Source organism: Arachis hypogaea, chromosome 12, assembly GCF_003086295.3.
Source record: "Arachis hypogaea cultivar Tifrunner chromosome 12, arahy.Tifrunner.gnm2.J5K5, whole genome shotgun sequence".
Lineage (NCBI taxonomy): Eukaryota > Viridiplantae > Streptophyta > Magnoliopsida > Fabales > Fabaceae > Arachis > Arachis hypogaea.
In genome coordinates, this window is record NC_092047.1 from 41,509,374 (window position 1) to 41,581,462 (window position 72,089).

The following is a 72,089-nucleotide window of genomic DNA, read 5'->3' on the forward strand; positions in this document are numbered from 1 at the left end:
AGAAATTGAAAACTGTCTATGGATCTTGATGAATAAATGTCTTTGGCCATGAAAAAGAAAGAAAAAGAAGAAGAAAAAGCCACTGAAAAAGGGCAACCAAAAAGTAAAAAAAAAAATTGAGAAAATAAGCTAGGCACCAATGGTTTGAACTTCTGAGACAAATGCCTGTGGTGTTTATGTATTAAGGATATGCTTGGATGAATAGGTTCTGAGGAGTGTTTCAACACTTGGTAACTTGGGTTAACTAACCCGGGATTATCAACCAAAAGTCCATTATCAAGAGCAACCTAAATACAAAACATTTAGTCACACAAAGAGGTGCTGGGCACCAATGTCTCAAGAAGAAATGTGAACTAAAATGCCTGGAGTGGATATGTGTAGTGCACTGATAAGAAAAAGAAAATGCCAAAGGCTTGTGCAACACATGACACTAAGCAAACAAGGAGCAAAGAAGCTCTAAGAAAAAGAAAAGAAAAACAAAGAAGAGAAGTGCCAAGGACATAAGAATAACAAGAGGCCATAGCAGTGTTTGATGGATGCAAGGAAAAAGTGATAATCTTACCTGATAAGAATGAAAAAGTGATACTGCAACTTTCTGCATAAAACCCTTCTGATGAACTTCAAATGCTTGCTAATATAGCCAATGTAATTGCTTTCTGTTTCATACTTTCTTCTCAAATAACTCAGGACTTGCTTAGGGACAAGCAAGTATTAAGTTTGGTGTTGTGATGCCAAGGCATCTTAGGCTAGTTTCACTAGCATTTTTCTGTTAGTTTTAGTTGTTTTATGCATTTTCTTGAGCTTAAAGTAACCAAGAATGGTTAAATGAATAACAAAGCAATGAACCATCCAAACAGTATGATTTTGATGTAAATTCCATGAGTTTTTAGTTATATTACTTGAATGCTATGAATGGAAGATTTCTCATGAAATTTTGCAAGACTTTGATGCAATTGTTTGGATGATTTCAGGGAAGAAGAGGCTAAGCAAGGAAGCAACAAAATCAATAAAGGAAGCTTGAATATCACATGTGGAGTTTAAGTTCCAGTTTAAGCCTAAACTGGAGCTTAAACGCCAGAATCATGAAGGCTAAGAAATGCTGGAATTGAAGTTTAACCTCCAGTTTAACCTTAAACTGGAGGTTAAACGCCAGAATGAAAGTCTCACCAAAGAAGCATTTCCACGTTTAACCTCCAGTTTAACCTTAAACTGGAGGTTAAACGCCAGAAGTGAGAAGGATACCAAGGGGGGGCAGTTCCACGTTTAACCTCCAGTTTAACCTTAAACTGGAGGTTAAACGCCAGAAAGGGGAAAAGCACCAGGGAGCCATTTCCACGTTTAAGCTCCAGTTTGACCTTAAACTGGAGCTTAAACGTGTTCGACCAAGTTTCTCCTCCAGGGTTGCTTTCTCCATTTCCACGTTTAAGCTCCAGTTTAACCTTAAACTGGAGCTTAAACGTGTTCGACACCTCCAGGGCTACCTTTCTAAGCTTCCACGTTTAAGCTCCAGTTTAACCTTAAACTGGAGCTTAAACGTGTTCGACCTCCAGGATGGCTTTCTCAGCTTCCACGTTTAAGCTCCAGTTTAACCTTAAACTGGAGCTTAAACGTGTTCGACACCTCCAGGGCTACCTTTCTAAGCTTCCACGTTTAAGCTCCAGTTTAACCTTAAACTGGAGCTTAAACGTGTTCGACCTCCAGGATGGCTTTCTCAGCTTCCACGTTTAAGCTCCAGTTTAACCTTAAACTGGAGCTTAAACGTGTTCGACCTCCAGGGTTGCCTTTTCTACCTCCACGTTTAAGCTTCAGTTTAACCTTAAACTGAAGCTTAAACGTGTTCGACTAAGTTACCCTCCAGGGCTGCCTTCTTCCATTTTCACGTTTAAGCTTCAGTTTAACCTTAAACTGAAGCTTAAACGTGCTACCACAAAAGACATCACTGGAAGTGTCTGGCGTTTAAGCTGCAGTTTAAGCTTAAACTGCAACTTAAACGCCACTCTTGGAAAAGGTTTCTGGGCCAAAAATATTGCGGTTTAAGTTAGTATTTGAGCACAAACATTAACTTAAACTTACTCTGGTATGAAACCCAATTGAATATCATGGTTTATGGGATTGGGCCTGAAGGATTGATGAGTCTGAAATTTCAATTTATTGAGTCATGTGTCATTATTTGATTATCACTAAGTTGGCTCAATGAATGTTACAGAATTTGGATCAACAGCCTCATCAAGATTATGGATCATAAACCCAAGGCAAAAGGAAAGCAGGGAGAGGCCTCAAAGCCCAAGAAACACAACAGAAGCTCAATATAGAAAGTGTATAAATAGGATAGAATTTAAGTTAGGAAGGAACTTTTAACTTTTCATTTTAGCTAGTTTTCATATCTTTGTAATTGAATTCAGAGCTATGACTCACTAAACCCCCTTTCATTGGGTTAGGGAGCTCTATTGTAATTCAATGAATCAATAATAGTTTTATCTTCTTCTTCAATCTTTTCTCTTGAATTTTGTTAGAAAGCTTCTCGATCTAATTCCATTGGGTAGTTGTCTTGGGAAAGAAACTACCCATAATTGGAATCCTTCGGAACCTTGGGAAAGGAATGGAGGATTCATGCTAGAGAAGCTTTCTCACAGTGAATTGGATTGGGGTTTGGATGGATATTGTGACATGTAATCCTACCAAATTGTGGTTCATGAAACTGTGCGGTATAATCAGTGATCGAGCATCATCTCTTCTTATGAACATTTAAACCAAGGGATTGGGAATTTGTTTGTTTTTAGAGAGAATTGGTGAGCCAAGGGATTGGGATCCAATCATATAAGATTGCCAAGCAAAATTCAATGAACGCATTGGTTGAGGAAGAGATAAACATGTTTTGATTCGGAGATCTCAATATCTCCTATAACCCAATGAATTCCCCATTTCTGATTTCCACTTTCTCTTTACATTCTGCAACTCAATTCATGCAATCACCCCCATTCCCTTTTAATTTCAGCAATTTACATTCTGCTCTTTAATTCATGCAATTTAAGATTCCGCCATTTCAATTTCTTGTCATTTACTTTTCCCGCCAATTTTACATTCCGCAATTCTCATCTAAATCTTGATTCCGCTCAACTAGAACACACTTCTAATCTGAATTGCTCACTCAACCAATCCTTGTGGGATTCGACCTCACTCTATTGTGAGTTTTTACTTGATGATAACCGGTGCACTTGCCGGAAGGAATTTTGCCGATCGTGCAATTTCCTAAATCGTAGCATAACAAGTTTATGTGCATCACTTGTTCTGCAGGGCTGAGTTCAGCAGTTACTGTTCTAGCCTCTTCTTTCATGGAAGGTTCACTGCTTAGGTACAGATGCTGATTTCTGGCAACTGTATTAATGAGCTCTTGAGCTTCTTCAATTGTCTTTCTCATGTGGATAGATCCACTAGCTGAGTAATCTAGAGAGATCTGAGCTCTTTCTGTAAGCCCATAATAGAAGATGTCTAGCTGAACCCACTCTGAAAACATTTCAGAGGGGCATTTTCTTAGCATCTCTCTGTATCTCTCCCAAGCATCATAAAGAGATTCATTATCTCCTTGTTTAAAGCCTTGGATGTCCAGCCTTAGCTGTGTCATCCGTTTTGGAGGAAAGTATTGATTCATGAATTTTTCTGACAGCTGTTTCCATGTCCTTATGCTAGCCTTAGGTTGGTTATTTAACCACCTCTTAGCTTGATCTTTTACAGCAAATGGAAACAGTAACAATCTGTAAACATCCTGATCTACTTCCTTATCATGTACTGTATCAGCAATTTGTAAAAATTGTGCCAGAAACTCTGTAGGTTCTTCCTGTGAAAGACCGGAATACTGGCAACTTTGCTGCACCATGATAATGAGCTGAGGATTCAACTCAAAGCTACTGACTCCGATGGAGGGTATACAGATACTACTCCCATATGAAGCAGTAGTGGGGTTAGCATATGACCCCAGAGTCCTTCTGGACTGTTCATTTCCACTTAGATCCATGATGGAGAAAGGGAGATGATGTGGCTTTATTTTATTTATTTTATTATATTTAAAAAAATTGGAAATAATAAAACTATAATAAAATAAAAAAATTGAAAGTATTTTTAAGAGGATTTTCGAAAAAAATAAAGAGAGAGAATAAGTGGTTAGGAGGTTTTGAAAAAGATATGATTTTTTTTAAAAAAACTTGACAACTAAGATATGATAAGATAAAATTTTTTTGAAATTGAAATCTGAATTTTTATGAAGAATTTCGAAATATTAGCTTAAAAATAGTTAGAAAAGATATTTTTTTTAATTTAATAAGGAAAGAGAAAAACAATAAAATAGCACAAGATTTAAAATTTTTAGATCTAATGTTCCTTGTTTTCGAAAATTTTGGAGGGAAAACACCAAGGAACACCAAACTTAAAAATTTTAAGATCAAGACACAAGGAAAACTTAAGAACACTTTGAAGAATCACAAGAACCACAAGAACATGAAGGTAGAACACCAAACTTAAAATTTTTAGCAAACCAAACTAAAATTTTCAAAAATTATAGAAAGATTAACAAGAAAACACCAAACTTAAAGTTTGGCACAAGATTTAATCAAAGAAAAATTATTTAAAAAAAAAGATTTTAACAAGAAGATACCCAATTACCAAGAACATAGACCAACGCTCTAGCCAATTGGGCAGTAAATGTAACACTTGTTTTGAAGAAGTATTTTTAATAACTAAAAAAAACTCAATTATTAGTTAAAAAAAATTTCGAAAGATTTAAAAAAAAGAAAAAATAAGGATTTAAAAAAAATAATTTCAACCAAAAACAATAATAGAAGACTCTAAACCAAAAAGAAAAAATTTTCCTAATCTAAGCAACAAAATAAACCGTCAGTTGTCTAAATTCGAACAATCCCCAGCAACGGCGCCAAAAACTTGGTGCACGAAAATTACTTCACACTATGTAATTCTGCACAACTAACCAGCAAGTGCACTGGGTCGTCCAAGTAATACCTTACGTGAGTAAGGGTCGAATCCCACGGAGATTGTTGGCTTGAAGCAATCTATGGTTATCTTGTAACTCTTAGTCAGGAAAACAATTCACTTATCAAATTGAATTACGAAAAATAAGAGAGTATGAAATAAATACTTATTATGCAGTAATGGAGAATATGTTGGGGTTTTGGAGATGTTTTGTCTTCTGAATTTTAGCTTTTCTCTTGTATTCCTCTTCCCTCATGCATGCAAAAGTGCAAAGTTCCTTCCATGGCAAGCTCTATGTAAGGTGTCACCGTTGTCAATGGCTACTTCCCATCTCCTCAGTGAAAATGGTCCAAATGCTCTGTCACAGCACGACTAATCATCTAAAGGTTCTCGATCATACTGGAATAGGATTTACTATCCATTTGTGTCTGTCACTACGCCCAGCACTCGCGAGTTTGAAGCCCATCACAGTCATCCAATCCCAGAATCCTACTCGGAATACCACAGACAAGGTTTAGACTTTCCGGATTCTCCTGAATGACGCCATCAATTCTAGCTTATACCACGAAGATTCTGATTATGGAATCTAAGAGATACTCATTCAATCTAATATAGAACGGAGGTGTTGTCATGCACACGTTCATGGGTTGAGGAAGGTGATGAGTGTCACGGATCATCACCTTCTCCATAATTAAGCGCGAATGAATATCTTAGATAGGAACACGCATGTTTGAATGGAAAATAGAAGTACTTGCATTAATTCATCGAGACGCTGCAGAGCTCCTTACCCCCAACAATGGGGTTTAGAGACTCATGCTGCCAAAAGGTACAAATTTCAGATCTAAAATGTCATGAGATACAAAATAAATCTCTAAAAGTTGTTTAAATACTAAACTAGTAACCTAGGTTTACAGAAAATGAGTAAATTATGATAGGTAGTGCAGAAATCCACTTCTGGGGCCCACTTGGTGTGTGCTGGGGCTGAGACTAAAGCTTCTCACGTGCCTGGGCTGTTTTGGGCATTCAACGCCAGGTTGTAACCTGTTTCTGGCGTTGAACTCCAACTTGTAACCTGTTTCTGGCGCCGGACGCCAGACTGCAACATGGAACTGGCGTTGAACGCCAGTTTACGTCGTCTATCCTTGAGCAAAGTATGGACTATTATATATTGCTGGAAAGCCCTGGATGTCTACTTTCCAACGCAATTGGAAGCACGCCAATTGGACTCCGTAGTGGATTTTGAATTTCCATTCCGAGTGCAGAGAGGTCAGAATTCAACAGCATCAGCAATCCTTTTTCAGCCCGAATCAGATTTTTGCTCAGCTCCCTCAATTTCAGCCAGAAAATACCTGAAATTACAGAAAAGCACACAAACTCATAGTAAAGTCCAGAAATATGAATTTTTCCTAGAAACTAATGAAAATATACTAAAAACTTAACTAAAACATCCTAAAAACTACATGAAATTAACCCCAAAAAGCGTATAAAATATCCGCTCATCAGACGACCCAGTGCACTTGCTGGTACTGCTGCTGTTGTACGAAATAGTGTAGATTTTACGCACACGCGCACCAAGTTTTTGGCGCCATTGCCGGGGATTGTTGAGTTTGGACAAACTGCCGGATTGTTTTGCTCCTTAGATCAGGTAAGTTTATTTTACATTAATTTAATTGAGTCTTTTATTTTTATTCTCTTCTTCTCAATTTTTGAAAACCATTGAAAACCTTTTCAAAAATATTTTTCTTTTTCCTATTTAATCTTTGATATTTTTTAAGCCTCTTTGTTTATGTTCTTGGTTTGAGTCTTCGAGTCTTTTATTTTTATTTTCTTCTTCTTCAAATTTTCGAAAATTTCAAAAAGTTTTTCACAAATATTTTTTTCTTTTCTTTGTTTAATCCTTGCATTTTTTGAATGTGTCTATTTTCTTGGTAATTTGTCATTCCTTTTGAGTTTTTCTTTCTAAAAACTTTTTTAAAAAAATATTTTCCTTTTGGCATTAATCTTAATCTTTCTATTTAAATCTTTTTGTTTATGTTGTTAGTTATTTTTCGTTTTCTTCAAATCTTTCTTTCTAAAAAATTTTCAAAAAATAATTTTTCTTTGGTTTAATCTTGTATCAAGTCTTTAAGTTTGATCTTTCCTTTTTATTTTTCTTGCAATTTTCGAAAGTTTTGTCTTGGTTTTCTAAAAATTTTAAGTTTAGTGTTCTTTTTTATGTTCTTCAGTTCTTTGAGTCTTTAAATTTTTGTTCTTCATGTTCTTGTGAGTCTTCAAGGTGTTCTTGAGTCTTACATGTGTTTTGATCTTAAAATTTTTAAGTTTGGTGTCCCTTGGTGTTTCCCTCCAAATTTTCGAAAATTAGGGACTCTAGATCTAAAAATTTTAAGTCTTGTGTCTTTTTTGTGTTTTTCTCTTTCATCAATAAACTCAAAAAAAATCAAAAAATATCTTTTCTAACTAATTTTAACCATAAATTTTCGAAAATTTTTCAAAAAGATTTCAGATTTTGATTTTAAAATTTTATCTTATCTTATCTTAGTTGTCAAGTTTTCAAAAATCAAAATTTTTAAAATTAAAAATCATATCTTTTTCAAAAAAATCTTATCCTTTTTAAAAATCTTATCTTTTTCAAATCTTATCATATCTTTTTCAAAATTTAAAAATCTTATCTTATCTTTTTTAAAATTCAAATTTTTAAATCATATCTTTTTCAAAATCAAATCTCAAAATCTTATCTTTTTTCTAATTTCAAACTTTAATTTCAAAATCTTTTCTTATCTTACTTCTTATCTTATTTTTAAAATTTAAATATTTTCTTATCTAATCTTTTATTTTCATTCTTTTATTTTATTTTTATCTTTTCTTAATTAATATCTTATCTTTTCTCTCTTATTTTTCAAAACCACCTAACTAACTTTTTCCTCTCTCAATTTTCGAAAATCACTTATATTCTTCTCTGTCTTCTCTTTTTCAAAACCGCCTAACTAACTCTTCTCTTTCTTAATTTTCGAAAAAATCTCCCTTCTTCTCTCTCTTATTTTTCAAAACCACCTAACTAACTCTCTTCTTCTATTAATTTTCGAAAATCCTCTCCTCTTTTTTCTATCTTCTTTTTCAAAACTAGCTAACTAACTCTTTTCTCTCTTAATTTTTGAAAATTTCTCTCTCTTCTCTCCCTTCTATTTTTCAAAATTTAACATTTAAATTTTAAATTCTTTTTAAATTAATAACCTAATTTTCAAAAATTAATTAAATAATTAAATAAAAATAAAAATATTTTAATTTTAATTACTTTTTCAATATATACTTCTTTTCTTTTCATCTCTATTCATTCAACTATAATTGACTCTTTGCCTACAATTCTTTATCTTCTTTCCTTTCTTCTTCACATCTCACTTGGAGCTTCTTGCCAATTGGCACAGAAAGCTTTCTTGTGATTTTCTTTCTTATTTACTCTTTTCAATGTACTTTTTTCTTTACTTATTTTATTTATTTTTATTTTTATTTTTTATCTTCTTCTTCTTTCTCTTATTCTGACTTTAAGGAGGAGCTTCTTGCCAATTGGCATAAAGAACTTTCTTCCTTTCTATCTTTTTCTTGGCTTCTTGTTTATGACTAGGAAGAGGGATAAATAACCCCTCTTAACTCCTGATCCTGAACCTGAGAAGACTCTGAGGAGGCATTTACAACTAGCTAAAGCACAACACTTCGAAAGAGACCTGTCAGAAAGTTTTGAACAAGAACAAGGAGACATGGCCGAATCACAAGAGGAGCCTAGAAAGGTCCTTGGTGACTTCACCATGCCTACCTCTGATTTTTATGGCAGAAGCATTGCTGTACCTGCCATTGGAGCTAACAATTTTGAGCTTAAGCCTCAGTTAGTCTCTCTTCTGCAGTAGAACTACAAATTCCATGGACTTCCAATGGAAGATCCACATCAGTTCTTAGCAGAATTTTTGCAGATCTGTGATACTGTAAAGACTAATGGAGTTAATCCTGAAGTCTACAAGCTGATGCTTTTTCCCTTTGCTTTAAGAGACAGAGCTAAGTTTTGGTTGGATGCCCAACCAAGAGAGAGTCTTGACTCTCGGAAAAAGCTAGTAAATACTTTTCTGGCCAAGTTCTTTCCTCCTCAAAGGATGAGCAAGATTAGAGTGGAAGTTCAAACCTTCAGACAAAGAGAAGGTGAATCCCTCTATGAAGTTTGGGAAAGATACAAGCAACTGATCAGGAGATGTCCTCCTGACATGCTCTCAGAGTGGCCCCTCATAGGCGTGTTCTATGACAGCCTATCTGAGATATCCAAGATTTCCTTGGATAGCTCTGCAGGTGGATCTCTCCACTTGAAGAAAATGCCTGTAGAAGTTAGAGAACTCATTGAGATGGCTACAAATAACTAATTCATGTACACCTCTGAGAGAAATCCTATAAATTATGGAACCTCTTAGAAGAAAGGAGTTCATGAAGTTGAGACTCTGAATGCCATCTTGGCCCAGAATAAGATCTTGACCCAACAGGTCAACATGATCCCTCAACATCTCACTGGGATGCAAACTGCAGCTGGCAGTGCTCGTTTCTCTTGAAGAAAAAGCTTATGATCCTTATCAACCCACCATGGAGGAGGTGAATTACATAGGAGAAGCCTATGGAAACACTTACAACCCTTCATGGAAGAATCGTCCTAACCTCTCATGGAATGATCAATAGAAACCTCAGCAAGGTTTCAATCAAGGTGGTAGAAACCAGAATAGGATCAACAACAGACCACCATTCCAATCTTCTCAAGGGAATATAGAGACTTCTAAGCAGAGTCTTTCTGATTTAGCCATTCTAGTCTCCAGCCTCACTAAGACCACCCACAGTTTCATTAATGAAATAAGGTCCTCCATTAGAAACTTGGAGGTACAGGTTAGTCAACTAAGCAAGAGGATCCCTGAGATCCCTCCAGACACACTTTCTAGTAATATTGAGGTCAATCCTAGAGAAGGGTGCAAGGCCATAACCATGGAGGTTGAGGCCAAATTGGAGAAGAATGGGAAGGCATTGAACGCCAATGAAGAAGCCTTCACTGGGCGTTCAACACCCACCAGCCCAGGGAAGCTGGCGTTGAACGCCAGCAAGGATATCCCTGCTGGGTGTTCAACGCCCAGAATGCTAGAGGGATTGGCGTTTAACGCCAGTCAAAGCACACCCATTGAGTGCCTGAATCCCACTCAAGAACCCTCTAGCCCAGAACCAAAGGAAACCACAAAGACAATTGAGGTTCCTTTGAATGCACTTCTGCAGTGCATAGGTTCTGATGACTACTCATCCTCAATTGAGGATGAAGACACTAGGGAAGAGCAAGTTGCTCGATTTCTAGGAGCTCTAATGAAGCTAAATGCCAAACTATTTGGTACAAAGCCTCTAGAGGAAGAACCTCCACTACTTACCAAAGAACTCCATGCTTTGGTTCAGCAAGAGCTACCTCAGAAGCTTCCAAATCCTGGACGCTTTCTAATTCCTTGCATCATAGGCACTATGACCTTTGAAAAGGCTCTATGTGACCTAGGTTCAAGCATTAACCTCATGCCACTCTTTGTAATGGAGAAGATGTGCATCATTGAGGTAAAATCTACAAATATCTCATTAGAGATGGCAGACAAGACAATGAAGAAGCCATATGGCTTAGTAGAGGATGTCTTGGTGAAAATTGAAAACCACTACATCCCCTGCAAACTTCATTGTCTTGGACATAGGAAAGGATGAGGATGACTGTGTCATCCTTGGAAGACCTTTCCTAGCCACAGCTAATGCTATCATTGATGTGGCTAAGGGAAAACTAACGCTAAAGTTAGGGGAGGACCACGTCTTATTTAAGATGTCTCACCCCAATTCTCCTTCTAAAAGAGAGATAACTGTGCAACACTTAGTGTGCCAACCCTCTCTTTCTGTGCAGAGCTCTGCAGAGCCCCCAGACATCAATTCTAAGTTTGGTGTTGGGCAGCCCTCAACAAGATCTAAGCACAAAGGTACTAAGAAGAAAGTACCTAAAGGTTGGAAGGACAAGAAAGTCCTAACTAAAGGCCTCTCACCTAGCATGAGAGTTGTCTTCACTAAGAAGCCAGCCCTACCACATACAGTGAGCCGTGTCCTATCTCTAGAGCATGTAGAGCTCATTCATGAGAGGGCAGGAAGAAAATTCACTATCAGGGGCAAAAATCTGAGCCCTTACTCACCGCCTTAAGGAGCTGAAGGTCAAGCTAGTGACTTTAAAAGAGCGCTTGTTGGGAGGCAACCCAACTTTACTCAACCATTTATTTTCTTTTTGTTTTTCCTTTCAGTTGATAGAGTCATGATCATGTGCATCAGTCAAGATACAGATTTCATAGCAGTGAAAACAGAACACTCCTAGTGGAGTGTTAAAGTTGAACACCAGTAAGGAAGCCCTCCTAGGCATTCAACACCCCAAGAAGGGAGCATTGCTGGCATTGCATGCCATCCAGGGAGCAGCCCTTGGGCGTTCAAACGCCAATGCAGAGAAGCAGGGAATCTGGAATTTCCTAGCCTCTCAGGACCAAAAGGTTCCACAGAAGCTCCACCTACCCCACCTTCTTCTTTTCCAGTGATCATATTTGCTCGAGGACAAGCAAAACTCTTAAGTTTGGTGTTGCAAAAGCTTTGCTTTGTGACTTTTACCACTCTTAAGTATAGAAGAAGAGGATGGAGCAAACTAGAGAGCATGCACATGAACTTGTGCAGCCGCCTCAACAAAGACAAAGGAGTGACATAGAAGAGATCAAGCACTACATAGGATCCTCAAAGAGGAGCACTGGCCACCATCATTCAGATGGATTCATTCTCTTTTACTCCTTTTTTGTTATTTTTCTATTTTCTATCTGTTTATCTGTTTCCTTGTCCTAGTTGCATGATCATCTGCATTGATGTTTTAAAAAGTTGTAAAATATTTCATATATCTCTCACCTTGCTTAAATGAAAAAAAATTTGAAAAGAACTGAGAGATGCATGAATTTCAAGTTTAAAATAAGATTAGTTTAATTATGTTGATGTGGTGTCATTTGCTATTGTTTTCTGAATGAATGAAATAAACAGTGCATATTTGAAGTTGAAATTTATGAATGTTGGCTCTTGAAAGAAAAGGAAAAAGGAAAAGTGTTATTGATAATCTGAAAAATCTGAAAATTGATTCTTGAAGTAAGAAAAAGCAGCAAAAAGCAAAAGAAAAAGCATGTTGTAAACGAAAAAAAAAATTATTATGCATGCGAAAAAAGAAAAAAATGGCGAAAAGAAAAAAATAAAAAGCAGAAAAATCCGTTACTGCCCAAAAATGTAGGAAAAGGAGGGCAGACTGAAAAAGCCAGTAACCCTTTAAACCAAAAGGCAAGGGTAGGACCCAAGGCTTTGAGCATCAATGGATAGGAGGGCCCAAAGGAATAAATTCCTGGCCTAAGCGGCTAAACCGAGCTGTCCCTAACCATGTGCTTGTGGCATAAAAGTGTCAAGTAAAAAGCTTGAGACTGAGCGGTTAAAGTCGTGGTCCAAAGCAAAAGAATGTGCTTAAGAACTCTGGACACCTCTATCTGGGGACTCTAGCAAAGCTGAGTAATAGTCTGAAAAGGTTCACCCAGTTAAAGTGTATGTGGCATGGATGTATCCGGTGGTAATACTGGAAAACAGAGTGCTTAGGGTCACGGCCAAGACTCAAAAAGTTGTGTTCAAGAATCAAAATAAGCTTAACAAGGAGAGTCAATAATATAATCTAGATTCTAAGTTCCTAAGGATGCCAACATCTCTGAGTTTCAATGGATAGTGAGATGCCAAAACTATTCAGAAGCAAAAAGCTACCAAGACCCGTTCATCTGATTTTAACTAAGCTTCATTTGAAACTTAGAAATTTATTGTATCTTAATTTTCTCTTCCATCCTACTGTGTTTTTAGTTGCTTTGGGACAAGCAATGGTTTAAGTTTGGTGTTGTGATGAGAGGATATTTTATACGCTTTTTGACATCACTTTCATATAGTTTTTAGTAGTTTTTGTTTAGCTTTTATTAAATTTTTATAGGTTTTAGTGTTAAAATCACATTTTTGGATTCTACTATGAGTTTTTGTATTTTTAGGCAATTTCAGGTATTTTCTGGCTGAAATTGAGGAGTTGGAGTAGAAGTCTGATTCAAAAAGAGAGAAAGTACTGCAGATGCTGTCCGGATCTGACCTGCCTGCATTTGGAAGAGCTTTTCTAGAGCTACAGAAGTCCAAATGGATCTGACTTCTAGATCTTTCCAGCAATATATAATAGTCCATACTTTGCTTCAGATTAGAAGGCCCAAAACTGGCGTCTAATGTCAACTTCCTGCCCCCTTCCAGTGTCCAGCGCCGAAAGAGTAGAGCCTAACATCCAAAGGCCCAGAGAGGACCCCCTAGCTGGCATTCCACATCCCAGAGACCTCATAGCACGTGGATCTCATTAAGGTTCAGCCCAAATACTCATCAAGTGGGCCTCAGAAGTGGATTTTAGCACTAAATAGACTGTTTTACCCTTATTAGTCATTTGTTTAGTTTTTAAGGGATTAGATTCATGTTATTCGAACAACTTATGATCCTTTTTCACACTCTCCAATTCAGGAGAGCATATTTTTGTTTTACACTTTATTTTATTTTCAGTATGAGTTTCTAAACATCCTAGGTTGAGCGGAGGAGTCCTGCTAAGTCCTATGAATTAATTAAAGTACTATTTCTTCTTTTTCGATCCGTGCCTGATCTATCTCTAAGATGTTAAAAAATTAATCTTCTACACAAGTTTGTTTCATAAATTTAACAAACCTAGTTCCCATAACAAATTAATTTTATCACATGAGTTTCATTAACACAAACATTTCATTAAAATTTTCAATCTAAAACAAAAATCATTATACATCATGGGTCAACTTCACATTCTATCCATATTTCTTTATAAAAACCTAACCCTAACCCTAAATTTCCAAATTGAGAAACTCTAACCTTAAACCCCTTGCGTCAGCCACACCCTCACCCCTGTTTCACCCCCTTTTAGCGTAACACGCCCACCCCACGCAAAGAAGAGAGTATCGCACAAGGAGAGGGAGCTGCGCCAGTCGTCGCGGTCGCACCGCTGCCGCTATGCTCCATGTCGTTGTCGCTGCCGTTCACAAAGAGGAGAGAGACGTTGAGACAGAGAGCACTGCCAAAGGGAGAGGGTCCACCATCATTGTCGATTCGTGCTCACCAGAGGAAGTCGTTGCCACAGACGATTGTCCCGCTGTGACGCGTGCGAGAGGAGGGAAGTTGTGTGTTGTTGTTGTCGCCTCAAGCTGCCAAGCGGTCGCCGTTTCTGCTCGGGGTTGTCGTCGTTTTGTCACTGCTAAAGGAGAAGACGCGTCCGAGAGAGAGAGAGAACTAGGGGAACTGATGCGCAAAGGAGGCTAATCGGAAGACTACCAATATCATTGAATATTCCATTTAAGGGTGGAAAAAGGCCAGGCGGCCTGCCAGGGGCCTGTAGCCTGGCCTGTGTTTGACCTGACCTGTTATAAAATAGGCACAAGTTCAGACTTTTACAAAAGCCTTATTATGTTAATAGGCCAGGCCCAGGCTCACTAATTAGCCTTATTGGCTTCTCAGGCCTGCCGGACCTGTTAATACATAATTACATATATAAATAATTTTTTTATTATTAATAAATTATGAGATATTTTAAATTTATTATATTTAATTATAAATAGTTTTGTATATTTTAAATACTTTAAAATTTAAATTTTTTATAAATATTACTCTAGAGGCACAAAATCAACCGTTGATGCATCAATACATTTATTTATCATTCTCTTTAGTTCTATAGAAAATATTTTAATTATATTATAAGAAAAATAATAAATAAATGTATTGATACATCAACGGTTGATTTTGTGCCTCTGGAGCTTGTACATGTTCTCCAGATTATCGATTTTGTTCTTGTACTGTTGTTATGTAGGACATTTCGTTAATTATTTAACTTTGACCTCACTGTGGGACTAAATTGATGCTAAATGAAACATTTTTGGATTCAATTAGGACACTTTAAACCTTAAGGATCAAAACAGAATTACGCCCAAACATAGAGGACCAATTTAGTACTTTACCCTATTAAATATAAATATGTTTATTAAAAAATAATTTATTTAAAATAATATTTTTATTTTTGTAAAAAAAAATTATCAGGCCTTTTAGCAAGCTTCAGGCCAGGCTAGGCTGAATAACAGGCTAGGCTTAGTACTTTAAGAAAAAGCCAAGGCCAGACTCAGGCCAATTGACTACATGACAGGCCAGGCCTGCTAAGAGCAAAGCCTGGCCTGGCCTGACCTGTTTCCACCCCTAATTCCATTCAACTATATACATATAGTCATAGTAGCTAGAATCTCGATTTAATTATTAAAATCTTCCGATATTACAATTTTAAATTAGTCAATCGATTTTATGAAATTTTTACTAGGGGTAACGATTTTACGATTTAAATCTTGTTAAAATTTTACGTTTTACGTACTTAATTTGGTTTTTCAATTTTACGTAAAATCTCAATTTTTTTTACCTTGCGTATAGCACACTAAAATATTTAAACACCTCAAAATAGATGTCACGTACATTGGACAGAATGGACCTTAGTTTTATGGTGAATATCAACCATATTGGTGCTAAGTTAATGTAAGCCTTTTTTTCTTTTTACCCTAAATCTTTTTATATACCTCATGAAAATTTTATTTCTCCGTTTACTCTATTATTTTTTTACATTGTATGCAGCTCAACATAAGCTCACGTCCAACAATTGTCAATCCGAAACCACGGGCTAAATACCAAAAAAAATATGACAACAATATTAAAAATTATTTAATATTAGCACTTTTTGCAACTATTGGGAGTTTACTGAGCGAGATTCAGGTGATTTTTATATAGCATGATACATAAGTTCAGTAGGTGATGAAAGAATCTTCCTTTAACATTGTTGAATTTTTCATATTATAAACCAAATAAATTCTTAACTAATACGTAAGAAATGCAAAAGTATTTCAAAAAAAAATAATTTGTTCTGATAAGTTAATTAAGTAAATTATAGAAAGCTTATAAGAATTTATTGTATTAATTCACACTGCTAACAAGTTAAGATGATTTAGATTATCTTTGATACAAGAATTATTAGATATTATTGCATTAAACTTTTTTACAACTAAACTTGATTCAGATTCAATACTTAAAAATTAAAACTAAGAATTTTAGATATTTTTAACATACACTTTTTTAAGTCTAAGAATGATTCAGATTGAGTCAGACACAAGTCTCAAAAATTTACATATATTATTTTTATAAGCATTATGAAGATTTAAGAAAGATCCAAACTAAATCAAAACACTAACCTAATAATTTTAGATAGTTTTTTTTTTTACAATCTTTTCAGGTCTAAAAATTACTAATAAATCAATTTAAAAGATGTCAGTATTGTGTTTAAATTAAAAACACTTTATAGTTTTTGACGTTCTAGTTCTAGAATATAATAAAATATTGAAACTATCTGATATTTATAATTGAATCTAATGTAAAATAAACTTAAAGTATAAACTAAATACATTTTAAATACTCGTTTGAGGTAGAAGAGAGAACTTTACAAAGAAAAAAGAAAGAATATAAGAAAACAAATATGAGAAGTTTTATAGCAATTCAACACTCTGCTATTTCTTAATGTTCCATACTTCCATGCTTGCTTTGTTTACATTTTGTCAAAATGATGTTGAAAATCATTCTTCCTTCATTACAGGTTGAATTTTTAATATAGGTACCTTTTATTTTATAAAAATAGTAGACCTATTTTACACTTGTGACAATAAAGTGAGAAAGTTATTTTTTAAATATTTTAGGATTTAACATTTTTAGAGCCAAAAGTATCCATTTGAATTGGGTGCATTTCTAAAGGGATGTTGTATCTAGTGCTTAGTTTTTGAGATTTATGAACTAAACTATCATTGCTTCTTAGGTGGGCACAATATTTAGATTTATCTTTTAGAAAACAGTTAATAGTCAAAATCGTCTCTAAAAGATACATCGATCTCTATTTTCGTCCTCGAAAGAATAAAATAATCAAATTCGTCCCCGAAAGATAATAGATCTGGTCGCATAGCCCTTTCGTCATCTCTTCCGTTAATCCTTCCGTCATCTTCTTCTATGGTAAAATTTTCTATGAGACATTCTATCAAACATCTTATATGCATCATGCTTAACCCATCAGACCTTATCCTATGGTGAAATCCCAAAGCTTCAGGCAGAGAAGAATTTCTTGCATATTCTTTAAGCGTGGTGTGGTAAAGTATATCGAGCTTATCGTGGTCGTCGACAGTATCAAAGGCATATGAGGCTTCGGAGATGCTATCAAGGCTGCAGAACAAGTGCTAGTGGTATAAGCCGTTCTTGAGGACAAGGGAAAGGAATTAGCGGAGCTCAGTGAGAGAGTTGCAGATCTCTAGGAGAACTGAAGAAACTGCCTAGCCACCTGCGATGGGAAGAGTAAGCATTTAAATAGATGGCGCAGAGTGCAGCACAGTATCCGGCGATGAAATCTTGAGCGCTGTGGTGATGAAAGTCAGCGGGACGGAGCTGTAGTAGTTATGGAATTTCAAGGAAGAACGATATCTATGGTTATCCAAGCAAGAGTTGGTGGCTATAGAGTTTCAAGTGTTGATGAAGAGAATCACCAAGAAAGAAGATGGCTAATGGGTGGGGTTTCTAAAGTTGGTGGGTCGGATTTAGGCCTTTGTTGGAATAGCCTACGAAAAAAACGACGTCGTTTTATGTGTTAAAATGTAACTTAACGTGCCACGTCATTTTCTGTTAACGTCAAAAGTAAGAAAAATAACGGAAGAATAAACATGATTAGATCCGTTATCTTTCGAGGACGAATTTGATTAATTTATTTTTTCGGAGATGAAAATGAAAATCTAGCGAGGTATCTTTTAGGAATTATTTTGATTATTCACTCTCTAGAAAATTATTAATTGGTTTTCTAGTTTTTTTTTCCTTTTAAATTATCAAAAAATAATGTATAAATTAAAATTAATTTTGTATAAAATTAATTTTAAAGGGAAAATTTGGTTTTAAAGGTTAAAAACCTATTTTAAAGGAAAAAAACTATTTTTAAATAGAAAACTAATTTTTAAATAAAAAATAAATATTTTTTAGATCGATTTTTATTTTTATGATCTGTTTATTAATTTTATAATTTTTTAATAATTACTTTTATTATTTAAAGTTATCTTGGGTTATTAACTTAATTCAAATTTCTAGTTAATCAAAAGTCAAGTTTGATTTTTTTCAGTTAACCTTAGTCATGTTTATCCTTTAAAAAGAGATTTCGGATTCATTTTAAAATACTGATAGATAAAATTAAGAAAAAGTTAAATAGATATGGATAAATTAATTGCTTTCGTGATTTGATACAAATTATTTTTTCATTTTAACTTAATTTTGACTTTGATTTTATTGGACTAAAATTAATTTTATCTTCAAATCAGCAACAAAAAGATTTATACTATCATTAAATTATATTTAAGAGTATAAGAATAAAATATTTTTATCACTATCAGATAAAAAATATTATCTATGAATATTTTGATTAAATATATAGCATTTTAAATTCTATCTAAACTATTTTTAAAAATCATAATTTAAAATTTGATCTACAGAATGGATTTATAAAAATAATAACTATTTAAAAATTTCTTAGATATATTTCAAGAAAGATAAGAGTTTTTACTCTATTTCGTACGCATCATTAATTAAAAAAAAAAGTTGATTAAAAACAATACTTTTAAATTTAGAAAATTTAAACTTGAAAAGTAAAAATAACGTATATTACTAATGTAACAATATGCATAAAATGGAACAAATCTTTCAGCACTTTTAAATTTAATTCCTTACCCCAATGGATTAAATTAAAATAAGATAAGATAAAACACTATGCTTTCTCTTTTTTTTACCCGTTCCGTCCCTTTATAAACCATTGTTTGCTTCCCAAATTCCCATCATTAACAAAGTATCTGATCTTCTTAATATTTTCTCTGGACTCATATATATATATATATATATAGTCATCACAAGGCTCTTATTCTTTCCTATCAATCTATCGTTACACCAATGGCCATGCGAAAGATTTATGCATCTCTCCCTGCTGTAGCTGCTGGAGTTGGATTCTTCTTCTATAATGCGAAGGTAAGAAAAAGATATCTATTATTTATATTCATATAAAATGTTATATAATTCCAAAAAGTAACATCAAAGTTTCTATGAACGCAGGAACATGCAAGAAGAATTTCAGCATCTAATCAGGAAACAATATCTATAACAAGAGTGGTGGAAGAACAAACCAAGGCCATTAGAGAAAGAACAAACCAAGGCCATTAGAGAACCAAGTGTGGCACCACAGTTTGATGGTTTGCATTGTTTTGAAACATTTGTTATGAACAAGGTAAAAGAAAAAGATATGTATTTATTTTTGTTCATATAAAGTGTTATATAATTCCAAAAAGTAACATAAGGTTTCTATGAATGCAGAAACTTGCAAGAGAGATTTCAGCATCTAATCAAGAAACAATATCTACAACAAGAGTAGTGGAAGAACAAACCAAGGCCAGTAGGAAACCAAGTGTGGCACCACAGTTTGATGGTTTGCATTGTTTTGAAACATTTGTTATGAATTAAATTCTCTGAAAGATGTACAACTTAACTGATTCTGTGAGTTAAATAAAACAGTAGAAGAATTCATATTTGTTCTTTTAACTAATTTGTTTCAATTTATTTCAAATCATTCAAGATAGACATAGACACATGGTTAATTTCCACTGTAAACCATCCTTAATTGTTAAACGTAACAACATTGCATGCTACAACAGACTTAATTAACCGGGAAATTTGAAAAAAAAGAATGAAATTTTATGATGTAACTGAGTTTATACAACCATCATACTCTGTAGTCTGGACCAACAATTTTTCACGGTCCAAATCAGGAAAAACTTCAATGACTACCCCTCAACACTAGCCAATGGTAAATTATATTATTTTCCAATCGACATTATTTTTTTTATAATGATTTTGCCTACAACAATAAAATCTAAGGTTCTAATAGAACTCCTTCAATTGCTTGTTCTATATAATGGATTACACCTATCATCATCTTCTACCTATAATGGCAAATCTTGCAACACCAAATATGCAAGCAATTTTAAGAAAAATAGCCTATAAAAATGCACAAATCGTTTTACACAGTGCACATATTACAAGCTGTTAGGCATTTGAAACGTGGTATGTTCAAGATCCGAAAATGATCAAATGAAAAATCAAGAACTGCAAGCTATCATATGCATGGCACTTATACATTGTGCTTAATGAAGATAGATCAGTGAACCTAAATTGCAAGCATAACAGAAGCAAACTAAGGCCTTCCTCCACCCATACCCTATCTTTTAATTAGGCTCAAATGACAAGCAAACCAGAAAAAAAAAAATTAGGGCTCCAGAATGTTAATTAGTTCATTCTTAGTATCAACGTTTAATCACACATAAGAAAATTAAGGTTCTATTTGGGCATAACAGAGCACATAACAGATCATAGAAGAGGAATTCTCTCTTGTCCCTGTTTGGATTCAACTCTGGGGACTTCCGGAGCAATACTAGAAACTCCTATACAACAAGGTGAAGATAAAATTACCTGGTAAAAGGAGAAATCTGGAGAATATTCGGTGGCTTCAGGACATGAAGTAGTGTTCCAGTTTTGGAACCTGAAAAATACCCCCAAAGATAAGAATATTTTGTGAAAGACTTTACATGAAGGGATTCCGATAAAGGAAAATCTTAATTCAAGATTTCAAAACATAAACCCTACCTGTCTGATTTGTGATGCTATGGAGGAATCGGTACGCCATTGCCTGTGGGGATGTGAAAGCGTGGTTGAAGCATGGGATCTTGTAGGACTTCCGCTACTGAATCAAGCTATGGAGCCATGGAGATGGTGGTTATTTTTAATGGAGTCTTTGAATCTCGAAGGAAGAAGAAGCTTGCTGCGAACCTTGTCTGGTGCATCTGGAGAGCAAGGAATGCTGCTGTCTTTGAGAATCATCGACGATTACCGGTGGAAATAGCTGAAGAAGCTTGCCGCATGACTGAGGAGAGATGTCTCTTACATGAAGCCTGAAACTCTCATATGAACTTACTTTACCTTTGTTTTTCTTCAATCTTCAATTGTTGTTCTACTTTTCTATTACCATAGTCCAAAATACCCTTTTGCTTGGAGTTCATTGTGGATCAAGTAGTTTCTCTAATAAAATTCATTGTCTTTTGAAAAAAAAATATTTAATTACTCTATTGGTTTATATAGTTTTGTAAAATTTTTAATTAGTCTTTGTATTTTTTTATTTTTAGTTGAATCATTACACTAATTTTTTTTAATTGAGTCCCTATATTTTTTTTCCCTTTTATTTGGGTCCCTGCACTAATTTTTTTTAGTTGGATCTCTATAAAATTAAGCCAATTACTATTATGAGGGACCTAATTAAAAAAAAATTTGGTATAGGGACCCAATTAAAAAGAAAATAAATATAGGGACCTAATTAAAAATTTTGCAAAACTATAGGGACCAACAGAATAATTAAACAAAAAAAACTGTAAAAATGTTGTCAACATTGAAGGAAATTACGGTACAAACTACAAAGGAAAGAGAGCTGCTTCTCTTATGTTACTTTGTCGTTGGAGCAAGCGTGGAAGACTGACGCGGAATGCAGACACATGGACAAATTGTGAGGTCATAGGACAAAGGATTCGATGGTCCCAGAACGTTTAGACAATTAAATGGTTCCATAACAAAATATATTTTTTAAGTTTTTTAATAATTACTAAATAATTTTTAGGGTAAAGTACTAATTTGGTCCCCTACGTTTGGGGTGAATTTTGTTTTAATCCCCAACATTTAAACTGTTCTAAAAAAAGTTTTGATTTGCATCAATCAGGTCCTGCCGTTAAGTGGGTGTCAAATTCTTAACGTCGTATCCGACGTGGCAATAGAGAGGAGACAGTGGTTAATAGACGTGTAATCCTTCCCGCCTTTGGACAGAACGCATGGTTACCCTGACTCTTCTTCTTCTTCTTCTTCTTCTTCTTCTTCTTCTTCTTCTTCTTCTTCTTCTTCTTCTTGTGAAGCACGAAACGATAACCAAAGGCAACAAACCCTACCGATTGTCACTGAAGGGTTGCGATTCGCAGCCAGAGAAGTGACATTGTCCTTCAGTAACGTTAAAGGTCCACAGCAGCAGTTAGTTTGAAACCCTTACATTCTGGAAGAATATCGTATCAGGTATTCCGTTATTAAATCTTCTCAACCCATTTGGTTTTCATCATCTTAATGCATGTTGATATGTAATGATGCATGTTGTTGTGTGATTGTTTTATTTTATAGTTTCATATTCGTTTCTTGTTTTGGTTTGGAAGTTTTTATTTTGTCCTGGTGATTGCATTTATGCATTTTTGTTGTTCTTGATCAATTTGAGAATTTTATGAAGTCTATTGTGTTTGTCTAACAGATTGTTCAGAAAATGAGTTATTTTAGTGTCAAGATACACCATGGGGGGGAAGTTTGGGTTTGATGGTGAACCTTTACACTATGTGGGGGGTGAGACTTCCATAGTGGACTACTGTGATGAAGATAGGTGCAGTAGGTTTGAGGCCATGGAGATAGTGGTCGAACAGGGATATGTGGCACAAAACATTGCTGCAATGTGGTATAAGTCTCTGAAAGATGAAACAGATGTAGGACTGAAGATGCTTCACACAGACCAGGATGCAATGGACATGGCCAGAATTAGAATGAGGGACAACATGGTAGAGCTTTTTGCTGTTCACAAAGATGGTGCTACTACTAGGAAAGGCTGCACCATTGAGAAAGTTGAAGACATACATGCTGGTGAGGCTGCTGCACCCACTGCAGACACTATTGGGCTTGGCCCAATTGTGCTGTACAAGGCCCAATCATTTGCTCAGGCCAAGGTGGGTAAGAAGCCCACGGTGGTGAAAGAAGCCCAGAATGATATGTTGGAGGATGATGATGAAGAGAGGTTAGATTTTTCAGGTGATGATGAATCTGAGGATGATGACTACCAGCCAGGAAATGATGATGAGGAAAACAGTGATGAACAGTCGAGTGAAAACAGCTCTGGAGATAGTGATCTGGAGGTTACATTTGATGACAGCGATGATGATTAGAATGGTGATGGGGGTTTGTATGATGTTGAAGTCACAACTACGAAAGATTCCCAAAAGATGAAACAGAGTGTTCCAACTGGGAGAGTACAAGGAGAATTTAGTGGCAGTGTTAATAAGGGTAAGGAGAAAGTGGTGGCTGCTAGACTAAGGGATGAAGATGATGGGTATGAGAGTGAGGAGTTGTGGGATGTCCCTATAAGTGATGATGAAGGGGATCCCTTGTTGAGGAAGTACCCCTTGTATAAGAGTTTGAAGAATATGAAGGAGTATAAATGGGAGGTTGGGACATTGTACGTAGATAGGAATACTTTTAAGGAATGTATAACTAGTTATGTTGTGCACAGTGACAGAGGAATATGGTTCTCAAAGTGTGATAGCCATAGGTGCAAAGCTGTTTGCAAAGAAGGTTGTAAGTGGTTTGCTTACTATCATAAGATGAAGAGAGAGGAAACATGGCAATTGACCAGCTGTTACAAAAAACACACATGCAGTAAGGCAACCAAGATTGGTATCATGAGTTCTCAGTGGCTGAGTAAGAATTTTATGAAGAAGATCTGTGAAAACTGATGAGCGGATAATTTATACCCTTTTAGCGTTATTTTTACATAGTTTTTAGTATGTTTTAGTTAGTTTTTATCATGTTTTTATTAGTTTTTATTCAAAAATTATATTTCTGGACTTTACTATGAGTTTGTGTATTTTTCTATGATTTCAGGTATTTTCTGGCTAAAATTGAGGAACCTGAGCAAAAATCTAATTCAGAGGCTGAAAAAGGACTGCAGATGCTGTTGGATTCTGACCTCCTTGCACTCGAAGTGGTTTTTCTAGAGCTACAGAAGCCCAATTGGTGCGCTCTTAATTGCGTTGGAAAGTAGACAACCTGGGCTTTCCAGCAATATATAGTAGTTCATCCTTTACCCAAGATTTGATGGCCCAAACTAGCGTTCAAAGTCAGCTTAAAAGTTTTGGCGTAAAACGCCCAAACTGGCACCAGAATTGGAGTTAAACGCCCAAACTGGCACCAAAGCAGGCGTTTAACTCCAGGAACAGCCTAAGCACGAAAAAGCTTTAATGCTCAGCCCAAAAACACACCAAGTGGGCCCCGTAAGTGGATTTCTGCATTATCTGCACTTAGTTATTCATTTTCTGTAAACCCTAGTAACTAGTTTAGTATAAAAACTACTTTTAGAGGTTTATTTTACAGCTTAACTTTAATCTTATGTAACTTTTACACTTTGAGACCTCCATGGGAGGCTGGCTACTCGGCCATGCCTACCCTATTTTCACTTATGTATTTTCAACGATGGAGTTTCTACACCCCATAGATTAAGGGGTGGAGCTCTGCTGTTCTTCATGAATTAATGCAAGTACTATTGTTTTTCCTTCAATTCACGCCTACTTCTTCTCCAAGATATACTCTTGTTCTTAATTCAGTTAAGTCAGAATGAAGGGGTGACCCGTGACAATCACCCAATCTTTGTTACTCGCTTAGCCAAGATCCGCGTGCTTGACAACCACAAAGCGGTCTACATGATGTTCAACGTAGTCATTGGACGCCATCCGGAGTATATTCTCTTGGGTCTCTGATGACAAGTCATCTTAGCCTGTTTTAGCTAGTCTTTTTCTTTAGTTTTCATTAGAATTATGCACTTTCTTGAGCTACAAGCAAGCTAATTGAGTAGATTTTCATGTTTCCCTTGATTGAACCAACCATATGTGAATTCATGCCATTTCATGAGGTTTTGTGCTATATTTGTGCATATTATGAAAGAATGAATATCTCATGATTTTGAGCATAGCTTTGATTAGTTTGGTTGATTAATGATAGGTGAAGAAAGCTTGGAGAAAGGTTGAAGCAAAGAGGAATGGCTAGAAGTGAAGAATGGAAGTTGAAATTGAACTTGGAGGCTAACGTTGGCACATGACATTGCAAGGAAGTGGCCAAAGTTAGCTCCAACGTTAGCCCCCTAACTTGGAGGCTAACGTTGGCGCCACTAGCACTAAGCATTGCCAACGTTAGGGTCAAAGTTAGACCCCTAACGTTGGCACCAACGTCCAAACCAGAAGGATGTGGGTTGCTGCTATGAAAAGTTGGGGTCAAAGTTAGACCCCTAACTTTGGCCCTAACGTTGAAACCAACTTTGGCTAACTTCAAAACCGGTTCAATTGGTTCACTTCGGTTCTTCTTCAAACTTCAAGAGCAATCAACCAAGGCCTCTTTCAACCCAATTCCACCAAGAACAAAGGCCCAACTCAAGGCTTGAAGATCATTTTGGAAAGTGTATAAATAGGATAGAATTCAAGTTAGTGAGAGAGCTTTCCTTTTGGAATTTTCATAAGAGTTTTTGGAGAGCTTTTGTTACTGAGTGAACTTTAATTTCTTTGCTTTCATTGCTTTCAATTTCATTTTACACTTGTCTTGGATCTTGGATTGGAGAATTGAAGAAATTCTGTTTCAATCTCAATCTTGGATCTCTCTGTTTCTTTACTGTTAATTGAATTCCATTTTCGGTTCATTGTTCTTCATCTCTTTTCTTTGCAATTTACAATTTCCTTGCTATTGTTCTTGTTGGATCTAGGAAGGCATTGAGATCTAGACTTGGTTTTCTAGTCTCTGGGTCCTGAGATCTGAATTTCTCATTTCAATTCCCTGTTTATTGCTTTTTCTGTTCATTTACTTTACTGCTTCAAGATCCGGTTTAATCCCAATTCCCTTTCCCTCTTCTGTTTGATGCAATTTAGTTTTTCCTTGTTTAATTTCTGCAAATCCACATCCCAATCCCCTTTACATTTCAAGCAATTTACATTCCTTGCACTTCAAGATTCCGCAATTTACATTTCTTGCACTTTAAGTTTCTGCCATTTAATTTCTTGTTCTTTAAGTTTCAGCAATTTAATTTCCTGCTCTCTTTAATTTCATGCAATTTACATTCTGCAAGTCACAAATCACCCAACCAACACTTGATTCGCTTGACTAAATCAACCACTAAACTAAAATTGCTCAATCCTTCAATCCCTGTGGGATCGACCTCACTCCCATGAGTTTTTATTACTTGATACGACCCGGTACACTTGCCGGTTAGTTCTGTGATGTTTTGTGAGGGATTCGTTTCTCAACAAAATATCTCATCAAGTTTTTGGCGCCGTTGCCGGGGATTGATTAGATTGACAATGATTAAGTGAGGTGGTAATCTAGATCAAGCACTTTTTCCTTAATTTTGATTAACCCACTAACTGTTTGATTTTTTGCTTAAGCTAACTAAAACTTCATTCTAGCAATAGATTGAAGCGCTACTGGTTTGTGTGCTCTTATGTTCTGCTTGTATGTCAGGTACAAGAAGAGCCATACCCAATTTTCATGAACAAGACGAAAGAACTCTCAGGAGGCTAAGGAGAGCTGAAAGAGGGAAAAGCATTGTTGGAGAAGAGGAATCAGACGAAGAATTCCACGAGATGGAAGGAGATACATCTAATCCAGAAGGAGGAGTCAATAATCAACCACATCAGAGGAGAGTATTGGCTTCCTATACCTTTGCAAATGCTAGACATTGTGGAAGCAGCATTCTCACCCCTAATGTCAATGCAAATAACTTTGAACTGAAGCCACAACTCATCACATTGGTCCAGAACAATTGCTCATTTGGGGGAGGACCATTGGAGGATCCAAATCAACATCTATCTACTTTCTTAAGGATCTGTGACACTGTCAAATCCAATGGCGTGAATCCTGAAACTTACAAGCTTCTGCTGTTCCCGTTCTCATTAAGGGATAAGGCTGTACAATGGCTCGAAACTTTTCCCCAAGGAAGTATCACTAGTTGGGATGACTTGGTGACTAAATTTCTAGCCAAATTCTATCCACCCCAAAGAGTCATCAGGCTGAAAACTGAGGTGCAGACATTCACACAATTAGATGCTGAATCCTTGTATGAAGCATGGGAAAAGTACAAAGCCTTAATCAGAAAATGTCCTCCAGAGATGTTCAATGAATGGGACGTGCTGCAAAATTTCTATGAAGGCCTGACATTGAAATCTCAGGAGGCATTAGATCATTCTGCTGGAGGTTCACTACAACTAATGAAAACTGCTGAGGAAGCTCAGAATCTTGTGGATATGGTGGCCAACAACCAATATTTCTTTGCTCATCAAAGAAGCCGCCAACCATCACAAAGAAGAGGAGTAATGGAGCTAGAAGGAGTGGATTCAATCCTAGCTCAAAACAAGATGATGCAGCAGCAAATTCAACAACAATTTGAGCAAATGGCCAAGAGGATTGATAGTCTCCAAGTTGCAGCAGTCAACACTAGCCAATCATCAACCACATGGGGACAGAGTGAAGAAACTCAAGAAGAACAACAACAAGAGCAAGTTCAGTATATGCACAACCAAGGACCAAATGAAGTGTATGGTGATACATACAATCCATCCTGGAAGAACCACCCAAACCTCAGATGGGGAGATAACCATACCCAAAACCAACAACCATGGCAGAGGAACTCAAACCAATACAATCCAAGAAACAACCAAAATCACAACCAGCAGCAGACTAACCAAAACCCCTACAGAAAACCTCAAAACAACTACCCCAACCTCAACCAATACCAATCTAATAACCAACCCACCAACCAAAATGCCTACCATCCACCACCCACATCTCATAACCCACCTCAAGTATCACCTGAAGCCCAAAGAATCACTCACTTGGAGGCCATGATAGACAAAATGTTGAAACACCAAGAAATGGTAGCCAAGAATCAGGAAGCCTCTATAAAGAGCCTAGAGAGACAGATGGGGCAAATCTCCAAGCAAGTATCTGTTGAGAGATCTTCAAACTCATTGCCCAGTGACACAATTCCAAATCCCAAGGAGGAATGCAAGGCAATACAATTAAGGAGTGGAAGAGCATTGACAAGTAACAATGACACTACAAGGAAGCAAGCAGAAAACATCAAAGAACCAACAGAGGATGAGAATCAAACAAAGGCAGATGAGGATAAGGAGCAAGATGTGATGCCAAACAAAGACACTGAGAAACTCAAAGAGAGGAACAACCAGCCACATAGCTCAAAGGAAGTAGCTCAGGGGCAGCGACAAATGGGAAAAAGCATCACACCCCCACTGCCTTACCCTCAGAGGTTCAACAAAGAGATGAAAGACAAGCAGTTCCACAAATTCCTTGAGATTTTTAAGAAGCTGGAAATTAACATTCCCTTAGCTGAAGCACTTGAGCAAATGCCTCTATATTCCAAGTTTCTGAAGGATCTTATCAACAAGAAAAGAAGTTGGCTTGAAAGGGGAACCATATTACTCACTAAGGAATGCAGAGCCTTGATTCAAAAGGGGCTTCCTCCCAAGCTTGAGGACCCAGGGAGCTTCTTGCTGCCTTGCACCATTGGGAAATTGACAATCACTAAAGCAATGTGTGATCTCGGAGCAAGTATTAACTTAATATCATCCTCCTTGATGAAAAAGCTGCATATAGAAGAGGTCAAACCAGTACAAATGTCTCTGGAGTTGGTAGACAAGTCAATGGTATACCCCAGGGGTGTAATTGAAAATCTCTTGGTCAAGGTGGACAGTTTTATATACCCTACTGACTTTGTGGTTCTAGAATCAAACGATGATGATGGTGACTCTGTTATACTGGGAAGGCCATTCTTGGCCACTGCTAGAGCTATCATAGACGTAGAGGAAGGGGAATTAACTCTCAGGATGCACGACCAGAGCATCACTCTGAAGGTATTACCAGAGGCACAATTCAGCAAGGAGAATAAAGACTATATGAAGAGTGCCCAGGAAAGTCACAGCAACATCCCAATGCTAAGGAATGTGCAAACTGATGAAAAAGTCCAAAAAGATGTTAGAGTACTGGCCACTGAGAAGGGAGGTTCCCAAGGAAAGCCTACAACTAGAAAAGAAAAATCAACAAAAGGAAAGATGAAGCGCAGAAACAAAACAAAAAGGGGTTGGAAGAATAGAAAGATTCCAACAGAGGGGCTTTCTAAAGGTGACAAAGTGCAACTGGTATATCAACAGCTGGAGACAAATCAACAAACCGAGGATTACTACACTGTCAGCAACATACTATCATTAGAACATGCTGAAATTGAACACCAGAGAACAAAGAAGAGGATCACGGTCAGGGGAGACAAATTGAGGCCCTACAAGCACCAACCACCATAAAAGAAAGCTTCAATGTCAAGCTAGTGACAATAAAAGAGCGCTCCATGGGAGGCAACCCATGCTTTAAGATTCTTGTCACTTTACATTCAATAAATTATGATCACTTGATGCATGAATTCTTTTCTCTTTTCATGAACGTGTCCATTTATTGCATGCACTATTTTGAAACATATGCTAAGTTTGGTGTGTCTTCAAGCACACTTAACCAATATCATAAAGGATTTTGTTTCACATGCTTAAAATATTTTGATAGAGCATATGGTCGAACACTAAGTTTGGTGTCCACACAGCTTCATGAAAATTTGAAATTCATGCATCAATAATCATACTTTTGTTATTTTTCAAAACCTTATAAATAGAAATTTTTTTATGAAGGCATTAATTGTGATAAACCCTTTGACAAGAAACAAGTTTGATGTTCATCAAACCTTGATGCACCAATTCAAGGATACAATTAATCCTTCATGAAAAAAAAAAAAGAGAAAAAGAAAGTATGATGAAAACAATTCTTATGAACATTTAAACTTCACTAATTGGAAGAAGAAACTCAATTTCTTTATATATTACCAAAATCAAGTTTGGTGTCTTCCAAAGGAAGTGTCATGGTTTAAATGAGACAAGGATTGATGGTTCATAAAGTTTTAATAAAAAGTACACCCTTGCTACGGTTGGATGAGACTAATGTGTGTTGTCTTGTTGTGGTGACTAGGAAGTCAAAGAATCTTCAAAGAAAAGGACAAGACAAAGGAAAGCAGAGCATAAGGACAAAATCCTATCACATGCTTCAAGGAAGAAATCTGCCACTCCTTGAGAATGATCACGGCAAAGGCAAGGGAAGGAGCAAATTTTGTCTTCATTCATCCATACATGCACACCCTTGATCTCCATAGTGTCTAATTGCATCCTAGCCCTTCATTGCTCATTTAAAAGCATACCACCTTCAAGCCATGCACATGACCGAATCACTCCTCAATATTACAAGCCTTGTGCAACTTTTTTCTTTCACTTTAAACTCCAAACACTTAATCTTCTCTTCATAACTCCCTAGCAAGTCCGAACCTAATCTCCTTCTCCTCCAAAAACACATCAAACTCTCCAACATTCTTCACATCCCCTCTCAACCAACCAAGTGATCATGGCATCCTCTTCAAGAACCAAACGACGAAAAGGAAAAGATCCAATAGTAGAGGAAGAAACATATGAATATGACCAATGGAGGTTCAAGTCTTGGTCTCATCAAATGCAAATTCAATGGATGAACGAGAAAAAAATCTATCCTGAAATTCCATTCATGCTACCGGATGATGGATGTCAAGAAATAAAGAACAAAATCCGGAAGAGGAGATGGGAGGAACTTACATCGCCAACCACCCGAGTGAATGCCAACATCATAAGAGAGTTCTATGCGAATGTCCCAAGGATTGACACGCGTGAACCCCCAACGTACAAGAGCTATGTGCGTGGGGTGGAAGTAGACTTTAGCCCGGAGGCAATCAAAAAAGTCTTGAAACTAAAGTCAGTCCGCTTTGATGAACCGGGATACCAACAAAGATTGACTGAGAATCAAGATTATGAGGAGATTGCAAGAGACATTTGTTTTGAGAACTCAGAATGGGAGGGAGATAACAAGAATAGATACAAGTTCCTGAAGAGATGTAACCTCATTCCGGAGGCAAAAGGATGGTACGAGTTGATGAAAAGGTCAATTCTGGGGACAGTAAATACCTCAGAAGTTAACAGGGAGAGAGCTTTAATGCTGCATTGTATCATGGTGGGTGGAGAGATAAGAGTTCATGAGATCCTTGCAAGAGACATTCAAAAGATAGCTGAAAAGAACTCGGCCGGATCTTGGTTGTACTATCCGAGCACCATTTGGAAGTTGTGTGCAAAGGCCAAGGTTCCATTGGAAGAGGAGAATCCAATGTGGTTAAGCCAAGGCATGCCCATAACTATTGAACGAATGATGACGCCCCTTGAAGCACACCAAGGCCGAAGGCCACATGGAAGAAGGGAAGGAGAAGAACAAATGGAAGAAGATGAGCCACACACGGAAGAAGAGCCACAAGAGGAGGAGCAGCCACATTTTTTCCCACATGGCAATATGGATATGACTCAAATGCAAGAAGCAATAGGGAGGTTATCTCAACAATACACAAGAATCCAAGCAAGGCAAGAAGAATATCATTCTCTGTACATGCAAAACCAACAAGCACAAGAAGAAAGAGAGCTAAGAATAATAAACAAACAAAATGAATTCGAGTCAAGATTTCTTGCAATACAAGAAGAACATGCCTTTCAATCTCATGAATCTTTTGGGAAGCTGGAACAAATGCAAGCTGAAAGTTTGAAGGCTTTCAAGGAGTTCACAACACTCCAAGAAGCAAGGTATGAAGTGCAAGCTGATTATAATGTCAATAGCCAAATCAAACTAAACTATATTGGAGAACATATGCACAACATGGACCCGGCATTCCCAACTTTTGATGAATTTTTCAAAATGAGAAGTGAGATGGAAGTGAACAGGGCTATGAGACTTGAAGATAGAGTGGAAGAAGCTATGAATAGGGCTGGCTTTTGGCAAGATCAACAAGAACCAAACAAGGATGGAGGGAACACTAGCAGCCAAGTGTATGAAAGGAGAAAGAAAAGGCATGACAAATGAAAGGTGGACTTGCTCCTTGTTCATCACAACATGCATTCTATCTGTTCTAATCTATCTTTGCATTTTTAAGTAGTCATTTAAAAGTCTTTGCATTATGTTTGTTTCTTTCAAAATAAGTAGGCTAGTTTTTATGTTGGCTTGTGTGTTCATTTTCACTTAACAAGAAGTATGTATTGTCCCCTGCATCTTTAAATTCAATAAAAGAACAGTTTGAATGTGAAGTGAAATGGTCTCTGTTAGATAGAAGTGGAATAAAAGTAAGTGGTGGTATGTGTGTGATTGTATAATAGCTTACCTTTAGTGAATAAAGAGCTAGGATATCTCCTTCTAAGTAAAGAGTGGCCTACTGTCTATGAATCTCAATTGAATTGAATTCCTTGGTTAGAAAGAAAAACAAAAAGAAGGAAAGAACAAAGAGAGCAAAAAAAATGGCAAAACAAAAGAAAAACAAAAAGAAACAAAGCTGGACACCAATAGCTTGAACCTTAAAATATATGCCTGTGATGTCTTTGTACTAGGATCTGCTTGGATTAGTAAGCTCTTAGGAGTGCCTCAACACTTGGTGACTTGGGTTAACTAACCCGGGATCATCAGCTGAAAGTCCACTATCAAGAGCAACCTAACTACAAGACATTTAGTAGCCCAAAGAGGTGCTGGGCATCAATGTTTTAAGAAGGAATGTGAGCCAAGTGTCTATGGTGAATAATGTGTCAAGTATAAAGAAAAGAAAATGAACTTGCTACACATGACACTCAAATAAAGCTTTTGAATAAAGTAATAGCCAAGGATAAAGGAATAATGAGAGGTCATAGCAGTATGTCATTTGAAGCTTGAAGGAGACTTTCTAGGCCTAGAAATCAATAAGAGGTGAGTATTTACATATCCACACAAAACCCCATGAACTATCAATAATACTCTGCTAGCATGAACTTCCTCTTCCATTTCATTCTTTCTTCTTAATAATTCATTTCTTGCTTGGGGACAAGCAAGCTTTAAGTTTGGTGTTGTGATGACAAGTCATCTTAGCCTGTTTTAGCTAGTCTTTTTCTTTAGTTTTCATTAGAATTATGCACTTTCTTGAGCTACAAGCAAGCTAATTGAGTAGATTTTCATGTTTCCCTTGATTGAACCAACCATATGTGAATTCATGCCATTTCATGAGGTTTTGTGCTATATTTGTGCATATTATGAAAGAATGAATATCTCATGATTTTGAGCATAGCTTTGATTAGTTTGGTTGATTAATGATAGGTGAAGAAAGCTTGGAGAAAGGTTGAAGCAAAGAGGAATGGCTAGAAGTGAAGAATGGAAGTTGAAATTGAACTTGGAGGCTAACGTTGGCACATGACATTGCAAGGAAGTGGCCAACGTTAGCCCCCTAACTTGGAGGCTAACGTTGGAACTTGAGAGTTTCTCCCCTGGGCACCAACGTTTGCGCCAACGTTAGCCCCCTAACTTGGAGGCTAACCTTGGCACTTAAATTACAAAGGGGGAAGGCCAACGTTTGCGCCAACGTTAGCCCCCTAACTTGGAGGCTAACGTTGGCACTTAAATTACAAAGGGGGAAGGCCAACGTTTGCGCCAACGTTAGCCCCCTAACTTGGAGGCTAACGTTGGCGCCACTAGCACTAAGCATTGCCAACGTTAGGGTCAAAGTTAGACCCCTAACGTTGGCACCAACGTCCAAACCAGAAGGATGTGGGTTGCTGCTATGAAAAGTTGGGGTCAAAGTTAGACCCCTAACTTTGGCCCTAACGTTGAAACCAACTTTGGCTAACTTCAAAACCGGTTCAATTGGTTCACTTCGGTTCTTCTTCAAACTTCAAGAGCAATCAACCAAGGCCTCTTTCAACCCAATTCCACCAAGAACAAAGGCCCAACTCAAGGCTTGAAGATCATTTTGGAAAGTGTATAAATAGGATAGAATTCAAGTTAGTGAGAGAGCTTTCCTTTTGGAATTTTCATAAGAGTTTTTGGAGAGCTTTTGTTACTGAGTGAACTTTAATTTCTTTGCTTTCATTGCTTTCAATTTCATTTTACACTTGTCTTGGATCTTGGATTGGAGAATTGAAGAAATTCTGTTTCAATCTCAATCTTGGATCTCTCTGTTTCTTTACTGTTAATTGAATTCCATTTTCGGTTCATTGTTCTTCATCTCTTTTCTTTGCAATTTACAATTTCCTTGCTGTTGTTCTTGTTGGATCTAGGAAGGCATTGAGATCTAGACTTGGTTTTCTAGTCTCTGGGTCCTGAGATCTGAATTTCTCATTTCAATTCCCTGTTTATTGCTTTTTCTGTTCATTTACTTTACTGCTTCAAGATCCGGTTTAATCCCAATTCCCTTTCCCTCTTCTGTTTGATGCAATTTAGTTTTTCCTTGTTTAATTTCTGCAAATCCACATCCCAATCCCCTTTACATTTCAAGCAATTTACATTCCTTGCACTTCAAGATTCCGCAATTTACATTTCTTGCACTTTAAGTTTCTGCCATTTAATTTCTTGTTCTTTAAGTTTCAGCAATTTAATTTCCTGCTCTCTTTAATTTCATGCAATTTACATTCTGCAAGTCACAAATCACCCAACCAACACTTGATTCGCTTGACTAAATCAACCACTAAACTAAAATTGCTCAATCCTTCAATCCCTGTGGGATCGACCTCACTCCCGTGAGTTTTTATTACTTGATACGACCCGGTACACTTGCCGGTTAGTTCTGTGATGTTTTGTGAGGGATTCGTTTCTCAACAAAATATCTCATCAGTCTCTAATCAACGATTCGCATCGTCTCTCCTGACAACAGAGCATCTGAATCTGAGAATAGAACCTTCATGGTATAGGCCAGAACCATTGGCAGCATTCCTGATATCCGGAAAAGTCTAAACCTTGCCTGTGGTATTCCAAGTAGGATTTGGGAAGGGATGACTGTGACGAGCTTCAAACTTGCGAATGTTGGGCATAGTGACAGTGTTCAAAAGGACAATGGTCCTATTCTGACGCTAGTGGAAACTGACAGATGATTAGCCGTGCGGTGACAACGCATATGGATTTGTTTTCATCTGAGAGGATCATACAGCTTGCCATGGAAGGAGGTAACACATCTTTGGAAGAAGGCAATAGGAAAGCAGAGGTTCAGAAGCAACAAAGTATCTCCATATGCTTATCTGAAATTCCCACCAATGAATTACATAAGTATCTCTATCTTATTTTATGTTTTATTTATATTTTAATTATCAAAATCTCATAACCAATTTAATCCGCCTGACTGAGATTTACAAGATGACCATAGCTCGCTTCAAGCCGACAATCTCCGTGGGATCGACCCTTACTCACGTAAGGTTTATTACTTGGACGACCCAGGGCACTTGCTGGTTAGTTGTGCGAAGTTGTGAAGAAGTGTTGTAATAACGATTTCATGCACCAAGTTTTTGGCGCCGTTGCCGGGGATTGTTCGAGTTTGGACAACTGACGGTTCATCTTGTTGCTCAGATTAGGTAATTTTATTTTATTTTTAAGCTTTTTATTTTTGAAAATTCCAAAAAAAAAAGTTCTTCAGAATTTTTGAGAACGAATTCTAGAGTTTCATAAGATATATTGAAGCCTGGCTGGCTGTTTAGTCATGTCTAATTTTTTGGACTGAGGCTTCCACTTCTCATTAACATGCTTGTATGTTTTATGCTAAAGCTTGGCTGGCTATTTGGCCATGTCTAATTCTTTTGGACTGAAGCTTTCACTTAAAGCTTGGCTGGCCATTAGCCATGTCTAATTCTTTTGGATCGAAGCTTTAGACTAACATTGCATGATTCCTGGAATTCTTATTAAAAATTTTGTATCTCTTTATTTTCTTTTCCTAATTAATTTTCAAAAAATACCAAAAAAATTAATAAAATCATAAAAACAAAAAATATTTTGTGTTTCTTGTTTGAGTCTAGTGTCAAATTTTAAGTTCGGTGTCAATTGCATCTTTTTAATTTTTTCTCAAAATTTTCGAAAACTCATGCATGGTGTTCTTCATGATCTTCAAGTTGTTCTTGATGATTGTCTTTGTTTAATCTTGTGATTTTCTTTTTTTGTGTTTGTTGTTGTTTTTCATACGCATTTTCAATTTGTTAGTATCTCAACATTAAAAATCTCTAAGTTTGGTGTCTTGCATGTCTTTCTTTTCTACAAAAATGTTCAAAAATAAGTTCTTGGTGTTCATCTTGACATTCAAAGTGTTCTTGCATATTTTTCTTATTTTGATTCATAATTTTTATGTCTTGTGTCATTTTTGTGTTTTTTTCTCTCTTCATAAAAATTCAAAAAGCAAAAAATATCTTTCCCTAATTTCACTCATAAATTTCGAAATTTTGGATTGACTTAGTCAAAAATTTTTAAAATTTAGTTGTTTCTTATGAGTCAAGTCAAATTTTCAATTTAAAAATCCTATCTTTTCAAAACTTTCTCAAAAATCAAATCTTTTTCATTTTTCCTATCAACATTTTTGAAAATTTTAAATTGATTTTCAAAATCTTTTTCTTATTTTTAATTCACAATTTTCGAAAACTTTACTAACAATTAATGTGATTGATTCAAAAATTTTAAAGTTTATCACTTGCCTATTAAGAAAGGTTCAATCTTTAAATTCTAGAATCATATCTTTTTGTTTCTTGTTAGTCAAGTCATCAACTTTAATTTCAAAAATAAAATCTTTTTAAATTTCTTTTTCAAATCTTTTTTTTTTAAAAATAAATTTCAATCATATCTTTTTCAAAATTCAATTTCAAAATCTTTTCTAACTTCTTATCTTTTCAAAATTGATTTTCAAATCTTTTTCAATTAACCACTTAACTTTTTGTTTGATTCTTAAAATTCTTATCTTTTTCAAAACCATCTAACTACTTTTCTCTCTCTAATTTTCGAAAATCATTAACTTCTTTTTCAAATTTTTTTTAATTAACTAATTGTTTTAAATTTTAATTTTATTCTATTCCTTTTAATAATTTCGAATTCTAATAATTAAAATAAAAACAAAAATATTTTTCCTTTAGTTTTAATTATTTTCGAAAACTCTCTCTCTCTCTCATCTCTTTCTATTTATTCTATTTATTTACTAACGCTTCTCTTCTTATAATTCGAACCCTCTCTCCCTTTCTGTGTTCGAATTCTTCATCTCTTCTCTCTACATCATTCTTCTATTCTTCTCTTCTTCTACTCACATAAAGGAATCTCTATACTGTGACATAGAGGATTCCTCTTCTTTCTCTGTTCTCTTCTTTTTCATATGAGCAGGAACAAGGATAAGAACATCCTTGTTGAAGCTGATCCTGAACCTGAAAGGACTCTAAAGAGGAACCTAAGAGAAGCTAAAGCACAACTCTCTGGAGAGGACCTGACAGAAAGTTTTGAAAAAGAAGAAGTGATGGTAGTCGAAAATAACAACAATGGTGGAGATGCAAGGAAGATGCTTGGTGACTTTATTGCACCCTCTTCTGACTTCTGTGGAAGGAGCATCTCAATTCCTGCAATTGGAGCAAACAACTTTGAGTTTAAGCCTCAATTAGTTTCTCTAATGCAGCAGAATTGCAAGTTTTATGGACTTTCATTGGAAGATCCTCATCATTTTTTAGCTGAATTCTTACAAATCTGTGACACTGTTAAGACCAATGGGGTTAATCCTGAGGTCTACAGACTTATGCTTTTCCCTTTTTCTGTAAGAGATAGAGTGGTGCACGAAATTGTGTTCTCCAGGCTCGAACAAATCCTGGTAATGGCTCCAAAGCTTGGTGCTCTGATCTTAATTCATAGTTGTCACAACTTCGATACAACTAACCAGCAAGTGCACTGGGTCGTCCAAGTAATACCTTACGTGAGTAAGGGTCGAATCCCACGGAGATTGTTGGTATGAAGCAAGCTATGGTCACCTTGTAAATCTCAGTCAGGCAGATATAAATTGATAATGGTGTTTTCGAATATTATATAATAAAATAGGGATAGAGATACTTATGTAATTCATTGGTAGGAATTTCAGATAAGCGAATGGAGATGCTTTTCGTTCTTCTGAACCTCTGCTTTCCTGCTATCTTCATCCAATCAGTCTCATTCCTTTCCATGGCTGGCTTTATGTGATACATCACCACTGTCAATGGCTACTTTCGGTCATCTCACGGGAAAATGATCCAATGCCCTGTCACGGCACGGCTAATCGTCTGGAGGCATCACCCTTGTCAATGGCTTCATCTTATCCTCTCAGTGAATAATATGCTCACGCACCCTGTCACGGCACGGCTATTCATCTGTCGGTTCTCGATCATGCTGGAATAGGATTTACTATCCTTTTGCGTCTGTCACTAACGCCCTGCAATCGCGAGTTAGGAGCTCGTCACAGTCATCCAATCATTGAATCCTACTCGGAATACCACAGACAAGGTTTAGACCTTCCGGATTCTCTTGAATGCCGCCATCATTCTAGCTTACGCCACGAAGATTCTGGTTAGGAGATCTAAGAGATATTCATTCTAGCTTATTTCATGTAGAACGGAAGTGTTTGTCAGGCACATGTTCATAAGGGAGAAGGATGATGAGCGTCACACATAATCATCACCTTCATCATGTTCTTGGGTGCGAATGGATATCTTAGAAGAGAAATAAGAAGAATTGAATAGAAAACAGTAGTACTTTGCATTACTCTTTGAGGAACAGCAGAGCTCCACACCTTAATCTATGGAGTGTAGAAACTCTACCGTTAAAAATACATAAGTGAAGGTCTAGGCATGGCCGAGATGGCTAGCCCCCTAAAACGTGATCAAAAGATCATAAGGTAATCCAAAGATGCCTAATACAATAGTAAGAGGTCCTATTTATAATAAACTAGCTACTAGGGTTTACATGAGTAAGTATTTGATGTATAAATCCACTTCCGGGGCCCACTTAGTGTGTGTTTGGGCTGAGCTTAAGTGTTGCACGTGCAGAGGCCATTTGTGGAGTTGAACACCAGTTTTTGTGCCAGTTTGGGCGTTCAACTCTGGTTTTGGATCCTTTTCTGGCGCTGGACGCCAGATTTGGGTAGAAAGCTGGCGTTGAACGCCAGTTTACGTCATCAATTCTTGGCCAAAGTATGGACTATTATATATTGCTGGAAAGCCCTGGATGTCTACTTTCCAACGCAATTGGAAGCGCGCTATTTCGAGTTCTGTAGCTCCATAAAATCCACTTTGAGTGCAGGGAGGTCAGAATCCAACAGCATCAGCAGTCCTTTTTCAACCTCTGAATCTGATTTCTGCTCAAGTCCCTCAATTTCAGCCAGAAAATACCTGAAATCACAGAAAAACACACAAACTCATAGTAAAGTCCAGAAATGTGAATTTAACACAAAATCTATTAAAAACATCCCTAAAAGTAACTAGATCCTACTAAAAACATACTAAAAACAATGCCAAAAAGCGTATAAATTATCCGCTCATCACAACACCAAACTTAAATTGTTGCTTGTCCCCAAGCAACTGAAAATCAAATAGGATAAAAAGAAGAGAATATACTATAAATTCCAAACTATCAATGAAACATAGCTCCAATCATATGAGCGGGACTTATAGCTTTTTGCCTCTTGAATAGTTTTGGCATCTCACTTTATCCATTGAGGTTCAGAATGATTGGCTTCTATAGGAACTTCAGATTTCGAATAGTGTTATTGACTCTCCTAGTTCAGTATGATGATTCTTGAACACAGCTTCTTTATGAGTCTTGGCCGTGGCCCTAAGCACTTTGTTTTCCAGTATTACCACCGGATACATAAATGCCACAGACACATAATTGGGTGAACCTTTTCAGATTGTGACTCAGCTTTGCTAAAGTCCCCAATTAGAGGTGTCCAGGGTTCTTAACCACACTCTTTGTTTTTGCTTTGGACCTTGACTTTAACCGCTCAGTCTCAAGTTTTCACTTGACACCTACACGCCACAAGCACATGGTTAGGGACAGCTTGGTTTAGCCGCTTAGACCAGGATTTTATTCCTTTAGGCCCTCCTATCCACTGATGCTCAAAGCCTTGGGATCCTTTTTATTTCCCTTGCCTTTTGGTTTTAAGGGTTATTGGCTTTTTGCTCTTGCCTCTTGGTTTTAAGAGCTTTGGCTTTTTTCTGCTTGCTTTTTCTTTTTCTTTCTATATATTTTTTTTTTCGCCTTTTTTTTTTCTGCAAGTTTTGTTCTTTGCTGCTTTTTCTTGCTTCAAGAATCATTTTTATGATTTTTCAGATTATCAAATAACATGTCTCCTAGTCATCATTCTTTCAAGAGCCAACATATTTAACATTCTTAAACAACAACTTCAAAAGACATATGCACTGTTCAAGCATACATTCAGAAAACAAGAAGCATTGTCACCACATCAATATAATTAAACTAAGTTCAAGGATAAATTCGAAACTCATGTACTTCTTTTTCTTTTGAATTAAAACATTTTTCATTTAAGAGAGGTGATGGATTCATAGGACATTTATAACTTTAGGACATAGTTACTAACTACTAATGATCATGTAATGAAGACACAAACATAGATAAGCACATAACATAGAAAATGAAAAACAGAGAAAGTAAGAACAAGGAATGAGTCCACCTTAGTGATGTCCTTGAGCTCTTCTATGTCTCTTCCTTGTCTTTGCTGCTCCTCCTTCATTGCTTTTAGATCTTCTCTGATTTCATGAAGGATGATGGAGTGCTCTTGATGTTCCACCCTTAGTTGCTTCCAATAATTGTGTGGAAGAAAATGTATCCCCTGAGGTATCTCAGGGATCTCTTGATTTGCAGTCAAATGTTCTACCACTGAGCTATAGACCCTTGATGGAAGCTTTTGTCTTCCCTTTCCTCTTTCTAGAGGTTTCTCTGGCCTTAGGTGCCATCAATGGTTATGGAAAAAACAAAAAAGCTATGCTTTTACCACACCAAACTTAGAATGTTGCTCGCCCTCGAGCAAAAGAAGAAAGAATAGAAGAATAAGAAGAAGATATGGAGGAGATGGAGGGAGATGTGTATTCGGCCATATGGGTGGGATTGGGTGGGAAAGAGATGTTGGATTTTGAAGGAAAGTGGGTGTTTGGATGTGAGTGGTAAAGGGTTAATTAGGGAAGAGTGTTTATTGGGAATAGAGGATGATTGAGAAGAGAGAAGAGAGTGAGTGGAGGTGGGTGGGGATCCTGTGGGGTCCACAGATCCTGAGGTGATCCTGTGAGGTCCACAGATCTTGAGGTGTCAAGGCATTTACATCCCTGCACCAATTTAGGCATGTAAAATGCCCTTGCACACAACTCTGGGCGTTCAGCGCCAGGTTGGTGCCCATTTTGGGCGTTCAACGCCCATTTGCTGCCATTTCTGGCGTTGAACGCCAGAACCATGCTTGTTCTGGGCGTTCAGCGCCAGGATGCTCCCATTCTGGGCATTCAGCGCCAGAATTATGCTCTGTTCTGGCGTTTGAACGCCAGACAGATGCTCCTCCAGGGTGTGATTTTTCTTCTGCTGTTTTTGATTCCGTTTTTGATTTTTTTGTTTATTTTGTGACTCCACATGATCATGAACCTAAGAAAACATGAAAAATAATAATAATAAGAATTAGATAAACATTGGGTTGCCTCCCAACAAGCGCTTCTTTAATGTCAATAGCTTGACAGTGGGCTCTCATGGAGCCTCACAGATGTGCAGAGCCTTGTTGAGACTCTCCAACACCAAACTTAGAGTTTGGATATGAGAGTTCAACACCAAACTTAGAGTTTGGTTGTGGCCTCCCAACACCAAACTTAGAGTTTGACTGTGGGGACTCTGGTTGACTCTGCTTGGAGAGAAGCTTTTTCTGCTTCCTCTCTATGGTTGCAGAGGGAGATCCTTGAGTTTTAAACACAAGGGAGTTCTCATTCCATTGGAGGAATATTTCACCTCTGTCAACATCAATCACAGCTCTTGCTGTGGCCAGGAAAGGTCTTCCTAGGATGATGGATTCATCCTCTTCCTTTCCAGTATCCAGAACTATGAAATCAACAGGGATGTAAAGGCCTTCAACCTTTACTAACACGTCCTCTACTTGTCCATAAGCCTGTTTTCTAGAGCTGTCTGCCATCTCTAATGAGATTTTAGCAGCTTGCACTCCATAGATTCCCAGTTTCTCTATTACAGAGAGGGGCATGAGGTTTATTCCTGAACCAAGGTCACACAGAGCCTTAAAGATCATGGTGCCTATGGTACAGGGTATTATGAACTTTCCAGGATCCTGTCTCTTCTGAGGCAATGTCAGTTGATCCAGATCACTTAGTTCATTGATGAACAAGGGAGGTTCAACTTCCCAAGTATCAATGCCAAATAATTTGGCATTCAGCTTCATGATTGCACCAAGAAACTTGGCAGTTTGCTCTTCAGTAACATTCTCATTCTCTTCAGAAGAGGAATATTCATCAGAGCTCATGAAGGGCATAAGGAGGTTCAATGGGATCTCTATGGTCTCTAGATGGGCCTCAGAGTCCTTTGGTTCCTCAGAGGGAAGCTCCTTATTGATCACTGGACGTCCCAGGAGGTCTTCCTCCTTGGGATTCGCGTCCTCTCCTCTCCTCACAGGTTCGGCCATGGCGCTTATGTCAATGGCCTTGCATTCTCCTTTTGGGTTCTCTTCTGTATTGCTTGGGAGAATACTAGGAGGGATTTCAGTGATCCTTTTACTCAGCTGGCCCACTTGTGCTTCCAGATTTCTAATGGAAGACCTTGTTTCATTCATGAAACTTACAGTGGCCTTAGATAGATCAGAGACTAGATTTGCTAAATTAGAAGCATTTTGTTCAGAGTTCTCTGTCTGTTGCTGAGTTGATGATGGAAAAGGCTTGCTATTGCTAAACCTGTTTCTTCCACCATTATTAAAGCCTTGTTGGGGCTTTTGATCCTTCCATGAGAAATTTGGATGATTTCTCCATGTTGAGTTATAGGTGTTTCCATAAGGTTCACCTAAGTAATTTACCTCTGCTATTGCAGGGTTCTCAGGATCATAGGCTTCTTCTTCAGAAGATGCCTCTTGAGTACTGTTGGATGCAGCTTGCATTCCATGCAGACTCTGAGAAATCATATTGACTTGCCGAGTCAATATTTTATTCTGAGCCAATATGGCATTCAGAGTATCAACTTCAAGAACTCCCTTCTTCATAGGTGTCCCATTGCTCACAGCCAGCCAGCCAGCCAGGCTTCACATGCTTCATGAAACACTAGAATTCATTCTTAAAAATTCTGAAGAAAAATATTTTTTTTTTTCGAAAACAAAGGAGAAAATTTTGAAATATTTTTGAAAAATTTTTTTGAAAAGAAAACGAAAAGAAAATTACCTAATCTGAGCAACAAGATGAACCGTCAGTTGTCCAAACTCAAACAATCCCCAGCAACGGCGCCAAAAACTTGGTGCACGAAATTGTGTTCTCCAGGCTCGAACAAATCCTGGTAATGGCTCCAAAGCTTGGTGCTCTGATCTTAATTCATAGTTGTCACAACTTCGATACAACTAACCAGCAAGTGCACTGGGTCGTCCAAGTAATACCTTACGTGAGTAAGGGTCGAATCCCACGGAGATTGTTGGTATGAAGCAAGCTATGGTCACCTTGTAAATCTCAGTCAGGCAGATATAAATTGATAATGGTGTTTTCGAATATTATATAATAAAATAGGGATAGAGATACTTATGTAATTCATTGGTAGGAATTTCAGATAAGCGAATGGAGATGCTTTTCGTTCTTCTGAACCTCTGCTTTCCTGCTATCTTCATCCAATCAGTCTCATTCCTTTCCATGGCTGGCTTTATGTGATACATCACCACTGTCAATGGCTACTTTCGGTCATCTCACGGGAAAATGATCCAATGCCCTGTCACGGCACGGCTAATCGTCTGGAGGCATCACCCTTGTCAATGGCTTCATCTTATCCTCTCAGTGAATAATATGCTCACGCACCCTGTCACGGCACGGCTATTCATCTGTCGGTTCTCGATCATGCTGGAATAGGATTTACTATCATTTTGCGTCTGTCACTAACGCCCTGCAATCGCGAGTTAGGAGCTCGTCACAGTCATCCAATCATTGAATCCTACTCGGAATACCACAGACAAGGTTTAGACCTTCCGGATTCTCTTGAATGCCGCCATCATTCTAGCTTACGCCACGAAGATTCTGGTTAGGAGATCTAAGAGATATTCATTCTAGCTTATTTCATGTAGAACGGAAGTGTTTGTCAGGCACGCGTTCATAAGGGAGAAGGATGATGAGCGTCACACATAATCATCACCTTCATCATGTTCTTGGGTGCGAATGGATATCTTAGAAGAGAAATAAGAAGAATTGAATAGAAAACAGTAGTACTTTGCATTACTCTTTGAGGAACAGTAGAGCTTCACACCTTAATCTATGGAGTGTAGAAACTCTACCGTTAAAAATACATAAGTGAAGGTCCAGGCATTGCCGAGATGGCCAGCCCCCTAAAACGTGATCAAAAGATCATAAGGTAATCCAAAGATGCCTAATACAATAGTAAGAGGTCCTATTTATAATAAACTAGCTACTAGGGTTTACATGAGTAAGTATTTGATGTATAAATCCACTTTCGGGGCCCACTTAGTGTGTGTTTGGGCTGAGCTTAAGTGTTGCACGTGCAGAGGCCATTTGTGGAGTTGAACGCCAGTTTTTGTGCCAGTTTGGGCGTTCAACTCTGGTTTTGGATCCTTTTCTGGCGCTGGACGCCAGATTTGGGTAGAAAGCTGGCGTTGAACGCCAGTTTACGTCGTCAATGCTTGGCCAAAGTATGGACTATTATATATTTCTGGAAAGCCCTGGATGTCTACTTTCTAACGCAATTGGAAGCGCGCCATTTCGAGCTCTGTAGCTCCAGAAAATCCACTTTGAGTGCAGGAAGGTCAGAATCCAACAGCATCAGCAGTCCTTTTTCAACCTCTGAATCTGATTTCTGCTCAAGTCCCTCAATTTCAGCCAGAAAATACCTGAAATCACAGAAAAACACACAAACTCATAGTAAAGTCCAGAAATGTGAATTTAACACAAAATCTATTAAAAACATCCCTAAAAGTAACTAGATCCTACTAAAAACATACTAAAAACAATGCCAAAAAGCGTATAAATTATCCGCTCATCATAGAGCTAGGACATGGTTTGACTCACAACCTAAAGAAAGCCCGAACTCTTGGGAAAAGTTAGTCAATGATTTCTTAGCCAAATTCTTTCCACCTCAAAAGTTGAGTAAGCTTAGAGTGGAAGTCAAAACCTTCAGATAGAAGGAAAGTGAATCCTTCTATGAAGCTTGGAAAAGATACAAGCGATTGATCAGAAGGTGTCCTTCTGGCATGCTTTCAGAATGGAGCATCTTATGTATATTCTATGATGGTCTGTCTGAATTGTCTAAGATGTCATTGGACAACTCTGCTGGTGGATCTCTTCATCTGAAGAAGACGCCTGAAGAAACCCAGAAACTCATTAAAATGGTTGTAAATAACCAGTTCATGTACAGCTCTGAAAGGAATCCTGTGAATAATGGGACAACTCAGAAGAAAGGAGTTCTTGAGATTGATACTCTAAATGCCATATTGGCTCAGAATAAAATCTTGACTCAGCAAGTCAACATGATCTCTCAGAGTCTGACTGGAATGCAAGCTGCATTCGGCAGTACTAAGGAAGCCTCCTCTGAAGGAGAAGCTTATGACCCTGAGAATCTTGGAATGGAAGAAGTGAATTACATGGGAGAATCCTACAGAAACACTTACAATCCTTCATGGAGAAATCATCCTAATCTCTCATGAAAGGATCAACAGAAGCCTCAACAAGGCTTCAATAATAATAATGGTGGGAGACCACGGTTTGGCAATAGCAAACCTTTTCCATCATCTTCTCAGCAACAGACAGAGAATTCTAAGCAGAGCCTCTTTGACTTAGCAACCATAATCTCTGATCTAAGTAAGACCACTCATAGTTTCATGACTAAAACAAGGTCCTCCATTAGAAATTTGGAGGCACAAGTGGGTCAGCTGAGTAAAAGAGTTACTGAACTCCCTCCAAGTACTCTCCGAAGCAATACAGAAGAGAATCCAAAAAGAGAGTGCAAAGCCATCAATATGTCCAACATGGCCAAACCTGCAGACTTCATAATCCTAGACACTGGGAAGGATGAAGATGAATCCATCATCCTTGGAAATTCCTTCCTAGCCATAGCAAAAGCTGTGATTGATGTGGACAGAGGAGAGTTAGTCCTTCAATTGAATGAGGACTACCTTGTGTTTAAGGCTCAAGGATCTCCATCTGTAACCATGGAGAGGAAGTGATAAACCACTATTTTATGGTTTATATTGTGCTAAATTGAGTGGTTTTTCATCCATTATTCTCACGCTTATTCATAGAAATCGCATGTTTTACGTTTTCCTTCCTGATTTTGTGCTATGATTGAAAACATGCTTCTTTGGCCTTAATTTCACTATGTTTAATCCTCTTTTATTACCATTCAATACCTTGATATGTGCGTTAAGTGATTTCAAGGATTATAGGACAGGAATGGCTCAAAGGATGGAAAGGAAGCATGCAAAAATGGAAGGAATACAAGAAGTTGAAGAAGTTGCTAAGCTGTCCAGCCTGATCCTCTCGCACTCAAACGGTCATAACTTAAGCTACAGAGGTCCAAATGACGCGGTTCTAGTTGCGTTGAAAAGCTAACATCCGGGGCTTCGGAACGATATATAATTTGCCATAGCTGCCTCGAAGCCAGATGACGCGAACGCGTGGATCACGCGGATGCGTGACCTGGCGAAAACCCAATCCGCGCGAACGCGTAGACGACGCTTCCGCGTCACTTTCCCGCGACCTGAACGTAACAGAAATTGCTAGGGGCAATTTCTGGGCTGTTTTTGACCCAGTTTTTGGCCCAGAAAACATAGATTAGAGGCTATAAAGTAGGGGAATGCATCCATTCATTAAGATGTCTTCCATTATTCACTTTTTATAATTTAGATGTAGTTTTTAGAGAGAGATGTTCTCTCCTCTCTCTTAGGATTTAGGATTAGGATTCCTCTTAAAGGATTTAGGATTTTTATTATTTCAACTTACAATTTCTTCTCAATTTCCAGGTTCAATGTTCCTTTTATTTATTTTTCCAATTTAATTTATGAACTTTTCCATGTTACATTTGATATCTTTATTAATGCAATTTGAGGTATTTTAGATCTATGATTTTTATTTAGCTTTCTACATTCTTGGCTTTGGTTGATTAATTGGTAACTCTTGAGTTGTCAAACTCATTGTGATTGATAATTGATATCTTTGCTGATTGATTTAGATTCCTATAACTCTAGTCTTTCCTTAGGAGTTGACTAGGACTTTAGGTGTTAATTTAATTTAACCACTTGACCTAGTGGGAGCAAAAATATAATTCTCATCACCATTGATAAGGATAACTAGGATAGGAATTCTAATTCTCATACCTTGTCAAGAGTTTTATTATTATTAATTTATTTTTCCTGTCATTTAAATTACCTGTTCCTTATTTTAAAAACCCCCTATTTACAAGACTCATAACCAATAATAAAAACACCTCCCTGCAATTCCTTGAGAAGACGACCCGAGGTTTAAATACTTCGGTTATCAATTTCAAAGGGGTTTGTTACTTGTGACAACCAAAACTTTTGTAAGAAAGGAATTCTTGTCGGTCTAGAAGCTATACTTACAACGGGAATTTATTCGTGAAAATTCTAGATCGCACGAGAGTTTTGTTCTTCAAAAATGGCTCCGTTGCCGGGGAATTGCAAACGTGTGCCTTATTATTGGTTATTGTAAATATTTTTCTTTTGCTTGTTTATTTGTTTCTTTTTATTTTCCTTTTTAATTTTTATTAGCTACTATGAGTTCTCACCCCTATCGCTTTGAGTTTGGTTCCAATGTTGTTGCAAGGAATGAAAATTATAATAGGAACGTGCATCAAGGTCAAAACAATCAGAGATGGAAGGAGCCACGAGGATCTGATCAACCCTTTCGGCAACAACACCTTCCACAGTACCACAGACAAAGACCGTCCCATAATGCATGCCAAGACAATAGTTATGGTGGACCTTTTCGTGACAACCAACCTCCACCAAATTACTATGGTCAAGAGCCATTCCAGGGAGCGTATCAAGATGATGGATATGGTGGATCCCCTTGTAGTTACCAACAAGGCCCACCACATGATTATGAACTGCCTCCTCAACAAACCTTTGGACCACCATACTCACAAGCCCCTTACTACCAAACACCATCACATGATTCTAACCCTTATCCACCATACCAACCACCCTATGAGCCATATGAGCCATACATAGATCCACCCCAATTCCAACCCAATTACTCCCCAGAACCACCACCTCAATATTCACCATCTCCATATCCTTATCAAGAAGAACCACCTCCATATTATGAGCCCTCTCTCCCAACCAATGAACCCTCATATCTACCCCAATCTCCAATGGACGACACCCTTCGCGTTCTTCTTTAAGGGCAAGCGAAGATGCAAAGGGGCGTACTGGAACTCGCTACTGCCTTAACCGAGGTAGTAAATAAATTAGCTTCCCAACATCTGAGCATTCAAAGTACTCCCATGGCTACATGTGGGGAATCAAAAGAAGAGCGAAGCATGAAGGAAACACTAGAAACTTCGGTGGACAATGAGGAGCATGACTTTGTATTGGAACAAGTGGAGGAAGCCATAATAGTTGCAGAGGAAGAAGTGGTTGAAGATTTAGAAGATGCTGAACCTCCATGGGAATCTAGGATTGTAGAGTACCCCTCCAATAAGATTGAAATTGATGTCAAGAAGGCTAGTGCACAACCTCCATGGCATATTCCCTATGAAGACTTGGATGTGATAGATCAAGAAGTAAGTTCCCTTGGTGATGAGAATCATGGATCAAGTCCTCCTAGTGATAAATCTACATCCGTAAATGAACTCCTTGAATATGAAGACTCTTCCCTGATTGAGTCTGAGAATAATGTGGAAGCGAAAATCCTTAGAAAAGGGCGGACGGGAGTTGAGTACGCTTTGTCAAGAATGTTGGAGACTTCTCCACCTAGGTTGTCGTCTACTCCTTCACTTGAGTGGGTAAAACTTATCTCTGCTCGTTTTCATATCCCACTTGAGTACGGTATTCTTGAAATGGACGGCCAACTCAGGAAGCTTTGTGGCATAAAGCGTAAGAGGAGACTGTTTAGTGATTGGAGTTACAAATCCAGGCTCATCAAGGTTAAAATTTCAAGAGTTAGATATAAGGACTCGACCGGTGATAATTTGGTTAGATCTAAAAGAAGAGTTTGGTACTCCATAGAGAATTCAGATTGCTTGCCACCCGGATGGAATCATGATGATCAACAAGAAGACGGGTGCAAAAGCAAGGTTTGGGACCCCAGAATTCAGTCTAGAAATCAACACTCTTGGGGCCTTGTCACTTGCTTTAACCTGCTTGAAGGCTTTCTGCGCCTAGTTTAGGATCCCAGAGGCCATTGGAATTACAAACATTGGTGGAAATTTCTGGATGAGTTCAAGCACAAGCCACCATAATAGGGAGCTCACCAAATGTCCAACTTAAGGACTTTAACTAAAAGTGCTAGGTGGGAGACAACCCAACCATGGTATGATCGTTCCTTTCTCAATTTTAATTTTATTTCGTTTTGTTTGTTTTTAGTTTTATTCTATTAAACCTGGAATCATGCATAACGCTCATATTAGCATTGCATTCTGCATACTGCATTATTATTAAAAAAAATATTTCGCACGTGACGCAACAGCGTCGACGACGCGTCCGCGTCATATATGCCTCAAGGAAGAAAAGAGATTTTACAGAGAGTCACGCGACAGCGTGGCTGGAGGCGCGCCTTTAGCACAATTTGACCCCACGCGACTGCGTTGCTGACGCATCCGCGTCATGTGGAAAAAATGCCTCCCACGCGTCCGTGTCACCCACGCGAATGCGTGCCCTAAAAATTGACGTAAAAAGGGGTGTATGGCATCAAGTTGTGATGGAGTGGCGCTGGAACCGTGCTAGAAGCACAGCCCTACCACACGAACGCGTGCCCCACGCGTCCGCGTGCCCCACGCATCCGCGCCGTTTTTCAAAAAAAGGCCAACCACGCGATCGCGACCCCACGCGACTGTGTCACCCTAAAATTTGACAATATGAGTTTCAAACAGAGAGTTGCGCGACCGCGAGGCTGCCCTCGCGCTAATGGCACAAATCGATCCACGCGACCGCGTGGATGACGCATCCGCGTCATTTCGTAGAAGCGCTATCCGCGCGAACGCATCACTCACGCGTCCACGTCGCCTGCGCCGTACAGCTTATCCAGATCAGCCAAATATCTTACCTTTTCTTCCCCAAATCTAATCTTTTCTTTCCCTTCTTATTTCTTTCTTCCCCCTTTCTTACTTTCTTTTTTCTTTTCCATTGGTGTTAAAATTCTCTTCTTCAACTATTGCATTTTTTTTGCATTATTATGGTGCTTCTTGACTTGTTTTATTGTGATTGGGTATATTATTCATAAGTCAATGCTAATTTTTATAATACTGATATTCCTTTTGCATTGATATGCACTTAAACTATCTTGCATTACCCACACTCTCTTCCCCATTGTTGCAACTTTTGCACTATTGATATGCCATTTGCTTCCACTATTTTCTCACTTGCATGTTGTAGCTACCATGTAATTGAGACCTTTATTATTTGACATTAACACCCATATTTTATTTATGTCTTATCTTTATTTCTGGGTTACTTTCCTTCTTTTTCTCTTCTTTCAGGATGGCCATCGAGGAAGGGAAAGGGAAAGCTTCTAACTGGGGAGATAGGCAAGTCAATCTGCACAATCTATAGAGAAAGGCATCAGTTGGAGCAGCCCATCCACTTGTACATCTTAGCATGCACCGAGGACGGTGCAATCTTTAAGTGTGGGGAGGTCGATACCGATCTCCATGGGTTAGTTAGTTCTTTTTTCAACACCAATGTTAATTTGTTAATTGCTGCATTTGCATGTTTGTTTGATTTTATGCATTTAGTTACTACTTGGTTGAAGTAATATTTTCTTTTTCAATAAATTTTTATAGTATTTCACTAATTTAAATTGAAAAAATTGTGTTAAACTTGTTTGGAAGTTGTATTTGGAACATGGTTTTTGAGCCAAAGAATACACAACCTGTGAGATTTTGAGCTTATTTATATGGTTACATTATTTAACCATAAATTTTTATTCTTGTGTGTTTTCTTCTCTAGAATTGCAATCTTTGCTTTGTTCCATTCTATATGTCCATTATTTAGTGTATTTACATGCTTGCATATGATTGAGGCCATTACTTGTTTTAAGCTCACTAATCCCAAATAAGCCTACCTTTTACATCACCCTTGTTAGTCCCCTTGAGCCTTTTAATCCCATTCTGTTCTATAACCACATTACTATAAGCAGAAAAACACTTAAATATCCCAAATTGAATCTTTGGATAGCTTAAGATAGAAAATGTGTATCAATTAAGTATGGGAAATGGTGGAAACTTGGGTTGATGAAAGTGTATAGTGTTTCATTGACAAAATATTAGGAATTTGGGTGCCTACTCATGTAAAACAGAAAAATCAAAAATCCATGTGCGTTGATGTTATTTTTGCTTTATTTTAAATAAAAAAATAAAAAAAATAAAAAAATAAAAATATTCAATAAATAAGGGGACAAAATTACCCCAATGTTAAGTTAATGAAAAATCAATGCATATGTGATAAAATTAAAGAAAAGTTGATACATGAATATGTATTGTAAAAGTGGGAATTATGGGTAGCTAGGCATGAATTTAAAATATATAGAGTGTGTGTATAGGTGAAGAGCTTAGGTTAATTAAAGATTCATATTATAGCTCACTTGGCCATATATATACCCTCACCCTTACCTTGGCCCCATTACAACCCTGAAAAGACCTCATGATGTTTGCATTGGTATACTAAATATTTGTTGATTGGTTAGATGAAGAACAAAGTTTAGAAAGCATGATTAGAGAAGAGTAGAGTGAATTACCCTATACACTTGAGAGACTAGAGTGATATACACTACTAGTGAGGGTTCAATGCTTGATTCTATGTTCCCTGCTTTCATGAGCTGTCTTCTTACAAGTTACTTGTTTTTACTGTATAATTTGAATTAGTGGAATTTGATTTATGTTTATCCTAAAGAACTTATTTACTTTTGACCAAGTAGGTAGAATCATTTCTGTATGTAGTTGCATTCATATAGATAGGTTGCATTTCATACATCTTACCATTCCCTTTCACTCTTCTAGTTCTCTTAAGCTTAGCATGAGGACATGCTAATGTTTAAGTGTGAGGAGGTTGATAAATCACTATTTTATGGTTTATATTGTGCTAAATTGAGTGGTTTTTCATCCATTATTCTCACGCTTATTGATAAAAATCGCATGTTTTACGTTTTTCTTCCTAATTTTGTGCTATGATTGAAAACATGCTTCTTTGGCCTTAATTTCACTATGTTTAATCCTCTTTTATTACCATTCGATACTTTGATATGTGCGTTAAGTGATTTCAGGTATTATAGGACAGGAATGGCTTAGAGGATGGAAAGGAAGCATGCAAAAATGGAAGGAAACAAGAAGTTGAAGAAGTTGCTAAGCTGTCCAGCCTGACCCTCTCGCACTCAAACGGTCATAACTTGAGCTACAGAGGTCCAAATGACGCGGTTCCAGTTGCGTTGGAAAGCTAACGCGTGGATCACGCGGATGCGTGACCTGGCGAAAACCCAATCCACGCAAACGCGTAGACGACGCTTCCGCGTCACTTTTCCGCGACCTGAATGTAACAGAAATCGCTGGGGGCAATTTCTGGGCTGTTTTTGACCCAGTTTTTGGCCCAAAAAACACAGATTAGAGGCTATAAAGTGGGAGAATACATCCATTCATTAAGTTGTCTTCCATTATTCACTTTTCATAATTTAGATGTAGTTTTTAGAGAGAGAGGTTCTCTCCTCTCTCTTAGGATTTTAGATTAGGATTCCTCCTAAAGGATTTAGGATTTTTATTATTTCAACTTACAATTTCTTCTCAATTTCCAGGATCAATGTTCCTTTTATTTATTTTTCTAATTTAATTTATGAACTTTTCCATGTTACATTTGATATCTTTATTAATGCAATTTGAGGTATTTTATATCTATGATTTTTATTTAGCTTTCTAAATTCTTGGCTTTGGTTGATTAATTGGTAACTCTTGAGTTGTCAAACTCATTGTGATTGATAATTGATATCTTTGCTGATTGATTTAGATTCCTATAACTCTAGTCTTTCCTTAGGAGTTGACTAGGACTTTAGGTGTTAATTTAATTTAACCACTTGACTTAGTGGGAGTAAAAATATAATTCTCATCACCATTGATAAGGATAACTATGATAGGAATTCTAATTCTCATACCTTGCCAAGAGTTTTATTATTATTAATTTATTTTTCTGTCATTTAAATTACTTGTTCCTTATTTTAAAAACCCCCAATTTACAAGACTCATAACCAATAATAAGAACACCTCGCTGCAATTCCTTGAGAAGACGACCCGAGGTTTAAATACTTCAGTTATCAATTTCAAAGGGGTTTGTTACTTGTGACAACCAAAACTTTTGTAAGAAAGGAATTCTTGTCGGTCTAGAAGCTATACTTACAACGGGAATTTATTCGTGAAAATTCTAGATTGCGCGAGAATTTTGTTCTTCAGGAAGCATGAAAAGCTTCTCTCAATACAGAGTCAAACAGAGCCCCCACACTCAACTTCTAAGTTTGGTGTTGGGAGGCCAACATTAAGCTCTGAATCTCTGTGAGGCTCTCTAAGAGCTCACTGTCAAGCTATTGACATTAAAGAGGCGCTTATTGGGAGGCAACCCAATTTTATTTAATTATATTTATATATTTATTTTCCATTATTATTTTATGTTTTCTTTAGGTTGATGATCACGTGAAGTCACAAAAACAACTGCAGAATTAAAGCAAAATAAAAAACATCATAAAAAAACAGCACACCCTGGAGGACAGACTTACTGGCATTTAAACGTCAGTAAGGATAGCAGAATGGGCGTTTAACGCCCAGCCTGGCTGCATTCTGGGCGTTTAACGCCAGAAAAGGGTGTCTGGCCAGCGTTAAACACCAGAATGGGACAGCAGACTGGCGTTTAATGCCAGGAAAGGTAGCAGAGCTGGCGTTAAACGCCAGATTTGGCACACTGAGGGCGTTTAAATGCCAAAATGGTGCAGGGACTCGAATTCCTTGACACCTCAGGATCTGTGGATCCCACAGAATCCCCACCTACCCCACCTCTTCTTTTCTCCTCTTCACACCTTTCCATAACACTCTTCCCCATACACCCTTGACCAATCACCTCAATACCTCTCCCCCAAACACCCTTCACCTATCAAATCCTACCCTCTTCTCCATACTCTCTTCACCACTCACATCCATCCATCATTAAACCCCACCTACCTCACCATTCAAATTCAAACAATTTTCCTCCCAAACCCACCCCTAAATGACCGAAATCTCTTTCTCCCCTACCCTATAAATACCCCTCCTCACTACCTTCATTTTCACACAATATACACATTATTACCCACCTTGGCCGAACCCACCACACATCTCCATCTCCTCAATTTCTTCTTCTTCTTCTCCTCCTTTCTTTCTTCTTTTGCTCGAAGACGAGCAAATATTTTAAGTTTGGTGTGGAAAAAGCCCCACTTTTTGTTTTTCCATAACCACTAATGGCACCTAAGGCCGGAGAAACCTCTAGAAACAGGAAAGGGAAGGCAATTGCTTCCACCTCCAAGTCATGGGAGATGGAGAGATTCATCTCAAAGGTCTATCAAGACCACTTCTATAAAGTTGTGGCCAAGAAAAAAGTGATTCCCGAGGTCCCCTTTATGCTCAAAAAGAGTGAATATCCGGAGATCCGACTTGAAATTCGAAGAAGAGGTTGGGAAACTCTCACCAACCCAATCCAACAAGTCGGGATCTTAATGGTTCAAGAGTTCTATGCCAATGCATGGATCACTAAGAACCATGATCAAAGTGTGAACCCGAACCCAAAGAATTGGCTCACAATGGTTCGGGGGAATTGCTTAGATTTCAGTCCGGAAAATGTAAGGTTGGCGTTCAACTTGCCACCAATGAGAGGAGATCATCATCCTTTTACTAGAAGAGTCAACTTTGATCAAAGGTTGGACTAAGTCCTCATGAACATCTGTGTGGAAGGAGCTCAATGGAAGAGAGACTCAAGAGGCAAGCCGGTTTAATTGAGAAGGCCTGACCTCAAACTCGTGGCTAGGGGATGGCTAGAGTTTATCCAACGCTCTATCATTCGCACTAGCAACTGGTCTGAAGTTACTATAGATCGGACCATCATGATCCATAGTATCATGAATAGAGAGGAAGTAGAAGTTCATGAAATCATACCTCTAGAACTCTACAAGGTGGCGGACAAGCCCTCCACTTTGGCAAGGTTAGCCTTCCCTCACCTCATCTGTCACCTATGCAATTCAGCTGGAGTTGTCATAGAGGAAGACACCCTCATTGAAGAGGACAAGCCCATCACTAAGAAAAGGATGGAGCAAATAAGAGAGCCCACTCATGGACCTCAATAAGAGCATGAGGAAATTTCTCATTAAGAAATCCCTGAGATGCCTCAAGGGATGCACTTTCCTCCACATAACTATTGGGAGAAAATCAACACTTCTTTAGAAGATTTAAGTTCCAACATGGAGCAACTAAGAGTGGAGCACTAAGAGCACTCCATCATCCTCCATGAAATTAGAGAGGACCAAAAGGCCATGAGAGAGGAGCAACAAAGGCAAGGAAGAGATATTGAGGAGCTCAAGCACTCCATAAGATCTTCAAGAGGAAGAAAAAGCCGCCATCACTAAGGTGGATCCGTTCTTTAATTTCCTTGTTCTTATTTTTCCATTTTTCGATTTCTATGCTTTATGTTTTATCTATGTTTGTGCCTTTATTACATGATCATTAGTGTTTAGTGTTTATGCCTTAAAGCTATGAATGTCCTATGAATCCTTCACCTTTCTTTAAAAAAAAAGTTTTTAACTGAAAAAGAACAAGAAGTACATGACTTTCAAATTTTAAAATAGTTTAATTATTTTGATGTGGTGGCAATACTTTTTGTTTTCTGAATGAATGCTTGAACAGTGCATATTTTTTATATTGTTGTTTATGAATGTTAAAATTGTTGGCTCTTGAGAGAATAATAAAAAAGGATAAATGTTATTGATGATCTGAAAAATCATAAAATTGATTGTTGAACCAAGAAAAAGCAGTGAAAAGAAGAAGCTTGCGGAAAAAAATGGCGAAAAAAATAATAAAGAAAAAGAAAAAGCAAGCAGAAAAAGCCAATAGCTCTTTAAACCAAAAGGCAAGAGCAAAAAGCCAATAACCCTTTAAAGCAAAAGTCAAGGGTAAAAAGGATCCAAAGCTTTGAGCATTAATGGATAGGAGGGCCCAAAGGAATAAAATCCTGGCCTAAGCGGCAAAATCAAGCTGTCCCTAACCATGTGCTTGTGGCATGAAGGTGTCAAGTGAAAAGCTTGAGACTGAGCGGTTAAATTCATGGTCCAAAGCAAAAAGAGTGTGCTTAAGAGCTCTAGACACCTCTAACTGGGGACTCTAGCAAAGCTGAGTCACAATCTGAAAAAGTTCACCCAGTTATGTGTCTGTGGCATTTATGTATCCGGTGGTAATACTGAAAAACAAAATGCTTAGGGTCACAGCCAAGACTCATAAAGTAGCTGTGTTCAAGAATCAACATACTGAACTAGGAGAATCAATAACACTATTTGAATTCTGAGTTTCTATAGATGCCAATCATTCTGAACTTCAAAGGATAAAGTGAGATGCCAAAAATGTTCAGAAGCAAAAAGCTACAAGTCTCGCTCATCTAATTGAGACTAATCTTCATTGATATTTTTAAAATTCATTGTATATTCTCTTATTTTTATCCTATCTTGTTTTTAGTTGCTTGGGGACAAGCAACAATTTAAATTTGGTGTTGTGATGAGCGGATAATTTATACCCTTTTTGGCGTTGTTTTTACATAGTTTTTAGTATGTTTTAGTTAGTTTTTATCATGTTTTTATTAGTTTTTATTCAAAAATCACATTTCTGGACTTTACTATGAGTTTGTGTGTTTTTCTGTGATTTCAGGTATTTTCTGGCTGAAATTGAGGGACCTGAGTAAAAATCTGATTTAGAGGCTGAAAAAGGACTGCAAATGCTGTTGGATTCTGTCTTCCTTGCACTCGAAGTGGATTTTCTGGAGCTACAGAATCCCAATTAGCACGCTCTTAATTGCGTTGAAAAGTAGACATCCTGGGCTTTCCAGCAATATGTAATAGTCCATACTTTGTCCGATATTGAATGGCCCAAACTAGCGTTCAAAGTCAGCCTAAAATTTCTGGCATAAAACGCCCAAACTGGCACCAGAATTGGAGTTAAACGCCTAAACTGGCACCAAAGCTGGCGTTTAACTCCAGGAATAGCCTAAGCACGAAAAAGCTTCAATGCTCAGCCCAAGCACACACCAAGTGGGCCCCGAAAGTGGATTTCTGCATTATCTGCACTTAGTTATTCATTTTTTGTAAACACTAGTAACTAGTTTAGTATAAAAACTACTTTTAGAGGTTTATTTTACAGCTTATCTTTAATCTTATGTAACTTTTACACTTTGAGACCTCCATGGGAGGCTGGCCACTTGGCCATGCCTACCCTATTTTCACTTATGTATTTTCAACGGTGGAATTTCTACACCCCATAGATTAAGGTGTAGAGCTCTACTGTTCTTCATGAATTAATGCAAGTACTATTGTTTTTCCTTTAATTCACCCTACTTCATCTCCAAGATATACTCTTGTTCTTAATTCAGTTAAGTCAGAATGAAGGGGTGACCCGTGACAATCACCCAATCTTCGTTACTCGCTTAGCCAAGATCCGCGTGCCTGACAACCACAAAGCGGTCTACATGATGTTCAACGTAGTCATTGGACGCCAGCCAGAGTATATTCTCTTGGGTCTCTAATCAACGATTCACATCGTCTCTCCTGACAATAGAGCATCTGAATCTGCGAATAGAACCTTTGTGGTATAGGCTAGAACCATTGGCAGCATTCTTGAGATCCGGAAAGTCTAAACCTTGTTTGTGGTATTCCGAGTAGGATCTGGGAAGGGATGACTGTGACGAGCTTCAAACTTGCGAATGTTGGGTGCAGTGACAGTGTGCAAAAGGACAATGGTCCTATTCCGACACTAGCGGAAACCGACAGATGATTAGCCGTGCGGTGACAGCGTATATGGATTTGTTTTCATCCGAAAGGATCATACAGCTTGCCATGGAAGGAGGTAACGCATGGTTGGAAGAAGGCAATAGGAAAGCAGAGGCTCAGAAGCAACAAAGCATCTCCATACGCTTATCTGAAATTCTCACCAATGAATTACATAAGTATCTCTATCTTATTTTATGTTTTATTTATATTTTAATTATCAAAACCTCATAACCAATTTAATCTGCCTAACTGAGATTTACAAGATGACCATAGCTTGCTTCAAGCCGACAATCTCCGTGGGATCAACCCTTACTCACGTAAGGTTTATTACTTGGACGACCTAGTGCACTTGCTGGTTAGTTGTGCGAAGTTGTGAAGAAGTGTTGTGATCACGATTTCGTGCACCAAGAACCCTAAAATCAAGTTGAAAACTTTGATAAAGAAGGCTCAGAGCAAGTGGAATGTTGATCTCACAATAACCAAAGCTGCCAGAGTGAAGCAGCAAGCCTTGGATGAGATTAATGGTACTTATGGAGAGCAACATAGGAGGATTCATGACTATGCTGCCGAGTTACTGAGGTCAAATCCAGGTTCCACTGTCCAGATACAAGTGGAAAGACCTCCTGAATTTCAATTGGAGACACCAATTCCTGGTAAGGACATGAGACCACGATTTGAGAGGATCTATATCTGCTTAGATGCTTGCAAACAGAGTTTCATGTTGTGCAGACCCATGATCAGCCTTGATGGATGCTTTATCAAGACTCCATATAGGGGTCAACTTCTAACAGCCATTGGATGGGACCCCAATGATCAGATTTTGCCAATTGCCTATGCTGTTGTTGAAGCAGAGACAAAAGACTCGTGGAGATGGTTTTTGCTGAATCTGTGTGACGATTCGGGAGTTGATAAGATCGGATGGTGTACATTCATGAGCGACCAGCAAAAGGTATCTCTCAATCTAAGCAGTACTCAACTAAAATTGTCTAATTAATTTTGTCTTTAATTCATGTTGTGCTATTATTGACTGGTGCTATTTTTTAAATTCTGCTTCCAAGGGATTGATCCCTACCTTTGATGAGTTGCTGCCTGGCATAGACCACAGGTTTTGTGTCAGGCACTTATATAGCAATTTCAGAAAAAGGTTCCCAGGTGTACAGCTAAAGATGATGTTGTGGAAGGCTGCAAAGGCAACATATATCCAGGAGTGGGAGAGAAGGATGAAGGAGATTCAGCTGATTGATCAAGGCGCTTATAATCATCTCATGGAGATCCCTGCCAAGTATTGGAGCAAGTCCAGGTTTAATTATTTTCCTAAAGTTGATACACTTGTAAACAACATGTGTGAGTGTTTTAACTCTGTTATTGTAGAGGCTAGAGAGAAATCCATTGTGTCTATGTTAGAAGATATTAGGGTTTATCTAATAAATAGGTGGGCTGACAACAGACAAAGTATAGTTACATATGCTAGAGAAATTTTGCCAAAAATAAACAAGAAAATTGAAAGAGAGTTTGATAAGGGTGGGGAATGGTTGGCCATATATGCAGGTAGGGACAAGTATGAGGTGTGTAGCAGTCAGGGTAATAGAGACAAATTTGTTGTGGACTTAAACTTACATGAGTGCTCCTGTAGAAAGTTTCAACTAACAGGTTACCCTTGTGAGCATGCCATGAGTTGCATTAGGAAAATGTGTTTGGATGTTAAGAACTATGTGAACAAGTGCTACAGGAAGGAGACCTATGTGGCCTGCTATCAACATGTAATCTACCCAGTGAATGGACCAAATCTCTAGGCTCGGACTGAGAATGATGATGTGTTGCCACCAGTGTTTAGGAAACCAATAGGGCACCCAAAACTAAGCCGGAACAAGACTGGTGATGAGCCACGCAACAATGGACCACTGGCTAAATTATCCAGGACTGAACAACAAAAATGTTCCTACTGTTTTGCACTTGGTCACAACAAAAGAACCTGCCCTAGAAAACGTAAGGTGGAGGCCTCAGCAAAAAAAGGTAAAGTTGTTGTTGTCAATTTGAACAAAATTCGTTATATGTGATTGTTGTTACTATCTGATGAACCCAATTTGTTGAACCCAATCCCCTGATGTCACTGTTTGTTGTTACTATTTATAGAATAAAGCAGCTCCACAAGCCAAGAAAGGTGCTAGCACAACTAGGACTCCAAACTCCAGCAACATCCCAGCCAAGACAACAACACAACCAGCAACAAAACTTCAGCCAAAGAGAAAGAGTTGTACACAAGTTGGAAGGAGCCAAGAGTCACAAACATCCTCCAAGAGACTTAGATGCAGTAGCAGCGCCAGTCAACCCCAGCCATCGACAGCAACAATCACTAGCCCATCAAGTAGGACCCTGAAGTTCATGGCAAAAACACCACCTAGGGCTTGGAAAGCATTGGAATGAAGAACATAGTAGATTTTTGTGTTTTTTTTCTGTTTTGTAATGAAAGTGACAATGACCAAGGGCTAATATCCCTGTGATACTTTAGACAGCCTACTTTAAGACTACTACTTTCATGTTGATCTGTTTTGTGTTGTTATCTTTTCATGGTTATATTTAAGACTTGTTTGGATATTGTAATGGCTAAAAGAAGCTACTTTAAGACTTCTACATTATCTAATGATTTAGATGAATTTTCAGCAGCATAGTTATGTGAATTGGCAAATCAAGCCTTCTATTTATTGGTAGATCAAACTGAAATAAACTTTTACAGAGCCAAATAATCCATGTTAAAATACAGGAACTCATAGCTTTTCATTTCACTCAAAAACTTGATAATGTTTACAGCAAATGCCTTTACGCATACAACTTCCAAAAAGTTTCAACTAACACATCACTGTTATCACCCTAATTGTATGTCAATTTTTTCAATCCCCTAAATAATTCACATTCCCTCCAAACTAGGGACAACAACAGCAAAGCAAACAAATATAACTGCTAACCCCCTAAACCTCAATTAAGTCGATCATATAGCAGCAGCCCAGCCATTGTCCATCCAAGAATTCCAATAGCAAGTGCCAATGCAAATTTTCTTTCAGCTTTCTGCAGTTCTTGTTTTAACGAACTTGCTTTGTTCTTTAGTCTTTCAATTTGTGGATCTTGCCCTTCAGGCTCTGCCCAAGAAAAATAATTGCATCCTTTTCCTATCTGTTCTCAACCAAACCAAAACGAAGACATCAAACAGTTCAGATCCTCCAAACACTAACACCCAACGCAATTTTGAAACAACAGATAGAAAAGAGGAGACTCACCTGATAGTTGACACAGCCCCAAAATCTTCTTCCTGGGTTCTCCGCTGTAGATGATGTCCGCAATGCTGGTCTCTCTTCACAGAAGCATGTCCTCCTTCTCCCACGACTCTTGCTGCTACTACGCGAACCTTGGAAAGACGACTGAGGAGCCATTCTCAGCAGATGAAGAACAACAATTTTGGGGATTAAGGTTTACTTATTGGACCGGATTTCATTTCTTTTTTTTTGTGCTTCTAATTGTTAACTGTAGCCACACCCTCTCCCTTGCCACGTCGGATACGATGTTAAGAATTTGACACCCACTTAACGGCAGGACCTAATTGATGCAAATCAAAACTTTTTTGGATTTAAATAGAACAGTTTAAACGTTGGGGACTAAAACAGAATTCACCCCAAACGTATGGGACCAAATTAGTACTTTACCCTAATTTTTATCTAATTTTAATTATAAATTAATCCCTCATATATTATTTAATTATAAAATTTATTTTTTATTTTATAAATTATTATTTATCATTCATCTATTATGTTTATTAATAGTAAAAAACAAAAGGAGGATTCTCCCATAAAGATGCGTAAAACGTCTTTTTGCAAAGACACCTATGTGTCACATTATTATTGGACGTATTAATGAATCGGTTATTTTTTAATTTCTTACCAAACTAGAATAAAATCGATTTTTTTATAATAATAACAATAAACCCAATTGTTATTAGATCCGGTCGAATCGACCAATTTACATAACCCACTGGATCATGGTTTTTTTTGTTTTTTTTTTAAAACAAAAATCAGGGATATATTTGTCTTTTTATAAAAAATTTAAACATGATTCGGTTTAGATTGTATAAATCTGTCAGATCAAATCGGGTCTAATAAATATAGTACGGACAATTGGGTTTATTATTGTTGCTATAATAAATCAATTTTGTTCTGGTTTATTAAAAAATAAATTATTGACCGATTTAATAAAGATGTCCAATAATATCATGACACATGTAAACGTCTTTAAATAAAGACATTTTTAATGTCTTTATCGAAGTGGTCTCCTGGTGCACGAAATCACAATTACACTTTTACAATTCCACACAACTAACCAGCAAGTGCACTGGGTCGTCCAAGTAATACCTTACGTGAGTAAAGGTCGATCCCACGGAGATTGTCGGCTTGAAGCAATCTATGGTTATCTTGTAAATCTTAGTCAGGAGATTAATAATGAAAAGAGTTTTGTTTATAAAAAGTAAAAGAACATGAAATGAATAATACTTGTTATGCAGTAATGGAGAACAAGTTGAGGTTTTCGAGATGCTCTGTTTTCTGAATCTCTGCTTTCCTTCTGTTGTCTTCTTCACGCACGCAAGGCTCCTTTCATGGCAAGATGTATGTTGGTGGATCACCGTTGTCAATGGCTACCATCAGTCCTCTTAGTGAAAATAGTCCAAATGCGCTGTCACCGCACGGCTAATCATCTGTCGGTTCTCACTCATGTTGGAATAAGATCCATTGATCCTTTTGCGTCTGTCACTATGCCCAACACTCGCGAGTTTGAAGCTCGTCACAATCATTCCATCCCAGATCCTACTTGGAATACCACAGACAAGGTTTAGACTTTCCGGATATCAAGAATGCTGCCAATTGATTCTAGCTTATACCACGAAGACTCTGATCACACGGATTTGAATGCTCTGTTGTTAGGAGATACAATCAAACTCGTGAACCAGGAATCAAAGAGGTACACACTCAATCTAATGTAGAATGGAAGTGGATGTCAGGCACAAGTTCATAAGTTGAGAATGGTGATGAGTATCACGGATCATCACATTCATCATATTGAAGTGCGAATGAATATCTTAGAATAGAAACAAGCGTGATTGAATAGAAAACAGAAATAATTGCATTAATCCATCAAGACACAGCAGAGCTCCTCACCCCCAACCATGGGGTTTAGAGACTCATGCCGTAGAAGATGCAAATCCAGATGTAAAATGTCATGAGGTACAAAACAAATCTCTAAAAGTAGTTTTTATACTAAACTAGTAGCTAGGGTTACAGAAAATAAGTAACTAAGTGCAGATAGTGCAGAAATTCACTTCCGGGGCCCACTTGGTGTGTGCTTGGACTGAGTATTGAAGCTTTCACGTGTAGAGACTCTTCTTGGAGTTAAACGCCAGCTTTGGTGCCAGTTTGGGCGTTTAACTCCAGCTTGTAACTCAGTTCTGGCGTTTAACGCCAGAATATGGCAGGAAGTTGGCATTTAAACGCCAGTTTGCGTTGTCAAAACTCGGGCAAAGTATAGACTATTATATATTACTGGAAAGCCCAGGATGTCTACTTTTTAACGCAATTAAGAGAGAGCCAATTGGGTCTCTATAGCTCTAGAAAATTCATTTCGAGTGCAGGGAGGTCAGAATCCAACAGCATCTGCAGTTCTTTTTCAGCCTCTGAATCAGATTTTTGCTCAGGTCCCTCAATTTCAGCCAGAAAATACCTGAAATCACAGAAAAACACACAAACTCATAGTAAAGTCCAGAAATGTGAATTTTGCTTGAAAACTAATTAAAAATATAATAAAAATTAATTAAAACATACTGAAAACTACCTAAAAACAATGCTAAAAAACGTATAAATTATCCGCTCATCACAACACCAAACTTCAATTGTTGCTTGTCCCCAAGCAACTAAAAATTAAATAGGATAAAAAGAAGAGAATATACTTATAAATTCCAAAATATCAATGAAACTTAGCTTCAATTAGATGAGCGGGACTAGTAGCTTTTTGCCTTTGAACAGTTTTGGCATCTCACTTTATTATTTGAAGTTCAGAATGATTGGCATCTATAGGAACTCAAAATTCAAATAGTGTTATTGATTCTCCTAGTTTAGTATGTTGATTCTTGAACACAGCTACTTTATGAGTCTTGGCTGTGGCCCTAAGCACTTTGTTTTCCAGTATTACCACCGGATACATAAATGGCACAGACACATAATTGGGTGAACCTTTTCAGATTGTGACTCAGCTTTGCTAGAATCCCCAGTTATAGGTGTCCAGGGTTCTTAAGCACACCCTTTTTGCTTTGGATCATGACTTTGACCACTCAGTCTCAAGCTTTTCACTTGTACCTTCATGCCACAAGCACATGGTTAGGGACAGCTTGATTTAGCTGCTTAGGCCTGGATTTTATTTCCTTGGGCCCTCCTATCCGTTAATGCTCAAAGCCTTGGATCCTTTTTACCCTTGCCTTTTGGTTTTAAGGGCTATTGGCTTTTTCTGCTTTTTTTTCTTTTTTTTCCGCAAGCTTTGTTATTCACTACTTTTTCTTGCTTCAAGAATCAATTTTATGATTTTTCAGATTATCAATAACATTTCTCTTTTTCATCATTCTTTCAAGAGCCAACAAATTTAACATTCAGAAAACAAAAGGTATTGCCACCGCATCAATATAATTAAACTAATTTCAAGATAAAAATTGAACTTTATGTACTTCTTGTTCTTTTGTAATTAGGAACATTTTTCATTTAAGAAAGGTGAAGGATTTATGGGACATTCATAACTTTAAGGCATAGACACTAGACACTAATGATCATGTAGTAAAGACACAAAACATAGTCAAACATAAAGCTCAAAACCGAAAATAGAAAAACAAATAGACAAGGAGATTAAGGAACGGGTCCACCTTAGTGAGGGTGGCGTCTTCTTCCTCTTGAAGAACCAATGGTGCTCTTGAGCTCCTCTATGTCTCTTCCTTGCCTTTGTTGCTCCTCCCTCATGGCACTTTGATCTGCAGTCAAATGCTCTTCAACTGAACTATGGACCCTTGAGATGAACCTCTCCATCTCTCATGACTCGGGGGTGGAAGCAACTGCCTTCCTTTTCCTCTTTCTAGAGGTTTCTCTGGCTTTACGTGCCATAAATGGTTATGGAAAGACAAAAAAGCAACGCTTTTTTTTCACACCAAACTTAAAAGATTTGCTCGTCCTCGAGCAAAAGAAAAAAGAATGGTTTGATTTTGAATGGTGAGGTGGGTGGGGATCCTATGGGGTCCACAGATTCTGAGGGGTCAAGGACTTCTCATCCCTGCTCCATTTAGGCATGCAAAACGCCCTTAGAGTGCAATTCTGGTGATAAACGCCAGGTTGCAGCCTGTTTCTGGCGTTTAACGCCAACTTTTCTTCCTTTTCTGGCGTTTAATGCCAACTTGGTGCTTTGTTCTGGCGTTAAACGCCAGCTTGTTGCTTCTTTCTGGCGTTAAATGCCCAGAATGGTGCCAGACTGGGCGTTTAACGCCCATTCTGCTACTCTTACTGGCGTTTAAACGCCAGTAAGTGTGTCCTCCAGGGTGTGCTATTTTTTATGCTATTTTTATGACTCCACATGATCATCAACCTAAAAAAAACATAAAATAACAATGGAAAATGAAATGAAAAAGTAATTAACATAGATAAATAGGATTGGGTTGCCTCCCAATAAGCGCTTCTTTATTGTATTTAGCTGGACCTTACTGAGCTTTCAATCTAGTCTCAGTTTTGAGCATTCTTGCTCAACATTGCATTCAAGATAATGCTTGACTCTCTGTCTATTAACAATGAACCTCTTATTAGAATCAATAACTTGAAGCTCCACATAGCCATATGGTGACACACTTGTAATCACCTATGGTCCCTTCCACCGAAATTTTAATTTCCCAGGGAATAATCTGAGTCTAGAGTTAAATAGCAGGACCTTCTGTCCTGGTTCAAAAACTATAGATGACAACTTTCTGTCATGCCACGTTTTTGCTTTCTCTTTGTAAATCTTAGCATTTTCGAAAGCATTGAGTCTGAATTCCTCTAGCTCATTCAGCTTGAGCAATCTTTTCTCTCCAGCTAATTTGGCATCAAAGTTTAGGAATCTGGTTGCCCAATAAGCCTTATGCTCCAGTTCCACGGGCGGATGACAGGCCTTACCATACACAAGCTGGTATGGAGATGTCCCTATAGGAGTCTTGAATGCTGTTCTGTATGCCCACAGAGCATCATCCAAGCTTCTTGGCCAATCCCTTCTACGGGTACTTACAGTCCGTTCCAGGATTCTTTTTAGTTCTCTATTAGAGACTTCAGCCTGCCCATTTGTCTGTGGATGATATGGAGTTGCTACCTTGTGGCTAATTCCATATCGGACCATAGTAGAGTAAAGCTGTTTATTGCAGAAGTGAGTGCCCCCATCATTGATTAGTGCTCTAGGGACACCAAACCTGTTGAAGATATGTTTCTGGAGGAACTTCAGCACTGTCTTAGTATCATTAGTGGGTGTTGCAATGGCCTCTACCCATTTAGATACATAGTCGACTGCCACCAGAATATAAGTGTTTGAGTATGATGGTGGGAAAGGCCCCATGAAGTCAATACCCCATACGTCAAACAACTCAATCTCTAAGATCTCTTGCTGAGGCATGGTTTAACCCTGAGGCAGATTACCAGCTCTCTAGCAACTGTCACAGTTACACACAAACTCTCGGGAGTCTTTATAGAGAGTAGGCCAGTAAAAGCCACATTGGAGGACTTTTGTGGCTGTTCGCTCAGCTCCGAAATGTCCTCCATATTGTGATCCATGACAATGCCATAAGATCATCTGTGCTTCTTCTCTAGGCACACACCTACGGATTATTCCGTCTGCACATCTCTTAAAGAGATATGGTTCATCCCACAAGTAGTACTTTGCATCAGTAATTAATTTTTTTGTTTGCTGCCTGCTGTACTCTTTGGGTATGAATCTTACCGCTTTATAGTTTGCAATGTCTGCAAACCACGGTACTTCCTAAATGGCAAAGAGTTGCTCATCCGAAAAGGTTTCATAGATCTCAGTAGAGGGGAGGGACGCCCATTCTACTAGTTCTATCCGAGACAGATGATCAGCCACTTGGTTCTCTGTCCCTTTTTTGTCTCTTATTTCTATATCAAACTCTTGCAGAAGCAACACCCATCTTATGAGCCTGGGCTTTGATTCCTACTTTGTGAGTAGATATTTAAGAGTAGCATGGTCAGTGTACACAATCACTTTTGATCCTACTAAGTATGATCTAAACTTGTTAATGGCATAAACCACTGTGGTTGTGTAATTTCTCTGTACTTCATTTAGAACACGGCTGGCATAGTAAATGACATGTAGAAGCTTGTTATGCCTCTGTCCTAATACTGCACCAATGGCATGGTCACTAGCATCACACATTAGTTCGAATGGTAATGTCCAGTCTGGTGCAGAAATAACTGGTGCTGTGACCAGCTTAGCTTTCAGAGTTTCAAACGCCTGCAAACACTCTATGTCAAACATAAATGGCGTGTCAGCAGCTAGCAGATTGCTCAGAGGTTTTGCAATTTTTGAAAAATCCTTTATAAACCTCCTATAGAATCCTGCATGCCCCAGAAAGCTTCTGATTGCCTTAACATTGGCAGGTGGTGGTAATTTTTCAATTACTTCCACTTTAGCTTGATCCACCTCTATTCCCTTGTTTGAAATTTTATGCCCAAGGACAATTCCTTCAGTCACCATAAAGTGACATTTTTCCCTGTTTAAAACTAGGTTAGTCTCTTGGCATCTTTTCAGAACAAGTGTTAAATGGTCAAGGCAGGAGCTGAATGAGTCTCCAAATACTGAAAAGTCATCTATGAAGACCTCCAGAAATTTCTCTACCATATCAGAGAAGATAGAGAGCATGCACCTCTGAAAGGTTGCAGGTGCATTGCACAGACCAAAAGGCATCCTTCTATATGCAAACACTCGAGAAGGACATGTGAATGCTGTTTTCTCTTAGTCCTGAGGATCTACTACAATTTGGTTGTAACCTGAATAGCCATCCAAAAAGCAGTAGTAGTCATGACCTGCTAGTCTTTCTAGCGTCTGGTCTATGAATGGTAAAGGAAAGTGATCCTTCCTGGTGGCTGTATTAAGCCTTCTGTAATCAATACACATACGCCACCCTGTAACTGTTCTTGTAGGAACCGGTTCATTCTTTTCATTATGAACCACTGTCATGCCTCCCTTTTTGGGGACAACTTGGACAGGGCTCACCCAGGGGCTATCAGAAATAGGATAAATAATCCCAGCCTCTAGTAACTTGGTGACCTCTTTCTGCACCACCTCCTTCATGGCTGGATTTAGCCACCTTTGTGGTTGAACCACTGGTTTAGCATCGTCCTCCAATAGGATCTTGTGCATGCATCTTCCTGGGCTGATGCCCTTAAGATCACTTATGGACCACCCAAGAGATGTCTTGTGTGTCCTTAGCCCTTGAAGTAGTGCTTTCTCTTCCTGTGGATTTAAAGCAGAGCTTATGATCACCGAAAAAGTGTCAGCTTCTCCCAGAAATGCATATTTCAGGGATGGTGGTAGTGGTTTGAGCTCGGGTTTAGGAGGTTTTTCCTATTCCTGATGAATTTTCAGAGGCTCTTTTATTTCCTCTGATTCCTCCAGATCAGGTTGAACATCCTTAAAGATGTCTTCTAGCTCTGATTCGAGACTCTCAGCCATGTTGATATCCTCTACCAGGGAGTCAATAATATCAACATTCATGCAGTCTTTTGATGTGTCTGGATGCTTCATTGCCTCAACAGCATTCAGCCTGAACTCATCCTCATTGACTCTCAAGGTCATTTCCCCTTTTTGGACATCAATGAGGGTTCGTCCAGTTGCTAGGAAAGGTCTTCCTAGAATGAGAGTTGCACTCTTGTGCTCCTCCATTTCCAGCACTACATAGTCAGTGGGGAAGGCAAATGGCCCAACATTAATAATCATGTCCTCAATTATGCCTGACGGATATTTAATGGAGCCATTAGCAAGTTGAAGACATATCCGGGTTGGTTTGACCTCTTCAGTCAAGCCAAGCTTTCTGATAGTGGATGCAGGGATTAGATTGATACTTGCCCCAAGGTCACATAGAGCTGTCTTGGTACAAGTACCCTCTAATGTACATGGTATCATAAAGCTTTCGGGATCCTTAAGCTTTTCTGGTAAGCTCGTTAGAATGACTGCACTGCATTCTTCAGTGAGAAAAACTTTCTCTGTTTCTCTCCAATCTTTCTTATGACTTAAGATCTCTTTCATGAACTTAGCATAAGAGGGTATTTGCTCAAGTGCCTCTGCAAACAGAATCTTTATTTCAAGAGTCCTGAGATAGTCTGCAAAGCAGGCAAATTGTTTATCCTGTTCTGCTTGGCGGAATTTCTGAGGATAAGGCATTTTGGCTTTATATTCTTCAACCTTAGTTACTGCAGGTTTATTTCCTATAGAGGCAGGTTGAGAAGCCTTCTTGAGGGAGTTATTATCAGCACTTGCAGGTGTCTGATCCCTCACTGGCATTTGAACGCCAGAACTGGACATGGATTGGGCGTTTAACGCCAGATTCCTACCCTTTTCTGGCGTTTGAACGCCAGAACTGGACATGGATTGGGCATTTAACGCCAGTTTTCACCCTTTTCTGGTGTTTGAACGCCAGATTTATTCCTCTCTGGGCTTTTACTGTCCTCAGAGGGATTTTGGGTAGCAGGTTGCTCATCCTCTGTCAGCTGTTCTTTTCTTGGCTTTCTGCTACTTTGAGTTGAGGTATTTAATATTTTTCCACTTCTTAATTGAACTGCTTGGCACTCTTCTGTTATCTGTTTCTCTAACTATTGTTTTGTCTGATTCAATTGTGATTCCATATCTTTGTTAGCGTTTTTGGTTTCTTGTAGCATCTCCTTAAATTTTACTAACTGCCTTGTTATAGAAGATAGTTGTTGATTGAGTTCAGCAACTTGTTCTTGAGGACTAAAGTCAGTTGATACTGCCTTAGCTTCTTCTTTCATGGAGGACTCATTACTTATGTACAGATGCTGATTTCTGGCAACTATATCGATAAGCTCTTGAGCCTCTTCAATAGTCTTTCTCATGTGTATAGATCCACCAGCTGAGTGGTCTAGAGATATCTGAGCTTTTTCTGTAAGCCCATAGTAGAAGACGTCTAACTGCACCCACTCTGAAAACATTTTAGTGGGGCATTTCCTTAGCATCCCTCTGTACCTCTCCCATGCATTATAAAGGGATTGATCATCATCTTGTTTAAAGCCTTGGATGTCCAGCCTTAGATGTGTCATCCTTTTTGGAAGGAAATATTGATTCAGGATTTTGTCTGATAACTGTTTCCATGTTCTTATGCTTTCTGTAGGTTGGTTATTTAACCACCTCTTAGCTTGATCTTTTACATCAAATGGAAATAGTAATAATCTGTAGACATCTTGATCCAATTCCTTATCACGTACTGTGTCAATAATTTGCAAGAACTGTGCCAGAAACTTAGTAGGTTCTTCCTGTGGAAGACCGGAATAGTGGCAATTTTGTTGTACTATGACAATGAGCTGAGGATTTAGCTCAAAACTGCTTGCTTTGATGGGAGGTATATAGATACTACTCCCGTATGCAGCGGTAATGGGGTTAGCATATGACCCCAGAGTCCTTCTGGACTGTTCATTTCCACTTATGTCCATGATGGAGAAAAGAGAATTGATGTGAATTGCAAGTAAAATATAGTTTTATTTTTATTTTATTTAATTAAAGGCAAACCGAATAATTAAAAAAAATAAGATAAAATAAAATAATTAGAAATCAAAATATAAATTTTGAAACTAAAAGAAAAAGGAAAAAATAAATTCGAAAACTAAATTAATTACTTAATTAAGAGGATTTGAAAAATTTTGGATATGATTTTTGAAAAAGATTTTGAATTTTAAAATTGTAAAACTAAAACAGGATAAAATAAAAACTTTTAAAATAGAAATCTGAATTTTTAAATAAGATTTTCAAAAATTCAATTAGATAGAGAGAAAAGATATTTTTGAAATTAGTGAGGAAAGAGAAAAACAATAAAATGACACCAAACTTAGAATTTTTAGATCAAAACAAAGAAAACAAACAGGAAAACTTTGAATATCAAGATGAATACCAAAAGCAACTTTTGAAAAATTTTTGAGAAAACTAAAACACAGAGGACACCAAACTTAAAAATTTTTGTACTTTGAACACTAATAATTCAAAAAAATGAAAGAAAAATTAACTTATGCAATTGACACCAAACTTAAAATATAAAACTAAACTCAAACGGAAGACTCTAAACCAAAAAGAAAAAATTTTCCTAATCTAAGCAACAAAATAAACCGTCAGTTGTCCGAACTCGAACAATCCCCGGCAACGACGCCAAAAACTTGGTGCACGAAATCACAATTACACTTTTGTAATTCCGCACAACTAACCAGCAAGTGCACTGGGTCGTCCAAGTAATACCTTACGTGAGTAAGGGTCGATCCCACGGAGATTGTCGGCTTGAAGTAAGCTATGGTTATCTTGTAAATCTTAGTCAGG

At 37.8% G+C, this 72,089-nt stretch overlaps 1 protein-coding gene and 1 long non-coding RNA gene across 2 annotated transcripts; one reads left to right on the forward strand and one right to left on the reverse strand.

Moving 5' to 3' along the window:
• Window positions 1-18,841: 18,841 nt before the first annotated feature.
• LOC112727345 (uncharacterized) lies at window positions 18,842-21,300 on the reverse strand. The gene is made up of 3 exons (XR_003165710.3): window positions 20,890-21,300; window positions 20,716-20,785; window positions 18,842-19,208 (listed from the first exon to the last, which is right to left on the reverse strand). It is a non-coding gene; the product is annotated as an uncharacterized lncRNA (long non-coding RNA).
• A 2,015-nt stretch (window positions 21,301-23,315) lies between these two features.
• Window positions 23,316-60,247, forward strand: LOC140176710 (uncharacterized). Its single transcript, XM_072208255.1, has 3 exons — window positions 23,316-23,667; window positions 58,940-59,403; window positions 59,513-60,247. The coding sequence occupies exons 1-3, from the start codon at window positions 23,316-23,318 to the stop codon at window positions 60,245-60,247; spliced, it is 1,551 nt and encodes a 516-aa protein (XP_072064356.1).
• Window positions 60,248-72,089: the final 11,842 nt, after the last annotated feature.

Bases quoted from the DNA above. Each gene is read 5' to 3' on its own strand.
- LOC140176710 (XM_072208255.1), top strand. From the start codon at position 23,316: ATGAAACAGAGTGTTCCAACTGGGAGAGTACAAGGAGAATTTAGTGGC. The intron at 23,668-58,939 runs GTAAGTGGTTTG...CAATAACCAAAG, and splicing joins AGCTGTTTGCAAAGAAGGTT to CTGCCAGAGTGAAGCAGCAA. The intron at 59,404-59,512 runs GTATCTCTCAAT...TCTGCTTCCAAG, and splicing joins TCATGAGCGACCAGCAAAAG to GGATTGATCCCTACCTTTGA.